General features: G+C 44.4%; 1 protein-coding gene across 1 annotated transcript; it reads right to left on the reverse strand.

Annotated features, from left to right (window-relative positions):
* Positions 1–8,635: 8,635 nt before the first annotated feature.
* Positions 8,636–24,853, reverse strand: LOC145405789 (juvenile hormone esterase-like). Its single transcript, XM_080277023.1, has 9 exons — positions 24,721–24,853; positions 21,961–22,146; positions 18,905–19,098; positions 15,293–15,443; positions 14,517–14,695; positions 12,534–12,687; positions 10,675–10,822; positions 9,310–9,424; positions 8,636–8,740 (listed from the first exon to the last, which is right to left on the reverse strand). The coding sequence occupies exons 1-9, from the start codon at positions 24,836–24,838 to the stop codon at positions 8,636–8,638; spliced, it is 1,350 nt and encodes a 449-aa protein (XP_080133149.1). The 5' UTR covers positions 24,839–24,853.
* Positions 24,854–72,089: the final 47,236 nt, after the last annotated feature.

The raw sequence follows: 72,089 nt of genomic DNA on the forward strand, positions 1-72,089 counted from the left end.
GAAGAGGTGAGAGGATAGAGGGAAGAGGTGAGAGGATAGAGGGAAGAGGTGAGGGGGGAAGAGGGAAGAGGTGAGGGGGTAGAGGGAAGAGGTGAGGGGGTAGAGGGGAGAGGTGAGGGGGTAGGGAAGAGGTGGGGGGTAGGGAAGAGGTGGGGGGTAGGGAAGAGGTGGGGGGGTAGGGAACAGGGGAGGGGGGTTGAGGGAAGAGATGAGGGGGTAGGGAAGAGGTGAGGGGTAGAGGGAAGAGGTGAGGGGGTAGGGAAGAGGTGAAGGGGTAGGGAAGAGGTGAAGGGGTAGGGAAGAGGTGAGGGGGGTAGAGGGAAGAGGTGAGGGGGGTAGAGGGAAGAGGTGAGGGGGGTAGAGGGAAGAGGTGAGGGGGTAGGGAAGAGGTGAGGGGGGAAGGGGGAAGAGGTGAGGGGGAAGGGGGAAAAGGTGAGGGGGGAAGGGGGAAAAGGTGAGGGGGTAGAGGGAAGAGGTGAGGGGGTAGAGGGAAGAGGTGAGGGGGTAGAGGGAAGAGGTGAGAGGATAGAGGGAAGAGTAACTTCTTATTGCTTTTCTTTCCTTTACAGGTGGTTTTACATTGAGTGACAAGCCAAATGGTTTCCTGTAAGCCGAGAGACCATTTACAATGCTGGGTGGTAACCATATTACCAAACCATACGTGCTCCCTACGTGTCAACAAGTGGGTTGGTGGAGGGTTAGTGCCCCTCCACGTAAAACAAATAACTTAAAGTCAAATGGCAACCCTTTACGGGATTATGGCTTCTGGCAATAGATAGATAGATTTTACTTCTGCTCTCACCCATTCTTCTGGATAAAATATAAATTCTTCTAATATCGCCATACTCTGCATAAAGCTTCCTAATACCTCTTCCTGAGTGATTTATTTTTACACCTTATTGTCTTCCTCTGGACAAAACTTAGGCCTCAGAGTCTCAGTGACAACCATTCTCTAATACTTCTTGAAGAATTTGCTATATGCTCTATTAACCTGCTCTAACAGTATTGACATGATTTGAGATTAATTATGCTACTGAACGAAGTGCTATGGCAAAGGCATATATGTAGTGTACTGTCATTGTGGCATTAGGAAACAGGCTATATTAAAACACAAAAGAATTACAGAGCTATAACATTAATGCTAAAAAACCTCCCATCTCATGTCAATTTCTCAACCCTACGAAAAATGAAATACCTATTGCCTAGCTATACTGTAGGCTTAATCACCTGATGGAACTGGTCACTCCCACTATAGTGATTGCAAACAATTTCATTAGCTTTATAGGTATGGAAGTGCGTATGAGTCTTCCTTGTTACTACAGCCAGTTTGTTTACACTGGACAGAACCTACACTCCAATGGATTATGGTTGCATGAAATTCGGTTTTTCTATCTATAGCCAGACGTCTGATCTCGTAAGGGGTGGCCGAACAACTTAACTATCCGTCTGCCAATTGCCTGCCCTCCCTCCAACCCTCACCCCCCTCTCCCATCTCTCTGCTCCATCCCTCCATCTCATCCTTGGTCGTAATGTAGGAATGAGTGCCTTTGGTCAGTTCAACCTTCCATAATTACCTACACTAACAGCTGAAAGTGCCTAGGGAAGTTAATAAACTAAAACAAACAACAGGGCTGGTCTTATCTGAACAGACTTCCTCCACTCTCGAAGTTTAGGCCCCTTCGCTGCTTGAGGTCTCTGGGCAGCCTCCTCTACAAGTACAGGCCTTGAATCCGGAAATGTGGCCACCAATTCACCACCAGGTCAACCGTGCTGCCCTTCAAACCCACACACCTGAAAAAGAAAAATCCTTATAAGTAATCGCCCTAAAGAAAAAATACGAAAAAAATATCCACAATCATACTAAAAAACCAAAAATCCACACCCCAACCTGAGCTCCACACCAACCCCCAATTTCCACACACGTACACCCCACCCCAAAGTCCACACACAGCTCTGTTATCGTTCTATTTTCAGCTGTTCCAATTTCAATTATCTGAGAAAGCTTTAGAAAATTAATACTCAGGAGTGTTTACAATAAGAACAAACCAATATCATGAAAGCCATCAGAGGGAGGAAAATGGAGTAACAGCTTACCAAAATCTCAGCCAGCCTTCACCGTCACACCTCAAGCCAAAATGATCAAAAGCCGGCTAGTTCCTCACCCTGCAGAGTCTTTCCTCCCCCACCCCCAAATTCTTTCCTCCCCCCCCTCCTTCCCTCCCTACCTCCCCCTCCAAAAACTTGCCTGTTTCCACCACCTCTCTCTCCCCCTCCTTTCCTCCATTCCCACCCCCCTCTCTCTCCTTTCTTCCTTTTTTCCCTTTCCTTTCCTTTCCTCCATTTCCCCTCCTCATGTCTGCTTTCCTTTCCTTTGTACTCCTTCCCCCCTTAGCTTCTCCCTCCCCTCCACCTCTTTCCCCCCTTACCTCCTCTCTCCCCACTACCTCCTTCCCCCTTTACCTCCTCCCTCCCCTCTACCCCCTCCTTCCCCCTTACCTCCTCCCTCCCCTCTACCCCTTTCTTCCCCCTTTACCTCCTCCCTCCCCTTCACCCCCCCCCTCTCCCCCTCGTTCTTCCATTCTCTCTGGCTTTCTAGGCTGTCTATAACATTCGAAACTTTAGGGCCAAAAATAATTAACACACACACACACACACACACACACACACACATACACACACACACACACACAGGATATGCTGTTCCGTGGATATCGTCTGCTAATGTGGAGAAACCAAGTAAGCGAAGGACCTATAAAGATAAGGCAGACATCTTTCCACACTAGTGTGGAAAATGTCTTCGCTGCCCATTACTGCTATTTTGTACAATAAAGAATATTACGACATGATCTGAATGCATCACCATGTAACGATATGTAGATCTATCATAGTTAGAGCAGTGAATAACACAGATCTAAAACAATGAATAACAATTCCACCTGCACCCATCCGACGGTATGGCTACTGCGTCACAGATTTATTCAGCAAACTATTTAAAGGACGGCTGTCAAACACTGGCAGCCACACTTACTTCAAAGTGTTTAGGACCTGCAGAAGCAACTCGTTCAGCAAATCATGTGTGCTTGTATATCGACTGAGTCTGGCACAGTAAGATGGCCACCGATGACTTCACGGATTGGCTGTGATTCAAAATACTTACGCCGTAAGTTATTTTCCTACTGTCTGTAGATAAAATGTAATTCCTATGTGTCTGGTTACCTATATATATTCATCACGTCGGGACAGACTAATGATTGTAATTGTTATATGGTTGGGTATTGTATTACCTGTTACGTGTAAATATACAAATTTCAGCATTTACAGAAGCATTATTTTGTTATCTTAACCATTTAACTTCCGTGTGGATCATTCAGGCCAGGTATTAATTCATTATACACACCTACTCCTGCAATACCCATACCTACCACATACAGTATATATATATATATATATATATATATATATATATATATATATATATATATATATATATATATATATATATATATATATATATATATATATATATATATATATATATATATCATATTAGTTGTACCAGCATCACGTTTTCTGTCATACTGACCATTAAACGAGAACGTGTGGAAAAATGACGTCAGAACCACTGTGGATTAAAGGCAATGCTTCCCTCCACATCTTTCCCTCCACCTCCCCTCCTTTCCTCAAGCCGCCCTCCCTCCCTAATTTCTAATCCTTCATTTCCTTTCCTTCCTTTCCCCTCCTTGTCTTTCCACTTCCTGTCATATTTCTTCCCTCCACATCTTCCTCCTTCCTGGAAAGCACGCTTCCTCCACTGCCCCCTCCCTCCTTCCCCCTTACCTCCTCCCTCCCCTCCACACCCTCCTTCCTCCTCCCTCCCTTCTAACCCCTCTTTCCTCCTCCCTCCATTCAACCCCTCCTCCCTCCCGCCTGCCCTTCTCGTTCTTCCATTCTCTCTCTTTCTTGATCATTTGAAATTTTGGACCCACATATATAATTACACACACACACACACACACACACACACACACACACACACACACACAATCTACTGGATGATGATACCTACACCAATAATCAATCTCTCTCTCTCTCTCTCTCTCTCTCTCTCTCCATCCAGCTCCTTTCATTCCATCTCCGACATGACCCTTACCCTCCCAACACCTTCACGCCTATTGCACACAAGGCTCTACACGCACACCAACACACACACATGGTCATAGACGCTCATTATCATACACGTACACGATGGTACACGCACAGGACCATTAAGGTGAATGGATGTAAACACGCGCACACACTGTAACGTTCCACACACACACACACACACACACACACACACACACACACACACACACACGTCGATATTGGGTAAATTAAAGATATGAAGCAAAAGAAGGAAATATCCCGGGTGGTTGGGTGGGGATGGGGGGGGGATAAGGGAGGGGGAGACGGGTTAGTGGAGGTGGAGGGGAGGAATGATGGAAGGAGGAGGTTGGCTGGAGAGAGAAAAAGGAACAGAAGGGAGGAGGCGGGAAGGAAGAACTGGGTGGAAAGGAGGGAGGGGTGGGAAGGGAACGAGAGGAGAGAGGAAGAAAGAAGGGCTGGGAAAGACAGTAATGTAGGGGTGGATGCAGGAGAGAGCGTAATGAGTTTGGAGGAGTGGTGGGAACAAGGGGAGGAGGGTAATGGGAGAGGGGGAAGTAAGGAGGATGGGAAGGGGAATAAAGAAAATGGGGAGAGGAGAATGGATAACATGGAAGGGAGAGAGGAGGGGGGAGGTGTGGGGAGGAGGGGGGAGGTGTGAGGGATAATTCCAAAAGTTTCTCTTCAGCTGCTAACAGTCGACTAGAGATAATAAAAAAGACGTCATCGTGGTGAAAGGGTAAAGCAGAAGACCTAAAGGTTGAAGAAAGAGTGACTGAGTAAGGGTGGTAGGAAGAGGAGGAAAGAAAGATGGGAGGGAAGGAGGACAAAGGAGGCCAGAGAGGAGGACGGAAGGATGAGGGGAAGGATGGTAGGACATGGGTCAGAGAATGTCGCGTGAGGGATTGGGAGTGTTAAGGGAGTGCGACTGGGAGGTGAATGGGATGCGTGAGAGGTGAATGGGATGCGTGAGAGGTTAAGGGGGAGCCACTGGGAGGTGAATGGGACGCCTGCGAGACGGGGAGTGTTAAGGAGGAGCGAGTGGGAGGTGAATGGGACGCGTGAGGGTGGTTCCTAGATTCCCCACCCACTGCCAACACCCACACTGTTCTCCTGTGTTGCTGGGACGGATCAGTCTGCCCTGCATCATTTTATACTTCCCATAACGATATCCATTTCATGCTTAATGACGTCTGTTTTACGCACCGTAATTGCAGGATTGATTACTGATATTATGAAGCAACCAAAATGCGTGTGCTGCTCACACCAGCAGACTGAGCCGTGCCCACAACATCCAATATACCGCCAGGTGAGTGTCAGGAGGGGTGCAGTGTATAAGTCACGCTGTATGTACTACTACACACACGAATATGAAGGAAAGTGTAATACACAGGGTGTCCCACGAAAAGTGGACCAAATTTCATGAGGTTATTCTTCGACTAACTTTACGTTAAAAAAGGCTACATCAACATGAGTCCAATTCTCAACCGTTATGGAGGTACAATTAATAATATCTTGGTGTAAAACTGGCTTCCATCACAAGTCACCCACCCCATTCAATCCCGTAAGATCTGAATCGACACATCTCAACCAACATATATTTCTAACTCGTTCATGCCGGAAATTTCATCGAATGTTATGCGGGATGAAGATCAGTGTTCATGGTTATGTCGGCACGAAAATGGTACACGGTCGACGAATTCCGCTGTTTTTATTACGGGTTTACAACAAGAGGAAGAAAAATCGTTAGAGAAGGAAGACAGTAGGCCCAAAAGCAACAACAGTTATCGAGTATAACATCATGGTCCCCTATTCTCCCTCCATCTCCTTTCCTCCCTCTCCCTCTACCCCTCTAATCTCCCTCTTCCTCTCCCTTCCCCCTCAGCTGCCCTCCCCTCACCCTCTTCCACGAAGCTCCCCCCTCTAACCCAGGCCCTAAGCTGTGTGGAGGCCAGTGGATTCATCAGTGTTGTTGTTACAGTATGTGATGCACCAGCCTGGGTTGGGGACATATTGTACTGACACTGCCTTAGGGTGTGTGTGTGTGTGTGTGTGTGTGTGTGTGTGTGTGTGAGAGAGAGAGAGAGAGAGAGAGAGAGAGAGAGAGATAATGGACGACAGTCATACTGGCTACTACAAAGGAAAACTTCATCAGAAACCTACCTATATTACAGAATTACTGAACAGATTATGACATAAAAATTAATCAGGGTAAACCAAAAATTTTCATAGTGAACGGGAGCAGATGTGACACAGAGCTGATGCATGTAAATGGACTGGTGGTGGGGTGTGGTGAGAATTATGTATACTTAGGCTCGACCTTTATTTGTGATGGATATGTGTCACACTTTGTTAAACTTCAAGCCAATGCTAAACTACCACAGATACTCAAATCTGTTTCCTTTATTAGTAAAAGTAATGATGTACCATTTTAAATTAAGCGTCGTGTGTTCGATGCTGCTTTGATGTCTTGTAATCAAACTTATCACTGGTGTGTTAAGCAACTGTTAAGTGTTTGGAAAACTTCATGCAATGGCCTGTGTTGCACAGAAGCAGGATATCCCTCACTGAATGACATTGTGCAACACAAGCAACTCAAGTTCATGAGAGGCATGTGGTGTGAAAGATGAAAATTTTCGTCATAAAAATTATCTTAGCCAGCAACTGAATCTATCTATCTATCTATCTATTGCCAGACGCCATAATCCCGTACGGGGTGGCCATTTGACTCTGAGTTATTTGTTTTACAGGGAGGGGTACTAACCCTCCACCAACCCACTTGACACGTAGGGAGCACGTATGGTTTGGTTATATGGTTACCACCCAGCGTTGTAAATGGTTTCTTGGCTTACAGGAAACCATTTGGCTTGTCACTCAATGTAAAGCCACCTGTAACGGAAAGAAAAGCATTAAGTAGTGACAGGAAAGATGTGAGAAATAGGAAGAGAGGAGGGCAGGCACACAAAAAGAATAAAGGCTAAGGAAGAAGTAGGCAGCACTACATCAAGTGAGTGGATGAATCACTGGTCGTAAAGTAAGAGAATACACAAGCAATAAAGAGCAGACTTAAGCACTGCTAGACAAGAAATTATCCAGTTGCATGAAATCTGATGAGTTTTCCTTATGATGTAAGATTGAGTCTCCATGGTTACAAGTCGGATCGACTTTCCAATCTGACTATACCTGGCCATCAGCTGAGCATAAAGGGATTGGGTTAGTCAATTTCGTATTGAAGCGGGAATGAGTCTCCAAGGTTACTATAGATCACTGATTTTAACTAGGCTATATTCCATTTCACCGAGTCTGGCACCATCTGTAATGTCCTCAACACCTGTAGCATTGATAAAGGTCTTCAGAACTGGATATACCCTTTTGCATTGCCTTTTATATTGGTTCTCAAGGTAATAAGCAGAGGTTCACCTGGTGCAAAGGATTTACATGAACACTACAAACCAGGACATTAATGATGGTGCCAAACTTAGTGAAATGGAGTACAGATGGAGATTTTCATTCATCGATAGAATATTTCCATTTGTTCAATGGCAGGATAATAAAATACAACTGCTATGCATCCTTTCCGCGGCACTTTTTCGTTACTAGCATCATATTCTAGTGTTAATCTATTGTTAAACTCGGCATTCAAGATAGAGACGGAAATTTTATCCCTTGTTAAACATAGTAAAGTCGTACTGACCTAATCCGACTACACCTGGCAATCATATAAGCCGAAAAGCATTAGAGATCATTGTTAGTTTAGAAAGAAGCACGCGCCATAACGGTGACGAGAGTATTTTTCTGTGGCGTACAGCTGAAAAGGGTTAGGGATCGTTGTTAAGTTAGAAAAACAAAAACCGCCATTATGACGATAAGTTTATTCATTTGTGGATTGGTGCTAGCTAACAAATCGCAGGCAAAAGACAGTGATAGCTAGCGAATCAACAGACTGGTTAGAAGAAACCAGCGGGGTTCCCTAGAGTTCAGTTCTAGGACCAATGATTTCCACCATACAGGGTGGACCATAGCGCTCCACTTCCCTTCCACCGGATAATTTCTACTGTGCTGCGCAGACGGAACGGCCAGTGTTACCGGTATATGTCCTGTATCGTTAATTAATTTCCTTCTCCAAACGCCACAATCATTCCCACATCAGCCAACTGAGCCGTCCACGCAACACACAAGATACTACCACGAGAGCATTCCTAGTGGAGCACTATTGAAAGGTCACCCTTGCATATTTCTTTGATCTAGAAAACAGACTGGTTTCTAAGACTGGAGAATTTGCAGATACACGAATATTGAAGGAGAAATTTGTGGAGTTGACACGACGATTTAAGTGTTTTTTATCACTCTACATCTCCTCTTGGGCATGACGGGAAGCTGTCGGTGATCTTGAAAATGGACTCGTTCTAAGTCTGGGAAAAATGCATCTAACACGAAAATTAGAGGTAGTATGTGAAGCTAACGAAGGAATATGTAAGAGCTATTCTCCACTCTACAGTTCCTCTTGGTCGTGATGCATGGCCATGCCTCCCTTGAAGTGGTCGGGGAAGAGGATGCGGTAGCGGTAGAGGGGAAGAGAAGTGTGGTATTCTCGAACCTGCAAGAAATGACAGAAAAAGAAGTGTCTCTGTATGTATAATTACCACCGTCGTCATTCCCATCATTACCATCGTCATTTTCTTCATCGTTATCATCATCAATTTCATCATCATTATTACCGTCATTACCACCGCCAACAAGACCATCGTCATCATCATTATCATTACCATCATTCACTCTGCTATTTCAAAGGATCATCATCATCATCATCATTTTCTTACCTGAGAATGGGGTGAGGTAGCGTCCAGACAGCAAGAAAAAGCCTGATGGGAAAAACTAACCAAAAGTGTACCCAAATGAATAGCACACACACTCACTCATCATTCAAGCCCCCGGAATCCTGACACCTCCCCGAAGGCTTAAGCATGCAATCTTATTCATTCCACCTATTAGCTACACTCAATCCCACGCCCATCACTTCACGAAAAAAAAAGGAGGGGAGGGGGGAAGCCAAACCCTTGTCACCCCCCCCTCCGTACAATATTCTTTCGACCAGCCAGCTCGATCCACTGTCAGTTTCGGAATTTTCTTGGGCTTATTCAATCTTACAGTTTCTTGATATCGTACCTTCTTCCTATTATCCTGGTGCATGGTGGGGTTGGAAGTGAGGGTGAGATAGTGGAGGCTGTCCGGGGTGGCCGCCTCCCACGTGAAACCCAGGGACCCGTCTGGTGTCGGGTGTCTGAATAATAATAGTAGTAGTAGTAGTAGCAGTAGTAGTAGCAATGCTACTACTAGTACTACTTCTAATACTACTACAACTACTATTATAATAATAACCTTCTGTACTCTTGCTGTTTCTTAACCACTGGTAACGCAACTGTAAGAAAAGATGCAATTTTAGCACTAACAATAAGTGCTCTTTCACTTTCTTAACACTTTTTGGCGTGTATGGAACACATTCGTTTCATTAACAGAACTGTTGAAACTTTAAATCAAATATGTTCCTTCGAGCAAAAAATGCTTAGTTTATTCAAATGAAAATGCAGATGATGCCACATACAGTATTACCGTATTTTGGCCGGGAGGCATTAGAATGGAAAAGTTTGGAAACCACTGTTATAATGAGTTTACTAGCGTTCAAAACATCAACATAACATGACTATCAGCTTTTAAGTAGTATTTCGTCAAAACAGTGCCACCTACTAAACGCTGTAATCTTCTCCATCACAGTACCATCAAGATCATTGGTTATTAGGCAAAGAAAAATCTAGGCTTAAAACAGTATTTGCCTCTGGATGCCACATCTGGAATGATCTGTTATTCTTACTGTCATCGTTATCATCGTTATCGTCATGCCTGCCCCCCATATGCAGCTCCTTCCAAAGCACTCTTTTGCGAATAGCACTGTTTTCTAGTATGAATCAACTGGCACAGTTCACCATCAAGATAAAGAGATGGCAATTTTATGTCAAGTGGAACTGATAAAAGTATACAGTAGGTCCCTCTTCCCCCCCGCCCATGGCAATTTTAGGGCAAGCTGAAGTGAAAAGACCATTAGTATAATGTTTCCCCTCCCCTAGATGACAGTTTTAGAGAGAATTAAAGTGATGAGAGTATAGGTCCTCCTCCACCACCTCACCATTATCATGATTTGGCAGAAAAGTTGGACCACAGTGATGGCATGACGGTCCTACCTTATGCCGCGCATTCCGTAGCACTTCTTCGTGACTAGCACCATTATTATGAATCTATCGTTACAGCTCAGTATTCAGGATGGAGGAATGACAATTTTAGTTCAAGAAGTGATAAGAGTATAGGTTCCTTCGCTCCACCCCCCCATACACCCCTCCCTCCTTCCAGCTTTTCCATTCTTGTCTGTAACTGAACAGAGGTTTTGTTAGTTATAGCCTTCCCTATACCAAATAGCAGCACAAAGGACCAACAGGTCTGCTGATGTTTGCTGTCCTTTGTACTCCTTTATATTCTTACCCCGTGGCAGCGAAGTTGGTCCACAGTGACGTCATAATGTCCCTCATCCGCTGGTCCTCAGGGGTGGAAAGATTGGTGGGCATCTGGGACGCGTCTTGGAAGGGCACACCGGGGAACAGGTACAGGAGATCATCACAGTGAGATACCCCTGATGGTGAGCATGGGATTTTTTTTAATAACAGAACAGAGGAAGGAAAAACAATTGAATAAAAAAAAATAATCCATAAACCATATTACTGGCGTCCTCCATTCATAAAATATTTGTAACAGCTGGACTTGAACACCTGTAGGTTGAAGTTTTGGGGGAAACAACTCTGGGTAAGCGAGTTCCAGAGAGATGCAGTTCGGGAAATAAAAGAATTCTGATGGGCAGAAATTCTGCAATATGGCTGTGTGACATTCCAGTCATGAACGCTACCAGATGCCCGTGTAGCACGAGGGAAGGCATGGAGAGGTGGCACAATGGATGCAACTTTGTCTGAGCATTTGCCAAAAAAAAATATCTGTAAAATAATGCAAGTGAGGCAGCATTCCCTCTTACTTGTAGGGGAAGTAGTTTATTTTTAATAGCAGGGTTATTAATAATTCCAACAGCTTAGTTCTGAATTTTATCTAGTTGTTTTAGTGCAACCTCTCCACATCCATTCAGCAAAGGTGAGCAATATTCAAACTGAGAGCGCACATGACTCTTATAAATTACAGCTAACTGCTCGTCAGTGAAGAAGTTACGGATTCTGTCCAATAATCCAAGTTTCTTTGAGGCGGTTTTAGCAACTGATCTGACATGAGAGGTCCAGCTGAGGGCATTGTAAAGTGAAACACCGAGAATATCAATACTTTTGGAGAGGGGAATATTAGTACCACTGAAGGTGATATACAAATCTGGCACTATCCGTCTATTAGTATATTGCATATAATCGGTTTTATTAGCATTAAATGAGACAAGGTTGTTTTGTCCCCATTCAATGATAGTAGATAAGTCTTGATTTATGGAGATGGATGTACTGAGTTGAAAGTTAGAGATATTAGACTTTGTAAATGGGTGTCTGAGGGTGAACGAACTGTGAAGTGTTGAGTCATCTGCATATGAATGGATGGGATTGTGAGTATAACGTTGTTGCTGTTGAATTACCGAGTGGATAAAACGGAATACACTGGGATGGTATGGATATATGGAAAAAGAAAAGACAGGGTGCCATAGAAAATTTGTGAAAGTGAGATGGAGTGTAGTGTTGGCAGAGGCAGACTTTATCAGATACGGAAAAATAGAGGGAAGTAGTGTAATGGTGAATGAAAGAGGAGGAGTGTTTGAGAAAGTAAGAGAGGTATGGATGAAGAGAGCTGAGCAGTATACTAGTGACAGAGAAGGAAAAGGAAGAGGAGTGATTGGGAGAATGGTGCAGGTATGTGAAGGTACAGTAGCCTGGAGGTATTTGTCACGATCATTTCCTGTTCGGGGATTCACAGGAAGTAGCAAGGTATCGGACACGATCATGATAATGCTGGTGTAGTCCCAGGTTCATCTGAATCGCGAAGGCGTTGGGCTGCGGGATAAGTTGCCGCTCTCCTGCAGGTCACTATCCTATCTATCTGTCTCTGTCTAGTCTGTCTATTCATCTAACTATCTACCTATCTAAACTAACTATATCTCCAGCAATCTATCCATCTGTAGCCAGAAGGGGTTGTGACAGACAAAACCACTGCCATGTCACCCTGTTTTCCACCGTCAGGCTTCCCTCCACACAATTCACACCACACTCATTCATACGAGTATACCTCTCCATCTTGTCCCTACACCTCACCCTTGGTCTCCTCAATATCACCCACACACACTTCGAGTCAGTCTCTCTCATACTTACATTTATTTTCCACTTCGGTGTTGTAGAAATCAGCGAAGGAGAAGGAACCTCGATGCGCGAATTCATAGCGGAAGGTTCTTTCGTCTCTGGCGTGTTTTGCGTGGAAGAAAGTCACGAGATCGTGTCCCATGTTAAAATGAACGTCACTGAAAAGCTGAGGGGAGAGAATAAAAAGAGGAGTTTGAAGGGAAAAAATACAAGGGGAGGAATACACATGAAGGAGTACAATCAAAGAATTTATGACGCAATACCTAACGAGTAGGAAACACGAGTACAAAGCTGAGTACAAATATATATTGAAATATTAGTCACTGACGAGCTGGGAGATAGTACAAAAGGGTTCAAAGGAAGAAAAAGTATAGGAAAATGATTACACGGGAAGGAGTACAAGAAAAGATATACGGAGCAGTATACATGGAGTAAGACGGAAGGGTACAGAGTGGAGTACAACGGGAAAAAGTACAAAAGAAGGAATACACAAGAAGTACAAAGACAGATTTTACGAAGCTTTCCACAAGGAGCAGCATAGCGGAAGATTTTAGAATCCTCCAAGCATTATGTCTAACGTCCCGCCTATCTGAATGATCCCTGACTAGCCTAACTGGTAAAAAAATCCTAATCCAATATTACCTCCATCGGAGTGGAAGGGCACAAAGCGCTACCGTAGTTTATCCGTTTCGTTTCGTTTATAAAGGCTCCACCATTCTTGCATGCATCGGCCTTTGTCGCCTGATGGCGGGTTTTCTAAGCTGCTCGATCTCAAGCGACATCTCTATTCAGTCCGTTATCCCTGAGGCAACACTGTATGATCTCGTCAAGTATTTTTCGGTCTGCCTCTAGCAATGTTGAGGGTTAAGTCCAGAACATTTATAAGAAGAGAATCGACCATCGTCCCTGATAGTGTTTTATATAATAATAATAATAATAATAATAATAATAAAACTCCTGCCATCTCTGGAACTTGAACCTTAACACGTATGCATGACCATTACATAACAAGAAGCGGCGCTATGGCACAGCAAACCCGTCCCCAGCAGTCATTTTAGTACTGACGTATAAACACAACAGGATATCTAGTCAAAGATGTCTCATATCAAATCTGGAGTAAATCGGGTGAAAATTGGCGATTTTATGCCCTCCCGAAATTTTAGTCCCGACCCACCTGACACTGACCCCCCTACCGCTAACGTGGGAGTGACCGCCCCCCTGATATAATGAAGCATGTTATAGGATGCTGATTTGAAAGATGCACATTTAGGTTTTGGTTTCATGTCGATATGACGAATTTGAAAGGAGTCATGTAGAAAAAACAATATTTCCCGTTTTTTTTTTTTTTTTTTTACATTTTTTTGGGGCCTACAGCCTAGGCCTTGGCCCAATTTGGTTCAAAATTTAATCAGGTGATCAAAAGGTCATGACCCATCATTCCTGTCATTTTGATCAAGCTCACACTAGTAGTTTTTCGCGTAAAGTTGTTAACAGAGACAGACAGACAGACAGACAGACAGACAAACAAACAAACAGACAAACCGAGTGAAAACAATACCCGTCCCTGAGCCCCTCAGGGGCGGGAACGGGTAAGCAGCTGCAGTAAGAATCTACTTGAAAACTGTTGCTACACGAGTAACCATCTGTCCATCATGCAATCTTCTTTTTGCCCCATCATGAAGCGTTAAGGTCCAGCACAGGATACTTAGTCACGACATTCAAGGCTGGAGTGCCTGAAAGTCTTGTCCTAAACCATTAATTCGCTACCTGGCATGCCAGATCCCTATTTTTGACGATAAATTCTGAAGCAAGTTAGTCATGTGAAACGTGCCTAGCCTTACTATATTGTTGCCGACTACAACTCGTAATATGGGATGCAGGCGGACCACACCTAATAACCATAAGCGTTCCAAAAATGACTAAAAAAAAAAAAAAAATAGGGGTTTGCATCCCATTTTACGATATAAGACTTAAATATATTGTTCTTAAATTTACCTCGATAAGCTGGTTGGTGCGCGTGTGGTCGAAACTCAGGCCTCCGAGGTAGTAGCGGTACAGTAACTTGGACAAACTGATGGGGTCGCCCTCCTCCTCCCAAATCTCCAGACTTACCGGTCCCACCACGTCGAAGTTGGTCTCCAGTTCGGTCCTTAGGTGGGGCAGGGCTTCCATGGCTGTGAAGGCTCATCATCATCATCATCATCATCATCATTTCTATCATCATCATCCATTAGTATACCAGAAAAAAAAAAAAAAATCCCCTGGATGACTCTAACAAACAATCAAAATGAGTTGGTGAATCTACCTAGCTACTACAGTGAAAACATTACTTCTGAGAGTTGAAGGAGGACAATAGACAGAAATAAGAGAGGACTGTAGATTTTGAGAGCTGAGTGACGGCAACAGATAAACACTGCGAGATCTAATGAAGGGCAACAGATAGATTTTATGTGCTCAGGATGGGCAACAGACATTGGTTTTGAGAGCTGAAGAATGGCAATAAATGGAGAAACATAGACAACACTGATTGGTTGAGGGTTGAAAAAAGGCAATGGACAGACATAAAGACAGATAAACAGACAGACAGGGAAAGAGAAAGATGAAAAAAAAAAAGAGAAAGACTGATAGATAGACAGACAGAATGTAAGACAGTCAGTCAGACAATGAGAAAGAAAGCAGACGGATACATTCATATATACAGACGAACGAATTTTAATACAGACAGACAAATACAGACATCGGCAGAGAAGAGGGAGGGCAATAATTCTCACCCAGTACAACCAGCGACCCCTCATGAGTTGTGACCCCCGACATGAGGTCCACTTTGTGGTATCTACCGTCGCGGACCATCTCAGCTGGTTCGTCGGGAAGGAAGTCCCCGTCAACCCGCGGGGCCACCGTCATGGGGAACATGAACCACTTCTGCGGAACAAATAAAGGGATGATTCATCTAGCAGAAGAACATGAGCTGAAACAGAACATTTACAGTGACATCAGGATGATTCACATAGGAATGAAACTTGAACCACTTCTTCGGAACAAATAAAGGGATGAGTCAAACAGCATAACAGGAACTAGTTCCTATGAAACACTGATAGAGACATTCATGATAAGTCAAATAGGAGGGGAGCATGAACCACTCTGCGGAACAAACAGGGAATGAAACAAAATGGTTTAGTCAGAAAACGCTAAGTACGAGTGATGAAGATGAATAACTGCAGAACAAATGAAGGAATATTTATTCACGATGGACATGGACGAAACAGGAGAGACACATGAGCCACTTCTACATAACAACTGAGACATGACAGTTCGTATAAGAAGCGTGTAGTACAACTGGTGAACGTAAGCCACCTCTACGGAACAAACTAAGGGACATAATATTATATTCATGATGGTTTGGAAAGACAGGGAACATTAACCACTTCTGCGGAACAAATTAAGAGACATTCGTAGTGGTTCAGAATTCGTGTGGTACCAGCGAACGTGTACCACTCTTACGAAACAAATACAGGGACATATTCGTGTTGGTTCCAATGAGAAACCTGTATAATGCATCCACTTTGACTAGGAGGAGATTTTCATCCTTTTGCAGCTTTTTCCAATTGCTCAAGGCCAGAATAAGGGGTACCTTAATTTAACATCTTTTCCATAGCACTACTGACGAGCATTACGATCTAGATTTAATCTCCTGCTATAGCTCAGCATTCAAGGGGCAGAGACAGCAATTTTACACCTAGTTCAAGTGAATAAAGTATTGTACAAGTGGTGAAAATCAACGACTTCTGCGGAACAAATAAAAGAACATCTTAGGAGTACATATGGAGAACAGATAACAGGAGACTTGTTGGTTTATGCTGGAGTTATCTGTTGGAAAGAAAAGCTAATTCTACTAAGATCTAACCAACGTGTAAGAGAAAAGGAGAGAACAAATGAAGGCTCTTCCCCATCCATTATACCATGCGGTTAAACTATCAGGAAAAAGAAAAACCACCATGCTTGTTAAAAAGAACAAGCATGGAAATTTTTATTGGAGAGGCAGAATAGAAACAACTATGCAATATGAAATCTCTCTTCTACTTAGGAAGGGAACATGAGCCGTTTCAGCAGAACAGAAAGAGAAACATTAACCATTTCTGAAGGTTCAAACAGGAAATGTGCAGTATGAGTCGACATCGTTTCGTGGGATCACCGAATGCGTCAACATGAACCACTTTTGCAGAACAAAGAAGAGCCAGTATTGCACAGGTATAGAAACAAGTGTCCTCCTCCCCCAAATTATTATACATCACGTTTGGAAATTACTGACTACAATAACATACGTACGTTTTTTCGATTGATACATAAACGGAGACCACAATCAGGGCAGATGTACGCTGATTTCGCTTGATTCATAGACGTTTGGAGACCACGTACTATGACAGCATATGGACTGTTTTTTTTCTCGCGTGATACATAACGTTTAGAGTAGTGGTTCTCAACCTGAGGGGCGTGAGCAATATCCAAGAGGGGGAACGTAAAGATTCGGAGAAAAAATAATGAATGACTTGAACAAGCGTGTGTGTGTGTGTGTGTGTGTGTGTGTGTGTGTGTGTGTGTGTGTGTGTGTGTGTGTGTGTGTGTGTGTGTGTGTGTGTGTGTGTGTGTGTGTGTGTGTGTGTGTGTGTGTGTGTGTGTGTGTGTGTGTGTGTGTGTGTGTGTGTGTGTGTGTGTGTGTGTGTCGTCGTCTTGCTATTTTCCCCTATCCCTCGAAAAGGGGGATATTTAACTGCAGGAGAAGGGCTAATGGACCCTATTCGTATATGCAACTGGGTTAACCTCCACTTGAGCCTGTGGCAAAAATAATAACAATTCTTTAATACGTTTGCTGAGTCAAGAAGCGAGGGGGGGATATGCTGACCAAGGCTAAGGGATGGGGGGTGAATATGTGAACCAAGGCTAAGGATGGTGCGATCTGAAAAAGGTTGAGAACTGCAGGTTTAGAGATTACTTACGATGAGAGTTTATGTACTTTTTTTTTTTTTTACCTGATGATACATCAACGTTTAGGGACCTCTGACTATGAGAGTATGTGTAAATATCTGCGTCTGATGGCAGCTCTGAGTCTCTATGTATCGATATCTTGAACTATTTCACCACTCAGCTCCTTAACCTTGAGATCTCCAAGCAGGACTTCAACCCAAGTCACCTTCGATTCTACCTCTGGTTGTTCTTCCCATCACATTCATACATGTACCTCTCCTAAACTATGGTCCTTTTACTCAAACCTGCCCAGATTTTTGCCCCTCTGCAGCTTATCTGAAGTAGATGAATGGCAGAATATGGCAGTAATGTGGCTCTACATTATTTCCATAACATTTCGTCAGTACTAGCATCATATTCTTGCATTAATCTCTTGCCACAACTTCGTATTCTAGATAGAGAGATATAAGTTTTTGACCAAGCTAGAGTAAAAAGAGCATACTGAGCATACTCGCCATTCTTCTTCCTTTAAGCATGTTCCATAATAGTATATTGTAGTTAACTTGTTTTCATCGGACGTAACCAAACACCTCTTACAATTTGAATGCTAAGTCGTGCTTGAATGAAATCTATTGAACCCTAGTGACAAAGTAGGAATGCATTTTCTTGGTTACTGGTCAAATCACCCCTCCAGCGTGGCTGCACTTTCCCATCAACTGAGCTAGACAGGGTTAAGGATCCTTTTCAGGTGCAGAAAAAGAAAAATGACTGCAGCAGTAGTTCCAACCCTTGGCTCATCTGAACGTGAACCAGGTGAACTACAGGCCAAAGTTACCTGTCTTCCACAATCAACCATCCTCCTGTTGGGGGATGGGAAGGAAAATGGGGAGCATTTGTGTAAATGGACAACACCACCACTCGTTCATATCGGTGCCTTCACATGACGGTGTCCCTATCCAGCAAAATATGTCACACAGGATTTGTATACTCAAGTGGTACGTAAATACCATTTCACTAGAAATTCATCTGTAGGTATTTTGTGCTGCAAAGACGGCTCAGTCGGCTGGTGTGGGTGTGAATGTGACATTGGGAATAAGAGGGTACACACTGACAACGCAGGCTGAGCCGTCCCCGCCACAAATAAGTAATCGACCGAAGGAGTGGAAGAGGAACGTTATACAGGGTGGTCCATATATAATATTCCTCTTCACTCTGGCAGGCGATTCCTCGTGTGTTGTGGGAACGGCTCAGTCAGCGTAATCAATATCAATCCTGTATCACCTGCTCATGTCCTATTCCCACAGCCATGCTGATGCCCAAACCAGCACACTCAACCACCTCTGCAACACACAAGATACCGCTAGATGAGTTTCAAGTGGAGCGCTATTTCCTGGTCACCCTGTACAAAGAGGAACACATACAAAAGTGTGCTGAATTTGCGCCGTCAGGTTGCGAGCGTCGGCCTTCTGCAAACAGGCTTGCAGGTCCTGGCTATGGAGGTCTGGGGAACAACCGACAGCACTGGCCACCTCCAGTGCCTGCTGTCTATGCTTGAATGTTGACAGCTGACGCAGTAGAGCCGTGCCGGACTGAAGGATTACCCGCGAGAACAGACCTGTAGGAAGAGAAAAGGAACATATACAAGGTGGCCGAGTGGTAGAGAAGAGGCCTGCAGTCCCACTGGACCCAGGTTCGAATCCTTGCTGGGGTATGGAACTGATAAAGGATCTGAATTTCAGTAAAGCAGACTAAATTTACTGATTTACCAGACGACCCTCCAACATGTAGCAAAAACACTCCTGCTAATACCAATATACCAGTCCTGTATGAAACAGCATGTATTCATTATGGATGGTGGGTGTCGGTGCCGAAGTAGTGACATGTGGAGGTGTATAATATGTAGAAGGAGGAGACTACTGGGCCATAGGAACAGGCTCTGAAGCCTATGCCTAAAGTCGGACAAAAATAATACAGTAACTCCTCGTTTTTCACAGCTTGGATGTTCCGCCAAAACCGCGCGCATGTGAAATGTCGAAGTGTGAAGTTAAGGATCAATGGGAAAAATAGAGGAGCGTTCTGGTGGGACATGTACCTACCCTATCAGAAAGTACTATAACACCAAACAGGCCCTACCCAAAATGAAATGAGTTTTTACTATAGTCACGGCGCGCGACTCTGAGGTTGTTGTTATCGTGCCCTGGCAACCTACCATTCAAAAGAGCGTCTAATTTCGTGTACAATATGAGACGCATGTGATTCGTGTATAATATGTTCGTGTAAAACAATATTCGTGTATAATATATTCATGCATAATAATATGATTTGTGTATAATATGATACGAAATCGGACACACAATATGAATGACAGGTTGCCAGGGTACGATAATGACAACCTCAGAGCCGTGTGCCGCGACTATAGTGCTAACATTAAATCTGTTATAAAGAGCTGCAACACCAAAAATCCTTACCAGAAATAAAGTGAACACTGGCTTGAGTGGCGAGTGAAGGTGTGTTGAGGGTAGATGGGCTAGTTACTAGGTGACATGGGCCTCTCTGGGGAAGACCCAACACCTAGGCCGAAGCCCTCGAAGTCGAACTCAGGCTCCAGCACCTCCACTTCCTCTCAGTCCACTTCTTCTTCATCCACCCCTGATGGCACGTCCAAGTCTTGCAGAACAGCAGCCACATTCTCTCTCTCTCCTGAAAATATCGTGTGATCCGGGCTTGTCTCTGCTCCTGTATGTTTCTGTTGTAGACGGCCGTCACATGAGACTTGAGATCAGTCAAGGTCGATAGGATGTTGGTAGTCTCAGGCATAGTCCTGGTGTATGCATCGAAGGTGGTTGCCATGTTGGTTATGGTGGACAGGGTCTGGGACAATTTCTGCGTGCTCATCTTGCCCTCTGCAGTGTGCTCTGGCCTTTTGTTCCCCTCTTCACTAGAGTTCATCTCTTCCTCTGTTATGTCTACCACACCTGAGTCTAGGTCGTAGTGTGTCAAGTGTTGTCCGCCAGAGTGTCGTCTTCCCTCTGCCGCTCACCTTCCACAGTCAGGTGAGGGAAGTTTCTTCCACCCGTGTGCTATTGTGGCTGGGGTAACTTTGTCCCAGCATTCGACTATGATATCCACTGCATTTTCGATGTTGAAATCCTTCCAAAACTGACTTACTGTCTTGGCAGGTCGAGAATCGGCAGGTGGTGGCGGGGGTGTGGGTGTGGTAGGAGACTGGCCGTTGGCTGCTGGCTGGCAGCAGCGAAATGCAGAGAAATCAGTGAATTGTGAGACAACTCGGAAACTTTTCTTGCGTGAAAAACGAGGCGTCAAAGTAAAATGCGCAGAAATACGAGGAGTTACTGTAAATCAATAAAATAAATAAATAAATAACGCTCAGCTGGACTGCTCAGTCTGTTGGTGTGGGCGTGAATGGCCCTGGGAGTAGGAAATGAATAAATAATGCAGCAAGGGTGTACACTGACAACGATGGCAGTCGTACACGGAGCATACGAAGAACATCCAGTGGAATGGAAGAGACGCGTTATATATGGACCACCCTGTGTCTAACTCTCCAAAGCTTAAGCTGTGTATCAAATCGCTTGTATACACCTTTGCCTTCATTCTTAAGTTATTTATAAAGTCTCCAAAGCTTAAGCTGTGTCTCAAATAGCTTGTATACACATTTGCCTTCGTTCAAAAGCTATTTATTAACTCTCCTAAGCTCAATCGTATTTAAAATTCCTTGTATATTCACCTACGCCACTCATACTGGTACCAAACATTTCAGTCAAATAAATTATTTTTATTAACGTGACAATATATGAAAAAAATGCTGACCTGCGATAAGTTTATTGTTACTGAGAGCTTGTTTTTCCAGTGAGGCTTTTTGTTTGTCTTTTTAGTTAGTTGTTTTCCGGGGAGGGGCACTAACCCTCCGCCAACCCTTTTAGTCGCCTTTTACGACAAGCAGGGATACTGGGGGAGTATTCTTGGAAAACCCCCCTACCCTAGGGGGTATATGAGAGAGGAGGGTGTGAGTCGGGAGCAGGGCAGTGAAATGGCGGGGGACAGGGTGACGTGGAGGCGGTTTGTTTGTGGCCACCCCAAACGGGATTAAGGCGTCTGGCACTAGATAGATAGACAGATAGATAGTTTTTCCAGTGAAATGGTTAGGATGCTCTGTAAATGAGGCAAACTGGCCCACCAACCTTCAAAGTGGCATGATAACAAGTTCAGGTAGGTATAGATATAGACAGATATAGACATATACAGAGATGGTTATATATTCAGACATAGATACATACAAATAATATGCTTCACCAATCTTCAGAGTAGTGAGACAGCATGTGCTGGAAGACAGTTGGGTAGAGACAGATACAGACAGAGTTTGAGGTAGATATAGATACGGAATTTGCGGTACATACAAAGTACTTCAGTAGACAAAGACAGATATAGACAGATAAGAGACAAAATCCTCTCCAACCTTGAGAATAAGGTGAGAACATGTGGAGATGAACGGATGTGGCGCCAGTGCCCTCTCCGAAGATGGTGACGCGGTCTTTGTCCCCTCCGAAGTAATAGATATTGTTCTGCACCCACTGGAGCGCCAAATGCTGGTCCCTCAGACCCAGGTTCCCTGGCATCACCGAATCCTCGGTTGAGAGGAACCCTTGAGAGGTACAAACTTGGTTAAGGACATGTCATGGGGGGAGTAACGTTAGTAGTAGCTGTAGTAGTAATAGTAAGATAGTAGTGACAGCCGCAGCAGCAGCAGCAGCATTAGTAGTAGTAGTAGTAGTAGTAGTAATACTACTACTACTACTACTAATAATAATAATAATAATAATAATAACAATAATCTATCTACCTATACACCTAGGCTGCTTCCCCTAAAAAAAAGAAAAAAAAAAATTAAAGAAAAGAAGAAAAAAAAGGTGGTGGCCGAGACAGGACGACACACTCATTAAATTACCCATCCACATTTACTCGTACCTTAGCCTCAAAGAGTCTAAAGGGAGAAGGGACCGCTTCTCACTGCACCACATGGCACGAGGGTCAGCTGCGCAGTGAAATCCAGAGACGATCGGAGCCGAGTCCAACAGCAGAGCTGATTTACCCCTACCACATCATAATGGACCCATCCCCTTCCCCGCACCTAACCCAATTAGCTGATCATACCAGACGCGGGAGAACATCCACTCGGGGCCGCATCACCATTTATGCATTCACAATTTCTCTCCATTCATCCCTATCAAGCGCAGCCACTCTTCCTTGCTCTACAGACATCCCTCTCACATCTAACACTCTCTTCACACTGTCCATCCATCCATCCATCCATCCCATTCGTGGTCTTCCTCTCAGCATTACACCTCTCACATCAGGTCCAGTTATCTTTTTCATCAATCGGTCTTCATCCATTCTCCCCATATGCCCAAACCACCGCAGCACTCTCTGCTCAACTCGATCAGCCATCTCTCGCATAACTACAGTTCTCCTTCACACTTAATCATTCCTCACTTGATCCACACGCGTCACTCTACACAAACTCCCCTGACACCTCAACTTCATTACATTTAATCTCTTCCTCTCTGCTACTCCTATATTCCATGTTTCAGCTCCACATAACGCAGTCAGTACCACTACTCCCTCATACAACCTTCTCTTTACATCCATTCTTGGTGAACGACATCTAAAATAATAATAATAATAATAATAACAATAATAATAATGGCAGCAGCAGTAGTAGCAGTAGTAGTAGTAATAGTGGTAGCAGTAGCAGTAACAGTAGTAGTAGTAGCAGTATACTATTACTACTACTACTGCTAAATAATAATAATAATAATAATAATAATAATAATAATACAGTAATAACAACAAGAATTCTGAAATTGTTGAAGCAATACTTAAAAGAACTCAACATTCCACATGAAAATACTTTTATGAATGTAGGCCTAATATTAAGGGACTTGCTATTACTCAAAATTTTTTACGGATTATGACCTTAGACCTTGATATCAAGGTCATTCATACTATGCAAATCATGTTCACTCAAGACCCACTATATTTCCACCGAGTTTGGTCAAAATCGGCTAAATACTTTCCAATTTAGCTCTTTCAGGCATGAGGCGGCCATTTTGATTTTCATCAATATCTCAAAACGAATTTGTTGGATCTCAATATCAATACCCAGGTGCATTAGTGTTTGCTGACGACTACATACTGGAACATTTGCAAAGTAATCGATTCAATAGTTTTTGCAGCGCAGGAGTAAAAACTGAAAAAAATAACATAGAGGGAGCTAGTGTGGCGCTTGTGTTAGGATTTTTGTGTGTGTGTGTGTGTGTGCCAAATGAAGCCTGCAGCCAAGATACATTACGCCCGGAAATTTAAAGTCTCTATCTCGAACGGTCTTGGAATGCCAGCCTCCTAGACCTTTCTCCTCCCCCGCTCCCCCCCCAAAAAAAAAAATCTACAATGTCAATGAGAACTCTACAGGATGTGGAACTCTTAATAATAATAATATTACAGCGCCCCTGTTAACCTTATCGTATCGTATGGTGAATAAGGGCTTCAACATGCTTGCCTACGTCGACCTTGTCACCTAAAGGCTGCTCTCCACGCTGCTCGATCTCTGGCAGTCTCCCTATTCAGTCCTTTATCCCTGAGGTCAGACACTATGATCTCGTCTCAAGTCTTTTTAAGTAAGATTCTCGCAACTCTACTGCCGACGCTCACACTTCTCGCCATCCGCACCCAACTGTCATCCTCCATCCTCTCAACGTGCCCAAACCAACTCCTTCTCTCTCTCTTCATCACAGCACCAATACATTCCAGTCCCATCCTCACAACACCAAGACATTCTAGTCCCAGCCTTCCTCTCAACTCTTCGGTCACAATCCTAGCACCTCCAGGCCTCGAATTCAAGGACGCACTACACATCCATCAAACTATTGTCATTTCTGTACGTCTGAGCCTGCAAATATCCTCTTCCTTTGATATAGGCTATCTCAAAACACAGTTTGGGTGTAGTGTGTCTATAACAATGAACAATGAACTCTGGAGGCGTAGCAGAGACCCCCATGAGTATACCCAGTGGAGTATAATCTCGCATACCGATTCTACTGAGACGAGTATATCCCCGACGCATTTATACCCAGACGATTATACTCAGACGTACTGAGTATACGGACACAAATATACCCTCCTGTACTAAGTATACCCATACGAGTATAACCTGACGTACCGAGTATACCGAGGCGGTACTGGACGACCACCAGTACCACGTCGTGTTCCATAAAGGCGTGTGGGAGGTACTGATGCGCTCCGCCTGAGAAAAACCCGACTCCGTGGAACCAAACCATCACTGGCAGCTTCCCGCCCTTCAACGCCCTCTTCTCTAGCTGGGGGATCAGGTGGGTTAATTATATTTATTATTATTATTAATTATGATTTATCAACACCACCTAAAATTGCCATCTCTCCACCTTCAATGTTCAGATGTAGCAACAGATTAACACTGGAATATGATGCTAGTCACTGTAATGTATTATATCTTAAAGCATAGCTAGCTGTATGATGATGTATATGCCATAATGTATAATTGTTGTACGCCCAAGAACCATTATATCATAAAAAAAATGCTGTGGAAAGGATGTAGAGATGCATTATTGTCTTATTGTGCCACATAGCTACGTGAAATAAGTTGCAACAGGACAAAAAAAAAAAAAGTCAGGAAGAAGGAACCAAAGGCTAGAACCCCGCATGATTGTTCCCCCAAAAATAAGAACAAGATAATAGAGGGCCAAGTAATTGTAAAAGGGCTATAGTAACGAAATTATGCAGTCTTTATTTATCGTATGTGATTCATCACACGATGAGGAGTAACGCGGCTGCTTGTAGGCTGTATGGTAGACAGTCCATTCTGTAGAAACCATTGGGGAAAAAAAAGAAGATAAAAGAAAAAGAAGGGTGTGGATGGAGGACTAGCATCAGAAATGACAAAAATTCGTACACAAGTGCCTTCCAAAGGACCATAATTGCACATTCTCACACGATTATCGAGAAAGTAATAAACCATGCTGACACTTTTCTGTCAATCGTGCGAGCCTTGTCACACACACACACACACACACACACACACACACACACACACACACAGTGGATATGTCAGAAAAATCACCATGACTGATGTCACGACTGACCGACGATGCTACGGTAACTTATAATGGCATAACTTAGTGTGGTCGTATTTTACGATGGCGTAACTTATCGTGGGCGTGACAAACAATGGCCATGGCGTTCAGCAGCATAATTTAGCGTGAGCGTAGTAGTATGTACTCGTATGTTGAGGTAGAGTCCTCTGATCCGGATAAGTTCCTCGAGATACTTTTATTTCTGACATTACGGATCCAGCTACTTATCCTGGGTGTAACTTACCATGGTCGTATCTTACAAAGACCACAGCTTACAATGATCGTAACCTACAGCGATGCTAACTTCAAGTGGTCATAACTTATCACGGTCGTAATCTACAATGATCACAACTTGGGTGTAACTAACAATGGCCATAATTGGTTCATAACTTACCGTGGGAACAAAAACGTTTGGTAGAGACAGTACTCAGAACCAACGAGTTTTTCTGGAGGCACATTAATTCCTGTCAATACGGGAACAGATAACATGCCCTAGTCGTAACTTACAATGGCAAAAACTTACCGTGTCCAAAACTTACAGTAGCCAAAACTTATCAAGGCTGCAACCTACCGAGGGCGTAAATACATTAACATAGAGACAGTCCTCTGATCCAGTGAGTTCTTCTGGTGGCACCTTTCTTCCCGCCAAAACGGAATCAAATGGGACTTGTAGGCATGGCTGAGGGGGCTTGGTTGACCGCCACACCCTCATCCAGCGAACAGGTGGAAGTGGTGTCTGTAGAGGGATAAGTGGTGGATTGTTAGGGCCGAGGGAGTGGGAGAGTGAGCGTATGAACGAGTGTGTAAAAGTTGAGTGAGGATGTAAGTGAGTGTGAGTCAGTGTCAATGTGAGTGAGTGTGGGCGAGTGTGAGAGAAGTAGTAGTAGTAGTAGCAGTAGTAGGAGTAGCAGTTGTAGTAGTAGTACAGTAGTAGTAGTAGTAGTAGTAGTAGTAGTAGTAGCAGCTGTTGTAATAGTAGTAGTAGTAGTAGTAGTAGTTGCTGTTGTTGTTGTTGTTATAGCAGCAGTAGTAGTAGCAGTAAAATTAATACTGTAGCAGAATAAACATTGAAAGAAGTAGTAGTTGTTGTAGCAGTAGTAGTAGTAGTAAAATTAATACCAGAATAAACAGTAACAGTAGTAGTAATTAGGAGCAACTGTGGTAATTACAACTCCAGGCTCATCAGCAAGTGAACCAGATGGACTGCAGGCTGAATTAGCCCTTCTGCAGCCCATTATTTTCTCTTTCGGGAGACTGGGACGGAGACGAGGGACGCGTGTATAACCGGAATGTGGAGCCAGGCAGTTATATCTGTGCTACAGCATGAAGCCGTCCGTGTCCAGCTTCATTCAAGGTGGTAAAGAAAGCCGAAATGAAGATCAGTTTAATCAGACATGGGAGGTCATAGGCAGAGGGAGAGAGAGAGAGAGATTAGATAAGCACGCTATAAAGTTGACCGGTTGTGCAGCTAGAAGCGAAAGGGCGCGTCTACTTTAACTTAGGGTATGTTCATCACTTCCCTCTTTGACGCATCATATCGATGACAATCACCGATGGGCAGAGAACCCGACCAAGCCGCCCTTTGCTTAGAAATATTGGCTACGCGAGGAAAGTGTGTTGAAAAGATGAGAATATAATAGGCAAACTTTTGCATCTATGGGCAAAGAAAAATACCAGGCCTCTCGCACTATCAACCAGCATTGTGAGTAGAGAAGTAGAAAAGAGGAATATTAGGGAAACTTTTGTGCCAGATTGTACGTGAAAACTTAAGAACTGACACAATGGATAGGTAGATGCTGCGTGCCTGCAGTAATTAGAGAGAGAGAGAGAGAGAGAGAGAGAGAGAGAGAGAGAGAGAGAGAGAGAGAGAGAGAGAGGTTGCTTCATTTCGAGATGCTTAGATACATTGTTTAATTTAACTCCTTAGCTCCACTGAAGTATATATTTATTTTCTTAGTCTATCTTGTCGCATCCAGACGATCTGAGAGACTTTTCGAACTGGAGGGGTTACATACGGCTTTAATTAACCCATTCATTATTAGACATGGTGCCGGAAGGACGCCGTCACATGATGGTACCAATATGACTTGGTGATGGAACCGCCTGGTTATGCAGCCCTTGGTTATAAAACTTAGCAGAATGGAGAGACGGCAATTTTAAGTCTAGTTAAAGTGAACATACAGAAGATGCATCCTCTTTATTTTAACTGGGCGTAAAATTGCCTTTCCCCATTCTGAATGCTGGGCAATAACAAAAGATTAACACAAGGATATTGCGCTAGTCAGGAATAAGTGCTGTGAGAAGGATGTACAACCGCAGATTCGTCTTTCTTTGCCACTGACCTACGCGATATAAAGTATAGAAAGGGGAAAACCTCTGCCTACGTCAAATGAATGAACTATAGTTATTGTACCTTGAATCTGTAGTCGCCGAGAGGCGGCCTTGCATAGGGGACACCGTAGAAGGAGAAGAAGGGCCTGCCGTTTAGGGTTTCTTGTATGGTCCCTTCCACCCTGCCATCCTTCGTATTCACCACCAGAGCCGGGTCCTGACTCACCACACTCACCACCAGCGTCGCCACCACCACCACAGACAAGTCCCTCTGTATCTGCATTAGTAGGAGCAGTAGTTGCAATTATTATTATTATTATTATTATTATCATTATTAGTAGTAGTAGTAGTAGTTGCAACCTCAGGCTCATCTAAACGTAAACCCGATGGACTGCAGACTAATGCAGCCATTTTTCCGCAGTCCACCATTCTACTTTCGAGGGATAGGGAAGGGACTGAGGACAGCTCCACCAACCACGGGAAGGCGCCCCTCTCTAGCACCTCCCTGTATCTGTGGAGAAAGGATTTGTTAACTCTTCTACTCGTATATATTTAAACTGTGTACAAGACTGGTTGGTGAAACTTTGCCTTCACTCATATTGTCACCACCACCACCACCGCTACTAATTACACCACCACCAACAACACTAATTATACCACCACCACCACCACTGTTACTAATTACACCACCACCACCACTGCTACTAATTACACCACCACCACCAACACTAATTACACCACCGCCACACCACTAATTACACCACCAACACTAATTATACCACCACCACCACCACTAATTACACCACCACCACCACTGCTACTAATTACACCACCACCAACAACACTAATTACACCACCACCACCACCACTGTTACTAATTACACCACCACCACCACCACTGTTACTAATTACACCACCACCACCACCACTAATTACACCACTACCACCACACTAATTACACCACCACCAACAACACTAATTATACCACCACCACCAACACTAATTACACCACCACCACCACCACCACTAATTACACCACCAACAACAACAGCAACAACACTAATTACACCACCACCACCACAACTAATTACACCACCACCAACACTAATTATACCACCACCACCAACACTAATTACACCCCCCACCACCACCACTGCTACTAATTACACCCCACCACCACCACTAATTACACCACCACCACCACCACTAATTACACCACCACCACCACCACTAATTACACCACCACCACCACCACCACTAATTACACCACCACCACAACCAACACTAATTATACCACCACCACCAACACTGATTACACCACCATCACCACCACCACCACTGCTACTAATTACACCCCCACCAACAACACTGACTACACCACCATCACCACCATCATCTCCACTGCTAGGCTACTAATTACACCACCACCACCACCACCACCACCACTGCTACTAATTACACCACCACCACCACCACCACCACTGCTACTAATTACACCACCACCACCACCACCACTGCTACTAATTACACCACCACCACCACCACCACTGCTACTAATTACACCACCACCACCGCTGCTACTAAATCACGCCACCACCACCACCAATTACACCACCACCAAGCCTCTCTGTATTTGTAATGCGTAGACCAAAGGGTAAAAACCCACTTGAGCTACAACCTTGTACATTATTGGCTGTGATACGTTTGTTTTCAGTCATACAGCTATCAAAGCACCTAAGAATTAAATGAATGTTAACATCATAGGGAAGAAACACGAGAAACACGATCAGTCTCTCTAACTGATGCAGTGTGTGTGTGTGTGTGTGTGTGTGTGTGTAATTCACTGGGTCGGTCAGGATCACTTGATGGTCGTGATCGTCAGCTTTCACCCTCCCGGAGAGGAGCTGAGAGCTCATATAGTCCGATTTCAGGGCAAGGCTGTGACCTTCACACACGCACGCACCCGTCGTCTTGCTCAAGGGGGACAGTAACCACCCACTTCGTCAGTGAAACTTTTCGCAACCTGAGCGAGGCGCGAACTCCCGTCTACAAGATGGCAAGCGAGAACGTTACCACTGAGCCAGCAAGCGGTGTGTGTGTGGGGGGGGGGAAAGAGAGAGAGAGAGAGAGAGAGAGAGAGAGAGAGAGAGAGAGAGAGAAGCACTGAGCAACAAACCACTTGATCTTGATTAAGTCGATAAAGGAACATTTAGTCTCTTTCTCCTTATCTCAAGGTTCTTAGATAGGGATCCTCGCTCTCTCTCTCTCTCTCCCTCTCTCTCTCTTAGTAATTTAGTATTTTTTTTTACCAAATTAGTTTACTCGGCCAAGTTTGTCTTCATAAAGTTCAACTAACTGTTCGTTCTGTATAGGCTTAGGCTAATGTAGGTGCCGTTTAAGAGAGCGATAAGCTTCAAAAGGCTCAGCCTTGTTAATTGTATAAGCATAATGTTCATCTCAGTGTTATATGTAATACAACATATGATGAAACAATATGAATAAAAATGTATCAATCAATCAATTCTGTGTGTGTGTGTGTGTGTGTGTGTGTGTGTGTGTGTGTGTGTGTGTGTGTGTGTGTGTGTGTGTGTGTGTGTGATTCAGAGCATTTTTATCTCTAAAGCCAAGCAGTCCTATGTGCCTCACGCCTTCACATGTCACCACTCCGCCACTATTTCACACCGTCCATGCTACGGCTGGCTCACTGAGGACTGATGTGATGATTTTAAAGGTCTTTTCTTTTAATGATATTTCGGTGAGTCTTGCAGAAGATCGGTAGAGTCATTTTAAATGAAATTCAAACCACCACACAGTTTCCTGCCCAGGGCTGGTTTCAAACTCACGTCCCTTCAACAATCTCTAACTATTCTCAACCCAATTCACATCATAGTGTTATCATACTTACCATCCTGAAGCTGATACTATCACCACCACCACCACCACCACCATTACTACTACTACAACTAGTGAGCCGTCCTCATCCTCGCGTTAGCATACTTACCATCTTGAGACTGGAGATCGGACTGAGGAGAAACTAGAGATAACAGGGAGACCTGCATCAGGGTAGAAATTGGACTGCCAGACGTACACTTGCTCCCAAAAGTACCCGTACCCACTTCAGGCGAGACAATTCCACACCGCAGTCGATAACTTAACAAAATAAATAAATAAATAAGTCCGATGATTCCATCCTGCTTTCATGAGGATGCATTCATTATTATCTAAATTGTGATGCGTATGATAACGTTTTTACTTTAGCCTGGCCTAAAATTGCCAGATCTTCATCTTGAATTCTAAGCTGTAACAACAGATTAACATTAGTACACGACGTTAGTCAGGAAGAAGTGTTATGGGATGGATGCAGAGCCACAGTTTTTTTCTGACACGGAGCTAATTGAAATAAAAAAGGACGAAAATTTGGGCCAAGGCAAAAGTAAATGAAGCATAGTCATACAGTTTTTAAAATGTAGTATAGTGCCCCCAAGAACATCCAGACACCCCCATAAGGAGCCCACAGAGGAGCAGCGACAGCACGCCGGGACTCGGTGCGACAGCGGCCTAAGTCAGCCCGGGCACTGCGCTCCTATAACCCGGAGCTCGCACGCCGTCACCATAGCAGGAATAGCCTACCACACTACCTTCAGGACGAGCCTTCACCAACCAGCTAAGGGGTGGAGCTGCCTATCCAGCTCCTGCCAGCAACCCAGAGACGGCCTGTAGCCGCTCACCCCTCTTTAAGGAAAAGGCCTGTGGTTGCTCTGAGGGTTCAAAGGAGAAGGCCTGTAGCACATCAGGAGACGGCCGGTAGCCGCTCTGAAGGTGTCTTCCTTGAGACGGCCTGTAGCCGCTCGCCCCTCGTTAAGGAGACGGCCTGTAGCCGCTCTGAGGGTAATCAGGAGACGGCCTGTAGCCACTCCCGCCTTCATCAGGAGATGGTCTGTAGCCAGTCCGAAGGCGTTCTTCCGGAGACGGCCTGTAGCCGCTCCAACCCCCTCCTGAAGGAGACGGTCTGTAGCCACTCCCGCCTTCGCCATATGTCCTGTAGCCGCTCGCCCCTCGTTAAGGAGACGGCCTGTAGCTGCTCTGAGAGTAATCAGGAGACGGCCTGTAGCCACTCTGAGAGTAATCAGGAGACGGCCTGTAGCCACTCCCGCCTTCATCAGGAGACGGCCTGTAGCCGCTCCAACCCCCTCCTGAAGGAGACGGCCTGTAGCCACTCCTGCCTTCACCAGATGGCCTGTAGCCGCTCCGAAGGTGTTCCCCCTGAGATGGCCTGTAGCCATTCACCCCTCCTGAAGGAGACGGCCTGTAGCCGCTCTGAGGGTAATGAGGAGATGGCCTGTAGCCGCTCCTACGTTCGTCAGGAGACGGCCTGTAGCCGCTCCGAAGGTGTTCCCCCTGAGACGCCCTGCAGCTGCTCAACACCCCTCCTGAAGGAGACAGCCTGTAGCTGCTCCCGCCTTCACCAGACAGCCTGCAGCCACTCCGAAGGTGCTTCCCCTGAGACGGCCTGTAGCCGCTCGACATCCCTCCTGCAGGAGATGGCCTGTAGCCGCTCCGAAGATGCCCCGGGGTTTGCTGGTAGCCACCCAACCTCTCGGGCCATGGCCAGTAGCCGGGCCTTGGTGACGGCTTGCAGACGCACCCCCAGGAAGCCACGGCCAGTAGACGAGCCCTACGGTAGGAGGCGGCCGGTAGCCGCTCCGCCGCCTGGAATTGACGCCTGTTCTCAGACCCCTGACACAGAGGGAGTCTCGGGCAAAATGGAGTATTGGAAAGGCCCTCTAGTCTCACCTGGCCTCAGCTCCCTACAAATGGCTCTGGAGGACACCCACCTGACGGACCCTGACGCAGACCGGTGCCACAGCCCCTTCCTGTTGGCTCCGCCCAGCCCTGGGGACCGCAGTCCTCAGGAACCCCAGACCGCCCCCAGAACTCCCGGGCGGGAACTCCCCACACCTCGACGGCGGAGGTCATCATCCTCCGTCAAGAGCCTGAACGACCGGTTCAGGCATTTGTTTGGCCCCAGCCCTGAGGGCCGCACTCCTGTCCCCAGCCCTGAGAGCGCAGGACCCTTCGCCACCCACAGTCCTGGACGAGAATGGATGCCCCTGCGTGTGATCCCGTGCCCTCCTCCTCCTTCTCCTCCATATTTCTATTGGCCTATCACCTCCCTCATACAATCCCCACCTCATCTCTCCACCTCCATCTTTCTCTAAGCCTACCTCTTCCCTCATTTACTCTCCTACGTCATCACTCCTCCACATTTCTCTGGGCCTACCCATACTACCTCTTTCATATAACTCCAGAATGCTTTGTATATTTTTAAGTATGATTATAAGACGGAATGACTGAAAAAAAAAAAAAAGACTGAAAGTGTGAAAAAGTTCATTCATTCATTCATTCATTGCCAGACGCCATGTATCCCAAACGGGGTGGCCAACGGCTTAGAGTTAATTGTTTTACAGGGAGGGGCACTAATCCTCCACCAACCCCACTTGACACATAGGGATGAAAAGAGTCGAACTCACGACCTTGAGATTATTCTCATGCGCTGCCAACTGCCTACCTTACGTTTTGTCAGAATGATCCAGAATCTCCTCTTCATTTACATCACCTTCCTTACGTCACAGAAAAGACAAATATAGATAAAAATGATATTCTAGTGAACATGACGCAAAAGCACTAAACAAGAAAGCAAGAGCTAAAAGTCAAATCGGAATGAACCAAAAAGTTCTGTAAATGTTCTAGAGATGGGTATAACAGAGAGAGAGAGAGAGTGAGAAAGTCAAAATCTGATCTCCACATGCTTATATTTTCTTCGGAACGTTCCAGAATATTATGCATGTTTCCTAGTATGACTATACGAATAATTTTTGGCAAAACAAGTAAAAAAAAAAAAAGGGGGGGGGGACAAAGCCAAAAGCCTTATCCCTTCATGCTCACATTTTCTTCGGAATGATCCAAAATACCTTATATACATATATATATACATATATATCTAGTATCATTACAGGCAGAGCAAAATTAAAAGAGAAAAAAGTTAGGAAAAGTTAGAAAAAGTCAAAGTTCAGATTCCCTCACGCTCACATTTTCTTGGGAATGATCCAAAATCTCCTATCCTTACACACCACCTCCCTCACGTCAGGCCCTCCACTTCCTTTATTCACCTCCTGGTACTTCTCCTGCTTAAGGTCCTTCGCCAGACTCATCTCGGAGACGAAGCTCTTCTTCACCACGGGTTTGGTGCCCCTGAAACGGCTTTTTGACCTGCGCGAAACAAGGCAGGTTGGGGTGAGCTTCAGGTGTTTCACTAAGCCACCGCATTCAAGTTTCATAGCCGTTTCGGAGGGGGGCACTTCGGTAAACATCCCTTTAGCTATGTTGCCCATGATCGTGGATTTCTCTACCGTTTCCGTCCTTGGAGCCTCTATTTTCATCTCCCGAGCTGCCTTTTCCCCGATCGTCAACCTGCAACCTTTATTCCAGTACCAGAAAGAATCAGACCCGCACGAAACATGGTATTTTTCGAGGTAGTCTTTCTCTTTCGGCTCTTCCGTGGTCGCTACCCATTCGCCCTTCGCTAGACTCGTCTTGATGTCGGCGTAAGGAACCCTGGTGCCTGGTTCCCCCTGCTTTTCCCTCACTTGGCACGAATCTGTGTCATCATTCGTGCTGTTCGACCCTCCTGTGCCTACATTCGAGCTATATGATCCTTCTACCAACCCCACATTCGTGCTGTTTGATCCCAACACGCTTGCATTCGTATTATTTGACCCTTCAGTTGTGTTTGAGCCTAACACGCTTGCATTCGTGCTATTTGAACCCAACACGTCTGTATTCGTATTAATTGACTCTAACACACTTTCATTCGTGTTGTTTGAGCCCAACACGCTTTCATTCGTGTTGTTTGAGCCCAACACGCTTGCATTCGTGTTGTTTGAGCTCAACACGTCTGCATTCGTATTATTTGACCCCAACACGTTTGCATTCGTGTTATTTGAGACCAGCACGCTTGCATTCGTGTTATTTGAGCCCAGCACGCTTGCATTCGTGTTATTTGTCTCAAACACGCTTGCAATGGTGCTGTTTGAGCCCAATACGTCTGCATTCGTGTTATTTGGCCCTAGCTCGTTTGCATTCGTGCCATTTAAGCCCAACATGCCTGTATTCGTGCCATTTGAACCCAACACGCCTGCATTCGGGTTGTTTGACCCCTCACTAATGTTATTTGATCCCAGCACGCTTGCATTCGTGTTGTTTGAGCCCAGCACGCTTGCATTCGTGTTGTTTGAGCCCTACATCGTATTATTTGAACCCCCTGTCTTAGTGTCCTCGCTGGCGTGATCGAAGGACACTATAGAGGGCACGGGAGGGATCTGGGGAAAGAGGAAGGTAGGGTTCTCTGGGGTTTTTGGGGTCATATTGGGAAAATCGGGGGTGGACGCTTGAGGGGTAGTCGGGGTGCGAATAATATCAGGAAATTCGGGGATATGAGCTTGGGGGATAGTCGGGGCGCGAATATCGGGGAAGTCCGGGGAGGGGATCTGGGGAAATTGGGGGATTTGAATACTGGGGACCTCTACGCTGGGGATCTGGGGCGTGTCTGGGGTGAGAGAGCCTGGGGAAGAGGCTGGGGAAGTGAGCTGAGTGACGGCTTGAAGAACCGCCGTCACTTTATCTTGTGAGAGAGTCGAGTTGGTCTGAGAGAGGGTCGAGTTGGTCTGGGAGAGGTTAGAACTCGGGGTCTGGTAAGGGGTTGAGTTGGTCTGGGAGAGGGTCGAACTCGGGGTCTGGTAAGGGGTTGAGTTGGTCTGGGATGGGATGGAGTTGGTCTGGGATGGGATGGAGTTGGTCTGGGATGGGATGGAGTTGGTCTGGGTTGGGATGGAGTTGGTCTGGGTTGGGATGGAGTTGGTCTGGGATGGGATTGAGTTGGTCTGGGAGAGTGTCGAATTCAGGTTCTGGGAAGGGATGGAGTTGGTTTGAGAGGAGGATGAGTTGGGAGTCTGGGAAGAGGTCGAGTTGGGGGTCTGGACCGAAATTTTGGGGGTGTTCTCCGGTGAGGTGGGGGTGGCGGCGAAGTACTGGGGGTCGAAGTAGGTGTAGGAGACGGGGATGTCTCTCTCCCCCTCTTCCTCCGTCACCCCCACCCCCATCTCAGCCCTCAACCCCACCACCTCCCCCCTCCCCTCCAACTCCTCACCCCTTACCCCAACACACAGGCACCCCACCAACACTAGGAGGTGAATCCCGAATTCGAAAGATTTCATTTTTTGAGTTGGATTATACGAGAATAGAAAACAGGAGTGCTTTGATGGTACGTTTTAGTGAAATTTTTCGAGAAATGGGATGATGGTTGGTGGATGAAGAAAGGATGAGGAAGAAATGAGAGAGAGCAAAATGTAAAAAAAAAAAAAAAATCATCACAACCCTAATTCCCACTCAAAATTATTTTTATCATAATCCCATTATTCCAGCCCTAATTCTAACGAATCATCATCATCCCATTTAATCATCATCATCATCATCATCATCATCGCTGTTGTCGTCGCCGCTGCAACTCTATTTCTAACCTAAGAATCATCATCATCATCATCATCCCACTTAAGAATCATCATTATCATCATCCCACTTAAGAATCATCATCATCATCATCATCATCATCATCATCATCATCATCATCATCCCACTTAAGAATTATTATTATCATCATCATCCCACTTAAGAATTATTATTATCATCATCATCCTTATTCCCATCTAATCATCATCATCTCAGTTCTAATTCCCACTTAATGATCATCAATCATCATCATCCCAGTTCTAATTCCCACCTAAATCATCAATCATCATCACCATTATTATCATCATCCTATTCCTAATGGCCACTTAATCCACCTCCTCCTCCTCATCCTCATCCTCATCATAATCATCATCATCATCTTCCACACCTAAATAATTCTATCATTATCATCATCATCATCATCATCTCAGCCCTAACTCACACTTACAAGATGAGGTGAGGTATGATTTAATGCGGACGTGTTGGAAACGTGGTTCATTGGACTGGGCAAACCTGGGCTGTGTGGACGCTGCTACTCCACACCCTGCCCTAGAGTGGGGAAGGAGGTCCGGATGATGATGATGATGATGATGATGATGATCACTTATTCTCATCCCCCCTCCCCCCAGCTGTCATACCTAATCATGAGCTAAATATGATTTGATGCTGCTTCCTTCCCCTCCCCCCCCTCTCTCTCTCTCTCTCTCTCTCACACACACACACACACACACACACACACACACACACACACACACACACACACACACACACACTCCTGTCGTAACCCTCAGGTCAACACCTCTCCCTGCTTGTGTTCATGACTTTCTTGACGGGGGATTCCCTTACATGTGCAAAATCATATTGCTTAATCCAGAAAGGGAAATTTAAATTTGGAATTATGAACGCCTTGTAACTGATCTCCTATGACGTAAAGCATACACACACACACACACACACACACACACACACACACACACACACACACACACACACACACACACACACACACACTTGCTATTCATCAACTCAAATGTTTATGACTGTTATTCTTTATACTAGAAATCATATTATTCTCATTGCTGTAGTTTTTTTTTTTCGTTTCTGACTATGGGTAAAGACATGACATGACAGTCTGTATCTTGATGTTCAGCAGTCATCTTATGAGCCAAATACCTTCACATATCACCACTTAGGGCTAATGTTCGCCGTCTATACTGAAAACATGTTAGAAATGCCTCCGTGTGGACTGATCAGCTGGCATTGGAGGGCGTGTTTTTATCACATGTCAGAGGGTACTGATGAAGATTTTTTTTTTCTTTTCCGAAATGCAAAATCTTCAGTCTTCCCTGCCGCAGCATGGGCTCAAACTCGCGGCCATTTACACAGCAGACCACTTCCCTACGTACCTGACTAACACCCGCAACTGGTGCAACGCAAGCATTTCTTTCCGTTTATCCTATCTACTATAATATTGTGTGTTGTATTTTCGCTAGCGTGTGCGACTCCCCTTACTGTTTGTTTTCATCTGACAATACTGGGCCACTTTCCCATCTTCAATACTATGTAAGCCGGTGCTGCATAAACTCTGATGAGCCTTGGTTATGACCTGGTAATGAGTCTCCTTGGTCACTAGCCAAAATTAACCCTCCAGTGTCAGCCTGACACACTTAAGTCAACTGAGCCGAAAGGAGGTAGGGCTCATTTTCAAGCTGGAATAAACGCGCTATAGTAACCAAGGAGACTCATTCCTACCTCATAACGAAGGCTTACCGAATCTCCTGCAATCACAGCTTAATATTCAAGTCGCTGGAGTGGCCCAGTTCCGTCAGATGAAAAATACAAACCACAGCACCTCTACGTCATCGATAAACACCGCCCATTATACATTAATCATTGTCTCTCATATGTTGCCTAAGCCTCTTTAGTGTCGACATAAATTATGATGTAACAAAAAGAAATATTATGGCATCATGTGCACAAATAAACCGGTCAGGTAGGGATGTTAGGACCCTCCTGTGAGAAAAATATTTTCATCTTTACTCTGTGTGTGTGTGTGTGTGTGTGTGTGTGTGTGTGTGTGTGTGTGTGTGTGTGTGTGTGTGTGTGTGTGTGTGTGTGTGTGTTGTAACATCCTCTTTCCATATCTGCTCTCTGCTTCCCTTCCCCACCTCTTCTCTTTCTACATTCTCTTTTCTTCTTCCCTCTTTCCTCCACTCTCATCTCCTCTTCCTTCCCCTCTCCCGCCCCTCCCTCCACTCTCCTCGTTGCATCCCTCCTCTCTTCCATATCTTCTTCCCTTTTCTCTCTTGTTCTCTTTCCCTCCCCCTCCCCTTCACTTCTTCCCTTTCGTTTCTCTCTCCTTTCACCCCCTCCTCCCTTCCTCCTCATTTCTCTTACTTCACAACGCCCCGTCCTCCCCTCCCCTCCTTCCCCGCCCTCTCTCTTTCGTTCACCTCCTCTCTTTCTGTCTCTTCCCCTTTCTTCTTCTCTCCCTTTTTCCTTCGCTCTTCTCTCCTATTTTTGCTCTCCGTTCCCTCCACTCTCTCCTTCCCTTCTCCTCCCCTCTCCCCATTCCTTCTCCCCTCTTCCCTTCCCTTCTCCTCCTCTCTCCCCATCCCTTCCCTCATCTCTCTCTCCTTCCCTCCCCTCTCTCCTCCCTCTACCCTCCCCTTTCACCTTCTCATTCCCTTCCTCCCTCTCTCACTCCCTCCTTCCACATGCCAGTGCAGACGGATGAGGTCAAGGGGGAACTCCCTTACCTGACCCCCGGCGCAAGGGTGGGGCAGGGCACTCTGAAACACACACACACACACACCCGTAGCAACACACCTTCATATTACATCTACACGTGTACGCACTGCATCCACACTCTCTGAAACACACACACACACACACACACACACACACACACACACACACACACACACTTTCTCTCTCTCTCTCTCTCTCTCTCTCTCTCTGTCTTATTATGCACTAGACAGAGATGGGTCAGCCATATAATACATCAAATTATATTCAACATCTTGTAGCATAGTTTATATCATAATAATCTAGTTCTTTAAGTCTAGGCTTTCTAGTCTGTTCCCCGCAGCCCAAAAGCCTTCTCACACACCAGCAGGCTGCTTTACATACCCAAGCAGATTGCCCTACACATCCTTACATATCATCACTTGTAGAATTACTTCGACGATTTTATCTACTCCTGTAATAAAGGAGATGATTACGGCTCTATCCAGCCATTTCAGTTCTTGAATTTTCTCCAAAGTTGAATAAAATAGTCTGGTGGCAGCGTGAATAAAAATACGTCATAGGCTTCTAGGGTTAAAAGACTGTCAATATTCCCAAGTGAATGGAAGATAGTCTCCAGTATAAAATCTGTAGTACTGTCCCTATACCCTCCTCACGAAACTTGGTAAACCCTATACGGATTCTTGTTGCCACATTTCACTACCTGTGTTTATATGGCTTGAACTTTGACCCCATAAAGCTCTTTAAAAGGAATAAATTTAAACAATGAGAAAAGTGGTGGCGATCATCATCCACTCACTTGATGTAGTGCTGCCTACTTCTTCCTTAGCCTTTATCATTCTTTTTCTCTACCTGCCCTCCTCTCTTCCTATTTCTCCCATCTTTCCTGTCAATTCTTATTGCTTTTCTTTCCTTCACAGGTGGCTTTACATTGAGTGACAAGCCATATGGTTTCCTGTAAGCTAACAAACCATTTACAACGCTGGGTGGTAAGCATATTGCCAAGCTATACGTGCTCTCTACGTGTTAACAAGTGGGTTGGTGGAGGGTTAGTGCCCCTCCCCGTAAAACAAATAACTCAAAGTCAAATGGCCATCCCATACGGGGTTCTGGCGTCCGGCAATAGATAGATAGATAGAAAGAGGTACCTGAGGGTATTTGCCCAAGGAAGGACCGTACAAAATTTGACTTCAATTGGTAAGGAAATGCATGAATGGCATCTAAATAAAGTGCTTGGAAGCAAGAAAGAGTAAGGAAGTGATAGCAGTAGCACAAAGGAGTTCAAAAGAGTACAAAGGAAAGCAATCAGCAATAGACCTATTGGCCCAATCAAGGCTGTTTGTTATAGGACAGGTTATAACAAACAATTGTTCGATTAGTCGCAGACAAGGATAGCAAAATAGGTAGGATCTAGCAGCTGCAACTCCAGGCTCATCTGAACGTGAACGCAATGGACAACAGGCTAAGGCTGCCCTTTTTCTGCAGTACAACAGGCTAAAGTTGCCCTTTTTCTGCAGTACATTCTACTTTGGGGGAAAGGGAAAGGACTGATAGAGATTTGTTTAATCAGGCAGCTCCACAGTTCAGTTCTATCGGTGGCATCACGTGAATGAAGGCTTCCCTTTCTAGAACCAAAAGAAAGTAACACGGCAAATACCTACCGTCTCCAAACTACTGTATACCTTCATTACTTAAACTTGGTCTAAAATTACCATCTCTCTATCTTGATTTCTGAGTTGTAGCAAGAGATTAACACCAGACTATGTTGCTACTATTGAACAGATGCTACGAAAAGGATGCATAGCTGCAGCATGGTCTTATTTTGCCAGAGAGCTACGCGAAAAAAGCTGCAGAAGGGCAGAAATCTAGGCCAAGTTAAGGTGAAAGGATTATACCGGAATCACGATATTACCTACTTTTATACGATGAAGTTCCGAAGTAATGAAGCAAGGTTCCTATCCGCTTGAGGGGAACAGGTAAGTGAAATCGACAGACATTTCATCTTTAGCTCTCCTTTTCTTGCTACCAACAGAGACTTTTATTCAGCTTCGAAAAGAATTTTCACACTACAGAGGTTCGATACTTCATTATCCCCTCATACTACAATGGTGCCTTCTGAATTATATTCTTGCCATAGAGAAACTATTATATTCACCTTAGGAGAGGTTTTTCTGACAAAATGCTGGATACAGTCTTTAGTATGAAGGACCTTTCATAAGAAAAAAATAAAGTCTGTTGGTGACGAGTAAAATGAAAAATATCCCCCCCCCCCACTCTCTTGTCAGCTAACTTTGTTTCTTTAATACTGTAGGTACACCCAAGTCCATCAGCCAGTGAGCATTTATCGTTACTCCCCTCCTACACAACATTGACCGGGCTAATGTATGGCGCGGCCCCCACCACAGGTGGGGGAAAACTACAAACGAACGAACTACACAACAGATTTGGTCCCTTCAGCTCCTAATAATGATGATGATGATGATGATGGACTCGATGCACGTGTTTAGATCTGTCCTTACTTGTGTTTCGACGCCGTCAACTTCAAGGTTACTACTCAAGGCCAACGTGTATTATCGTCTGTATGCTCTGTATATTAGGCCTCTCTCTCTCTCTCTCTCTCTCTCTCTCTCTCTCTCTTCATCAGGTGATAGTGTCGGTGGTGGTAGTGATAGGAGCAGAAGTAATAATGATGATGATGATGATGATGATAATCATCATCATCATCATCATCATCAACCCCTCCATCATCCAATCCTATGTTGCCCCACAAGAAGCGTAGGTGCTCGGGGCTACCCAAGTTGGTCCTGACATTGAAGATGAGAGTGACCAGCCTCACTCATCCCTGAGTGGCATTACGTTAGCCATAAACCCCAACCACTCCATGGTTATAAACCTGCACTGGCTCAAACCGATTGAAGAGTCTTAATTGTAATAATAATAATAATAATAATAATAATAATATAATAATAATAATAATAAAATAATAATAATAACTAGAAGCCATCTCACGATAGGATCTCATCACTCGCGTGGCCTGAAAGTTTTTCCCCGGCACATAATTCTGCACCTCCATTTCTGATTTGACGCAAATTCAGGATGTAAAACACACACAAAGACAGCCAGCCAGCCAACCTCACAACTGAAAAAAATTACCCATCCGCTTGCTTCACAAAGCTGGTGGTAAGCGGGCGGAGTGGTAATGTTTTCAGTTGCGAGGTTGGCTGGTTGGCTGTGTGGGTAAACAAGATATCTCATGAACGGCTTAAGCTATCAACGTGAAACTTTCAGGATATCAAGGTATGGCCAAAATCTTGAACGATTTGAAAATGGGCACTCGCGGTCACGGCCACCAGAGATAAATTAGTTGACCTTTGGCGGCCATTTTGGTGACCTTGACCTTGTCCCCGCGTGCCCATTTTCAAAGTTGTCCAAGATTTTGGCCATATCTTGATACCCTGAAAGTTTCATGTTGATAGCTCAAGTCGTTCATGAGATGTCTTGTTTACCCACACACAAACAAAGCCAGCCAGCCAACCTCACAACTGAAAACATTACCACTCCGCCCGCCTCGCAACGCGGGTGGTGGTACCATAGTAGTAGTAGTAGTTGTAGTAGTACTAGTAGTAGTAGTAGTAGTAGTAGCAGTGGTGGTGGTGGTGGTGGTTAGAGCATGTTTATTAAGCCACCTTAAACCCGATGCCACACCTGTTGTGATATAACTTCTACGCAATATCATGTTCTCCATCACCTGTTCTCTCACAACTTTCTTCACTCTCTCTCTATATAACTCTTTTCATTTGAACTTGTCGTGTTCTTCCTCACTTCTCTCTTCATCTTTCCTCATTCTCACTATACTGTACTCTCTTCATTACTGCAACTTATGTTCTTCCGCTGTTCTTCCGAAATTCTCTATTCAACTTTCCTCATCCCCACTTCTGTGCGTTTGTTTGCACCTGGCACAGATCCCTAACCCCTTTCAGTTCAGCTCATGGCCTAGAGTAATCAGACTGAGGGTTTGGTTTGACTAGTAACCGAGGAGACTCATTCCTACCTCATAATTAATGTTCATCGAATTCCATGCATGCACGACTTCGAATTAAAGTTATGGGAGTGGACCAGTTTCGCTAAGTGAATATGAGAGGAGTTTGGAGGGGGTGTATGTGTTGTTCACACACACACACACACACACACACACACACACACACACACACACACACACACACACACACACAGTCACCCTCACCCCCCACACACAGTCACCCTCACTCCCCCCACACTAATTATGCGTATATTAAATGGGAAGAGATGGGTTGTAGCAAAGGGGGGCCAAAGGTCAGTGATAAGCACTCTAATCCCACAGGTCTAAGGGTACATCCACTAGCGTCATTCTCAGCCTGGGCGCTCATTCTCATCTCTCTATTTGTTGTTGTACATTTGCTAAACTTCCTGTCTTTCCCAGCCTGGGCGTATACTCTATTTATATATTACTAAACGTGATGATGAATTGGTGGTGGCGGCGGCGGTGATAGTGATGATGACAGTGATGATTATGATGCTTTTGATGACTACGATGATGATGATGACGATGACGATGTGGGAGGGGTGTGGTGCATTAAGGCTCGGTACGGCGCATTAAGTCCCGTGTGGCGCATAAGGCCCGGTAGGTAGGTAGGTAGGCAGAACACGTACGGGACTTTCCCCGGTTTCGTGTGACCAGTTCCATCCCGTGATTGCACTTGTTCGCTCTTGGGGTGGCATAAGAGGCTCCGTAATACTGTACCTCTTTTTTACCGACTTGTTCTGCATATTACACCTTAACATTTTCTTGCAGTGTTATGTAAATTTGTTTATGTTTGCATTTTATGTGGATTTCGAGATGTGACGCCTCTTCCTTTGCGATTTATTCTGCACTTTACACTTCAGTAGCCTCTTTGTGTGTTACTGCACATTACACTTCAGTATCCTCCTTATATGTTACTAAGGCAAACTTTGTTCAAGTCTTCCACTGTAATTCCTTCTTCCTATTCCAGTCTTTTAAACGCAATGTGTTCAGGCATCTTGAAAGGAACGGATCTCTCTCTCTCTCTCTCTCGGAACAATTATTGCGGGTTTCTAGACTTTGGTTCAGTTTTCCCTGCATTATATATATATATATATATATATATATATATATATATATATATATATATATATATATATATATGTATACAGTATATATATATATATATATATATATATATATATATATATATATATATATATATATATATATATATATCAACAATGAAACACAACACTCCAAGTCAGTTTATGCAATTGTATCATACACTTAATCATTTTCCTCAAGTCATTCACACAAATTAACTGGTCTGGTTGCACAGCTGGATTGCGAAACTCAGATCCGATTTCTAGGCTGCAATAAGATCTCGCAACACCTCATTTTTAGCGATCTGTTTTGCATATTACACCTTAGCATCATTTCGCACGTTCTTTACATCGTTTGAATATGGAACAAGCTTCCATCATGAACACACAAGAGGACACGGGGGTGTTATCTGTAGAATAAGTCACCAAGAAACACGTGTTGCGAAATATCCGAACCCATTTAAAAATACTACTCTCACCAGCGTATCTCACTTCGGACACTGCGTAGTAGGTCCTTTCACTAATTCAAGGTTGAGCCACTTTCGACAGACGGCGAGTTCCGGGATATGTGCGTGAGAGAAATTTCTGGAAGTTGGTCTTGGTCTAGTTTTGAGATGGGTCTAATTCCCAACCGCTGTGGAGGTAAAACTGCCGATTATTTTATTCGGCTGTGTGAGTTATATCCCGAGAGCATTCAGAACTCCTCGCAGCTGAAAATGTTAACTAATCTTTAGTACCGTAGGTCTGTTTACACCTGCCGTAGGTCCCTAGCCCCTTTCAGCTCACTTGATGACCAGGTGATGTCAAATTCGAGGGTTGATCTGCCTAGTGACCAAAATTACTGATTCGTCTATCTGAACTAAAGTCAACTGAATTCTATGCTACCAGTACATAGTATTCACGTTGCACCAGTTCCATCAGATGAAAACAAACAGATCTTTTACAGCAATAAAAGGGTTCACTGAGAATCCTCTGACGAAAAGAAAAGGCAGGACTGAACAAGCTCCACGATAAGTAAAAGATCGAGTGGAGGATGTTAAGGAATCTGTCACCGCATCATAATTACTGTCACAGCCATATTTTATTGCTGGCAAGAATACACGGGTTCTTTATTCAACATTTTCACAACAGTTTTCCCTCGACAAAGGGGCAGGACGGGACAGACGAGTCACACGAGAAATAAAAGCAGAGCTAAAGAGTGCTAGGACGCTATGGGCAGTCACAGAAATTTTCCGTTAGCTAAAATATCTTCATTCTTCACACCGCGCGTCAAGGGTTAAGAGTTTCCTTCAACGAAAGGGAAAAAGTACGGGGCAGACGAGCTCCAAGACAACTAAAGGAACTAAAAAAAAAAAAAATCTAAGGCTCTGTCCTGTATATTCAGTAATTCAGTCCTTGTTGCAGCAATGTTATACCGCTATCCAGTTTAGATTATCACTACTGACCACCTTCACAGCATTAATGAGTTAATTTTCTTTTGCCGAGATGAGACGAGTGCACTAGAAGTGAACTGACAAAGGAATCCTGGAGTGACTGCATCGCAGCGTCATATTTCTTACCGTCGCAAGAATTTAGCGACTTCCAAAAGATCGTTACTTTGTCACAGCACTGCAAGGGTTAATCATCCTTCGACGAGGGGAAGTGACAGATAAGACGAGACCCACGAGGCCTGAAAAAAGGACCAAAACATGTTATCGCTAAGGCGTCCCTCCTTGCATATAACAGGTTACATAAATGTACCGTTAGCCACTGTATATAAATTCCCAATACTGGCACTCCACAGCAGTAAAAGTTTGAAGACACGATGAGCGAGCCCCACGAGCACTGAAGGAAGGATTGATAAGTGACACGGGGTCTCCTGGTATACTATCAATTGCAAAAAATGTACCACTGGCCAATATGTAAAATTTATCACTGAACTAGAAAGACAATTTTTCCTTCCACGAGGACACGGCAGGACAGACGAGCCCCACGAGCACTGAAAGGAGGACTAAAACACGCTAGGGCGTCTGTCCCGGTATATAGTCAGTCGCCGTCAGGAGGAGATCACGTGCTAGAGGGCTGAGCATTCACGTGGACCATCCAAGTCCACCCTCTTCTTCATTCTCCTCCTCCCTTCCTATCGCACCTTTAGAGATCCTAGCTTTATTTTACGGCTTCCAGGGAGGAGTGGAGGGAAAGGAGAGACCTGGAGCGGAACGGGAGGGACTGGAAAGGGAGAGTGAGGGAAGGGAAAGCGTGGGAGGGAGAGGAAAAGAGAATGGGTGATGGAGTGTGGGTCATCACGTGAAGCCTTCGTGGAGGGGACACTCTATGGAGGTCGCTAGGTGTGTGTGTGTGTGTGTGTGTGTGTGTGTGTGTGTGTGTGTGTGTGTGTGTGTGTGTGTGTGTGTGTGTGTGTGTAAAACATGGTTGCTCTTTGGTATTTGTGGTATGGTGACTGCTGTTTTCCCTAATTACAGCTTCTTCTGACAAGCCCCAGACGATTTTATCCTGGAAAGCTAGAGAAGTTGATGGAGGCTTAATGTAACCTCTCCAGCTGTTAGTCTCTCTCCTGAAATGAACAAAATGTAGTTAACAGTACTTGAACTCAGCTGACAGATGTTGATTATGAGGAAAAATAAGTCTCTGTCTGTCTGTCTGTCTCTGTCTCTCTCTCTCTCTCTCTCTTCACAATAATCTGCAAGGCTACGGTTATTTTCAGGTCCAAGGTTCGAAAGCTGATAACAGATCCAGTTTTTATTTCTTTCTGGCTCATTGCCTATCTTTTTTTTTTCTTTTTTTTTATTAGCGGGGATGTGGGGAGGGGGGGGGATGCGAAGGAAAGCAACTCTGGATGAAGGTTAGGCCAAGAACAAGGAACGGCATTCTCTTGGGCAAATCCATATAAGTTTCTTCTGCTTAGGACGCGGTGGACATGTCTCTACTGTGATGGAGACCAACTGCATTTCCTCATTTTCTTTTCTTTCGATCCTCCTCATCCTTTCTCCCAAACACTTTTTAATTTCGTGTCGTTCCTTTATTTCTTCGCCAGTTCGCTTCAAGTTTGGTAAAAATTTTCCGTGGGCAAATATCCTCAGACGGCTTTTTCACTTCTCCAATGTAGCCCTTTTTTATTTTCTTGTTGATGGTACATGGGGACGTTCACCATCCACTCACCCGGTGTAATGCGGCCCTGAGGTGACTTTACACTGAGTGACAAGTCAAATGGCTTCTGTATATAATCTAGGAAGCCATTCACTATGTAGACTGGATATCACAATACTAAATGACCCATGGTGGTCTAGTGGATTAAGACGCTCGAACAGGATGAGACTCGTAAAAGTTTTCATGGGAGGATTGGTTGAGGGTTATTGCTCACATAATGCCGCTCAGGCTAGTGGGGCTGGTCACCCTTGCCTCAGATGTTGGAAATGAATGCCCTAGCTTCGGGTCTCTACGCTCCTGATGGAGCAGAAAAGGACTGAATGATGGATGAGATGGGCGCTATGCAAATGATCACTGAATGAAAGTGTGGCCAATTTTTCCTGGACAAACTGCTCAAAATTCTCTTGCACTTGTGTTTTACCATTTCTTGGTTAGGTTTCTGCCCACCACAATCCTAGCAGTTGCAGAGAGGGTTATGAGGACGATAATATTAACCTGTGTCTATGCATTCTTTTCTCTTATTTCTGCATTTACCTATCCCACTGACACGAAGCACAGGTCTGAACATGACACCTGCAAGAAGCTTGCACGACAGAGTTTAGTACCCACACTTACGTACGGGTATGAAACAGTGGTGAGGCATGATTAGTTAAGAGTTTGATTGGTGGGGATAGGATTTTTGACAAACGTGTGTGGAGTGCATTGAGCTGATAGGACAGGAAATAATGTGATGCGGGAGAGATGTGGAGTACAAAAGTCAGGTAGACATGAAGACGTGTTCTTAAAATCAGTGGTTCCCAGACATTTTGGTTCTGTGGCCCCTCAGTCTTAAAATGATATCATCCTTGCCTCACCTCCTCCCCCCCCCCCCGCACGTAATACAATAACATCTGTGATCCCTATCTAACTCTTTATCAGAAGTAACACACACACACACACACACACACACACACACACACACACACACACACACACACACACACACCTCACAAACCAAGTGTATTACAGACCACATACAGCAGTGAATCACCACATTACAACAGACAGCACAAACAAAAGCAAGCCTCACTAACCACTTACAGCTCGCATCCCAAATACGAGTACATCACAGACAACATACACGTGCGACCAACCATACAGCACGGGCTACACAGACGAAACATACCTCACAGGCCACATACACCTCACAGACCAATTATATATCAAAGACCACACAGACCAGAAACCTACCACATCACGAGTACATAAACTATACAGACAAAACAGGTCCCACAAACCAAACACATCTCAATGATCAATTATACTGCACAGGACACAGAGACCAAAGATGTACCATATACAAAAGACCACGCTACCTTATTACAGACCACGCAGACCAAAGATCTACCTTCTTACACAGACCACGCAGACTATTAAGAAAAAAAAAAAAACATGCCTCACAGACCATATACATCCCACTGACCAATTATATTAAACACAGACCACCACATTACACAGATCACACTGAAGAAAGAGGCCTCACAGACGGCACACAAAAATGATCTAATTACGTTTGGTTACCAATAAGAATGAAGTACTGAATCAAGCAAGGTCGAGGCAAAGAACTTACGTGCACCAAAGGAAGGTTTACGTAAGATCATTTTTCTGCTGCAGCAAAGAATTTTCTATTTCTATTTTCTTTTCCCTTCCCCCCCCCTCTCCCTCTTTTTTGTGGGTGGGGACGTTTACGATCCACTCTTGATATTGTGCAACATTCAAGCGACTCTACACTGAGTGATAAGCCAATGATTTCTTGTGATCCCGGTTACCATTTATGACGCTGCGTATTTATTAGCAAATTATGCCTGATAGTTTAATGAGTCCAGGCGTTCCAACCGAATTGGGCCCGTAAGGGATTGCGTCCAGGGGATGGTTGGCTAGTCACCTTCGTCTTAAATGTTGGGACTGAGTAACCTAGCCCGGGGCCCCTATGCTCCTGATAGGGCAGTAAACGACTAGATGATGGATAAAAAAGGGGAGTTACAAATCTTCCCATTTTTATGTCCTTCCTGTCACAAGTCCTAGTTACAAGCAGAATATTAGCTTAAACTATTTTGTGCATCTCAATTATAAGTTCCATAGGCAGTATGCAGATTATTCACGTTAGCGACCGGGACCCGAAATTGAGCTTTTAATATTAATCCTACAAGGAGGGATTCTTTTGTCCCAGTCAGGCACAGGAGACAGATCAGAAGACAGGTGTGCCAAAGTCTCATCCAGTGACTGTTGTGATGGACACTGTGAAGGCAAGTAGAAAATGAAGGGAGGAGTCATCAGCGAATAAATGAATAGCGCTGACTGAATCGTTCATAAGGTCATTGGCGAATAAGCAAAGCTGGTGAATGAACAAAACCCTGAGGAACACCAGTATCGAAAATATCAGACGAAGTTATAGTGACAGTCTAAAAATATTTATGGAATTATTCGAGAAAATTTGAGACGTAGGCACAAAAAAGGAGACACACACCGTAGGACAGCAGTCTGAAAATTAAAGTTTTGTGCCTGATTCTGTCGAAGACCTGTAAGATGTCTCGTGAAATGTCAAATATATCATCGAAGGCAATGTCTGAAGACCTGTAGTGGAGACTTACTGACGAAACCCATAATGGCAATTAGAAAGTTTTGAAAGGAAAAGTGATTCAAATCCTCCCCACTGAGGATAAACTAAAAAAAAAAGTAAGAAATACTTAAGACTAAAACAATTCGTTAAATCAGATGAAGTCAAGACAACCAAACCCTACGTGTAAAAAAAAACAAAAAAAAGAACATAGTAGTCAGTTATACCACCTTGAGAATGGAAGTCAAGCCTGTTAGGTGAAGCCTGTTAGGTGAGGCGACATATTAACCACAGTATTCGAAACATAAAACCTTACATGGACGGACAGGATCTGGGTCTTTCAATTTCAACAGCTTCTGCCTCTTCAGTCCAAGTGACGTCAGACTGAGTCAACTGCTGCTGCTACTGGAGTATTTTATTCAACTCAGGGATGACATCTCGTACTTAAAATATTTATCAAGGCTATATCAGACACCTCCAGTTCGAAAAATCTGTCTCAAGCTGTATAATATCGTATGGACACGGTAAAGATACAACGCATGAAAGGTCTCCGACTCCACTGGACTAAGCTTCATAGTTGTCGTCTATCCTATCATCAAAACCCTTGTATAACGAGGGACAGGTTTGGGGTCATTCAGTTCTGAGGGCTTGAATTGTAAGTTTTGAATGGAGGTGTAAACAGATTAATTTTGTTGGGTGCGCTAATGTTTGTTTCTCGAATTTTTGTGTGTTATCCTCTTTTGCTTCTACCCAGACCCATTCATCACTATCGTCATCCTCCACCTTATTCCCGCTATTATGTGAATGGGGAGGATAGGCTCTCTAAATGGGAGAATAGGATGTACAAAATTATCATGTCCAATAGACACATCCCACGCATGCATTCACTTAATAATCATTCGATATAGTTTTTAACTTCACAAGTATGATGAGAATGAGGAAGAGGATGATTCTTGTACTCTAAATCTTCTTTCATGACCTTATCTTTCCAGTACTCACTCTCTCTCTCTCTCTCTCTCTCTCTCTCTCTCTCTCTCTCTCTCTCTCTCTCTCTCAACAAAAACCGTAACACCGCCACACAGAAATCGAAAGTTAATATAGAGGCCCCTCAGAGACCTGCTCGTCACTTCTGATAAAAACTTGATCTTGGTTTGAAGGGCGTTGGGGGCTGGGAAGATTTGCAGTATTACGGAGCTGTCCAGTGGCTTCTGTTTCTTTATCTGTGTGTGTGTGTGTGTGTGTGTGTGTGTGTGTGTGTGTGTGTGTGTGTGTGTGTGTGTGTGTGTGTGTGTGTGTGTGTTTCTCTCTCTCTCTCTCCCTAAACGAATACCAGATCTAAAAGCTGTATTCTCAGCAATACTGATAATGCCCAAGAGCCAAGTGAGGTGCGTGGACATCATGGGAGTCACGCTCTGTTGGTGTGGTGCAGGTAAACTGCAGGGCTTGGGAACGGGAAAAATATCATCCTGTATTCAATCCTACTCTGTTTCTCCTTTCATTCCCCTCAAAGGTACAAATCTCTACTTCTCTTCAAGTCATCCTTCTCAAAGTTTCATTTTCCCAACTCCCTTTGACAACCATTAACACTGAAGGTGCCAGGGTTCGATTACTGGTATTGGCAGGCGGCACCTTTCGGGTCAGGTGTCTGTCCCCCCGTTATGGGTTGGCAGGTAAAATGCGTATTTATGGCAAAATCTTTGGACGTAACTGTGGCCACTTGGATGATGCAACGGCCTCGTCTTGCAGGGACTTGGCTGAATAACCCACCACAGGCTCAATGGCTTTAGTTACGGAGATGAGCACCACGGCAACGCGCCTCATAATATGTACCCAGACATTTATCTTTATCTGCCCATCTCGCTAGATCCCTTCCTTCCTTCTCCACACCCACAAACCTCTATGTCATTCCACCACATGCCCCGTCAGAGTTAGTCAGGAATAAATGTTGGTCAATAATTCCACTGACAATCATCTTGGAGGGAAACCTACCAAGTCTCCCTCGGCTCAGGATTATTTGCCAGCAGTGGAAAGTGGTAAGCGGGTGAGGCGAAATATTAGGCAAACTTTGGTGTCTATGGGCAGAGAAGCATACCAAGCCTCTCTCAGCTTAGAAATGATAGCCAGGAAGGGAAAGTGAGAAGCAAAGGAGGTGAAATAATAGACGAGCTTGTGTCATCGCGTGTACTTACCTACCTGACTGATTCACAGAGACGATTCGATGAGTTTGGAGGATATGACTGGGAGGGAAAGAAGGAATGGGAGCGGATTTCTGGCTCGTCTTCTTGTTTTTGTTGTTGGAGAAAAAGATAGTGCTTTGGAGGTGAGCGAGACGGGATACTGGCAAGGGCGGGGTGAGACGGGGTGTGGCAGGGTGGGATAGTGTAAGAAGGGTGTGGGACGGTAAGGCAAGGTGTGGGAGATTGTTGCAGGATCTGTTAGACATAATGTGTAGGTGAAATACACACACACACACACACACACACACACACACACACACACACACACACACACACACACACACACACACAGAGTAAATGAAGTAAATGAAAGATGAAACTTTTTGAGTGGAAAATTAGTACTTCTGAAAACTTTGGAACAAAAAACTACTTTTCGAGACGATGATGGCTTAACGAAGGTATGGGGCATTTTAGAGAGGAAGTCTGATGAACCATCCTTCCTCCCTCGATTCCTCCCAATCCCTCTTTCCCCTCTCGTCTCCTCAGCCCTCTCACCTCAACTCTTCCTTCCCTCTCAGTCCCTCTTTCCTCTCCTCTCCTTTCTTTTATTCCTCTCTTCTCCCCTCCCGCCCCTCTCCTCCCCTCCCCTCCCCTCGCTCTCCCCTAAGCCATATGAAAGATTGATTAGGTCTCTTTTAACTAATTTCAGTCTTCCCTGTCCCTGCCTTGGATCGAACTTGCGGCCTTCCCGACAGCAGACCACTTCTCTAACGACTGGAATACCATCTCTAAACAAACTATGCCTAAGAGTGTGACCGGAATCGAATCGAACTCGGGATTATCCAAGTGCGATCTGGATAAGCTAACCACTACACCACACTGACCTCCTACCATGGCCAAGGACAGGGTGAGGAATGTGTGGAGAGAAGAGGAAAGGGAAGGGAGGGGAAGGGAAGGGAAGGGAAGGGAGGGAAGGGAAGGAAAGGGAAGGGATGGGATGGGATGGGAAGGAAAGGGATGGGATGGGAAGGAGAGGGAAGGAAAGGGATGGGATGGGAAGGAAAGGGAAGGAGGAAACAATGGTAAAAAAGGTGAGGAGAGAAAAGGGAAAGTGGGGAAGAGAGAGGGGAGGAGACTAGGAAAAGATTACGAAGGGGAGGAAGCGATGGGTGGAAGAGTGAGAGGAGAGGAAGGGAGAGGAGAAGGAGGTAAGATATATGGTAGACAAGAAGAGGAAAGGAGGAAGGGAGGGGAAGAGAGACGAGGAAAGGGTGACGAAGGGAAAGAAATGAGGGCAGTAGAAGGAACGGAGAGGAGGGGAGGGAAGGAAAGAGAGGGAAAGGACAGGGGGGGGGGGTATGCGAGGTTCCACACTGGAAGGTCACAAATTCTTGTATGTTGTGGCGTAAGGTAGTTTAACTGTACCTCTCTCTCTCTCTCTCTCCCTCCTCACACACACACACACACACACACACACACAGGAAGGATTATTTTTCTCACCAATTTTTAAAACATCATGATACTGTTTACATTTTTCCCAAATATCTTTTCAGCTACATCATTTCCTCTCCTGATTGTGTACGCTCAGATTTTTCAAAATTATTCTGTCCCTCCCTCTCTCGCTACTCCTCCACCTCTGTCTGTCTGTCTGTCTGTCTACATGTCAGTCAGTCAGTCAGTCTGTGTCTGTCTGTCTCTCTCTCTCTCGCTCTTCCTCCTTCCCATCTTCTTTCTCCTAATCTGTCATTACTATACCTCTCTCATCCGCAGGCCCCACTGTGGGTCATAAAAAGACCCCCTCAAATACGTTGTGTTCATTATTGTTACAAAGGGCATAATTATTTTCATATAATTATGATTATTCAGAATGTGAATAAAGACTCCCATGATGTGAGCAATTAGTCATGGTTGCATTCAATCCGATGAGCCTTAATTCAGAAATGAGTCAACGTGGTTACTACACCCTTTCTACTCGAACCTGGCCTTAAATTACCCTCTCTCCATCTTGACTCCTGAACTGGAGCAAGGGATGAACACTAGGATATGATGCTAGTCACGAAGAAGTGTTATGGAAAGGACGTTCAGCTACTGTATACTGCCTTATTCTGCCACTGAGCAGCACGAAACAAGTTGGAAAAGGGGGAAAAAAAAATCTGTGTCAAGTGAAGGTAAAATGACTACTGAAGTCGACTCAGTCTGACTACATGCGGTCAACTGAGCTGAAAGGGAGTAAGAATCTATTAAAAAAAAAAAAAAATCATCGGAAGCTGAGCATGTCTTCACCTCCGTCTGTTTGTTTATTTGTCTAGCGAATTACGGAAATCTAATGGCCAGATCTTCATGAAAACAGGTATGGATGTCAACACTGATCCAAAAGAGAAGAGATTTAGTTCTGGTGAGGCACGACAAAGTACGATACAAGGACACATTTGTCATCCATCCTTCATTCAACCCTTTACTGTCCATGAAGGTGACAAGGGAAAGGCGTCATTGCACTGAAGCTATTAATGAAGATTTTTTTCTAACACCTTCCCTACAAGATGCCTATCCCATCCATCCATCCATCCATCCATCCATCATCCAGTCCTGCACTGCTCCATTAGGGGCGTGGAGGCCCGAGCCAAGGCTGATAAGGCCACAAATTCAAGGCGAGGATGATCTGTCACTCTATCCTGAGAGGCATAATGTGTACAGTAACTCCAGACGTCCTTTGAATGAGAACCCTTGCAGGTCACATTCGTCTGGACTGCCTGAACCCACTAGGCCACCAGGTAATCATTTGTTGGCTGTATGGTTACTACTAAACGCAGTCAATGTTTTCCTGCGTTACAGGAAACCACTTACCTTACCACTTAATGTAAAGTCACCTGAAGGTAGCACTACACTGGGTGAGTGGATGGTGGGTGCTAATACCAAACACAACTCTAGCGCCAACAATAAAAATAATGAGAGAACAAGAGTAATACGGATATAAATATACGTCATCGTACTGGAGGAGTTAGCTATAATAGCACATTTGAGTTCCCCTTCACATGAGGTGATTTCTTTTTTATTTTTAAGTTTACGAATGACGAGTAGAAGACATCACGTGGCCGGACATTACACATCATTCTCTCTCTCTCTCTCTCTCTCTCTCTCTCTCTCTCTCTCTCTCTCTCTCTCACGGAACCCCGAATAATTAGATTTAATGTTAGCCTACTCAACCCCATCCTCTCTCTCTCTCTCTCTCTCTCTCTAACACACACACACACACACACACACACACACACTGCGTCACAGACCCTTACAAGGCACAGGCACCACGGAAATCCCCACAAAACTGCCATCATCACCCTACTCAGATTAACCTAATTCTCGATGAACAGACAAACTTTAACTCCCCTTACGTCACACCAACAGATGCTGGAGAGTGGAATGTTTATGTGTTAAGTCCGTGTGGTTGGCAATGACAAGGGAAAGATTGCGTCTGAGTTAAAACGTGATCGCTTCTGTCTTAGGGAGGGTTTTGTGGATGATGCGTTACTATTTGTAGTTGTAGAAGTTGTAGAAGTAGTAGTAGTAAAGTAGTAGTAGTAGTAGTAGTAGTAGTAGTAGTAGTAGTAGTAGTAGCAGTAGTAGTAGTGGTAGTTGCAACCTTAAGCTCATCTAATTGTAAACCCGGTGAACTACAGGTTAGAGCTGCCCATCTTGCACATTCCACCTTTTCCTTCCCGGGGACAGGGAGGGAAATGAGGGACTTCAGGGTACAGGGAGGGGACTGAGGGACTTCGGGGGACAGGGCGGGGACTGAGGGACTTCGGGCGACAGGAGGGGGACTGAGAGACTTTGGGGGATAGGACGAGGTTTAAGTGACGTTTGAGTAACTGTATGGGCAGCTCCAAAAACCGGTCATATTGGTGCTATAACGTGAAGGCGTCCCTCTCCAGCACCATTTATCACTGTCTTAGCGCCATTCAAATCCTAAAACTGCTCCCTATACTAACCACGATCAATTCTGCGTTTTTAAGATCAGAATTCCATCGCTTTTACCACGTGACCACCACCATATACGGGATAAAGACACTACCTCTATGAAAATGTGCTAGGTGCTGTGAGAATATACTGTACTTGTGAACTGGTCTCGAATCGTGGACCCTAGCCTACTGCTGTCTGCTTTCAGGGATTTCGTTACCCATTTCCCTCGGCGATTTATTTTGCATATTCCGCTTAACAATCCTATCGTATGTCAGTGACGCTGGGTCGATATTAAGCAGCTATGCATAACATGCAAGACAAACTAATTCACGAGATGGGAAATAAATCGCTAAGGAACAGGTCTTAAGGCAACCAAAATACAGTGCGTACATCTGTGTCAAGAATCGGATGCACAGAAAACATAGAAGACACCCCCCCCCCGTGTGTGTGTGTGTGTGTGTGTGTGTGTGTGTGTGTGTGTGTGTGTGTGTGTGTGTGTGTGTGTCTTTTGGGGGATGGGGATGACCGGTTTCAAGGGTCATAAGGTCAGGCTCTATTATCATCTTACTGGATGAGGAAAAAGTCAGGACGAAGTACCATACCTTACACTGTCACACTTCATACTGCCATTCCTCACATTGCCACACACACACACACACACACACACACACACACACACACACCACATCTCCCACTACCACACTGCACTCTCCTACTGTGCACAAACTTTTTTACCACCGCGCACAACACAACGTCTGATTTCATCCAGTGATCGTTACCTCTCTTGGCTGGACAGGAGGAGAGCTTATTCTGAATTAGTACTTGATATTTCCTTAAACATTATTTTTCATCAACTGGTTGTGAGTTCCTGCTTAGTAACACCTTGAGCACGATGATTTTTTTTTTGTTTTTTAGTTACCTCTGTTGCTGCTGTGATACCAGTCTCTTATGGACATGAATCCAGTACATTATGGGTTGAAGCTTTTCTCTTATAGTTCACCATTTTCTTTGTAGGATTGTGAGGGCGTTAGGGAACGTTTGTGTAAATGGGCAGCGGTGTCACCCGGTTCTGTCTGTCCCATCACAGGAATGCATCCCCTCTCTTGCACCAATACATTGTTGCGCCAGCCAATCGATTTCATTCAACTCTGTAAAGGCCTCTCATGCCGTAACAGGAAATTAAGGTAATTATGTCCTCTAATTTCCCTTAATTCATTATCGATGATGGCCTCATCTTATCTATCCATTTGATATCTATTGTTAATCTTCTGACTCTCCTCTGGGCGCTCGTAACTTAATTGTCTAAAGACTGGCCGGCTATGGGCCTGTGATCCATAAACTAAAACAAATAGGATACACTGATTAATATGTCTCATGCCTATCTTTTCGGTCTGGAGAAGGATGGCTTCATGTACTGCCACCAATCTAACCAGACGGTTCAACTAGCTGGTTATACGAACATCTCTCATTTACTCTATCATCTGAAAGGAGGATGGTGGACTGCAAGAGAGGGACAACTGAAGCCCGCAGTGCATCAGGTTCACGTTTCATATGAGCCTGGGATAGCAGGGCAGCACCTACTACCCTACTACAATTATACTTATCCTTTTAAACAGGGACAATTTACATCGACTGTCATACATTTCGAAGGTCCGAATGATGAATACCCAAAACTTAAGCATCGAGTTCTTAGATAAATTTCTGAACCTACATATTTCCCGAGATAGTGACGGTCGCCTTCGTGTGTGTTTCAAGGTGAGGGTGAAGGTGAAGCCTGGGTGCGTGGCTCTAAAAAAAATAACGATAAAAATAAAAAACCCTATTAAAAATAATAAAAGTAAAGCCATAGGATATTAAGTTCGTCTTCTCAGCACGCAGGGTGTAAATTATGAGGGGTATAATACTCTCTGCAGCACAAACACCGGATAATCAGAGCCTAAAGTTACGACAGGGATCTGGTTCACCCTCAGTCCAAAGTCACGCGTCAGTTCCCTCGATTTGTTTTTTTTATGTGAAATGTCAGAAAGTTTTGTGCTGTTTTTAAGGTGTATTATTTCGCCCTAGAAAGAAGTAGAAATAGTACCGGTAGTAGGTGATGTACAAGTAGTTGCAATCTCAGTCATCTGGAGATGAACCCATTGGACCACAGGCTGAAACTGTCCTGTTCTTTACCATCCTCCTTTGAGGGGATAGGGTAGAAGAAGAACGTCTGTATAACCGGGCAACAGAGCTACCCGGTCACATCTGTGCATAACTCCATCAAGTCAAGATATACAAGTAACGTGTAGTTTTACTGGCTTGCGTGAGGATGAAGCGCCTCACACACTCACAAAATCTGAGAGGAGTTTGGAGGTACGCTGACACAGTCATGTATGCGCTTTGTCAAAGTGGACTACAAAGGGATCTAATTCAAGTGTATATTAAAGAACGTTTTCGTCCAGTGAATAAAAGGATATTTTTTTTTGGTAAGTGTGTAAAAATACGGCCAAAACAACCTTACATTGTGGAGCTCTGTGACGCGGTACTGTCACTTAAAACCCTTCCCTCAGAGACATCCCACCAGAGCTAAACATATTCGCCTGACGGTAGCCGTAAATCAGTCAAAGAGGCGTCCGTACACTAACGGGGTCAAAAGTTGCCTGGATAAATGTCTCGTTTATATTCCCCTCTGGTGCTTGTGAGGAACGCCTTCACGTGGTGGCACCGACATGACTGGACGACTCCACTGTCCGGTTATAGAAACGTCCCTTGCCTCCCTCCCTATCCCTCCGAAAGGAGGATGATGGAATGCAGAAAGGGGAAAGCTTCAGCCTGCAGTTCACTGGGTTCACGTTTCAGATGCCCCTGGAGTTCTACTATTAGTAATCCCCTCTTCTTTCCCGCCTAAAGATGAAGGAGAAATGGGATTCAGAATACAAAAAAACAGAGAAGAAAAAGGAGAACTACTATAGCAACACCATGTGCAATGAAATGGGCCAGACACTCCTTCTCACCATTCAAACCCATGGACCCTAGAAGTACTCCACAGCCATAACCACCTGCACATTATTTATTTGTTTATTCACTGGGAGACAAGAGGTATTTTTCTTAACAGATTCACTTAAAATATACGTGCCTAGTAATCTGCTCAAACTATGATGTGTTTGTTGTAATCTGACAAAAGTCCAAAACCAGCTCAGTTGATAACCACATATTGTCGGACTGGACGATAAATTTTCCTAGTAACCAAGGAGACTTATTCTCACCTCATAACTAAAGCTCGTCGAATTTCACGCAACCATGACTTAGCATCCAAGCTGTGAGAGTGGCCCAGTTCCGTCAGATGAAAACAAAAAAATCGGATCTACTGTTTGCTATTACTGAGATTGAACTCGTGATCGCACAGCCCGCCAGCCCACTATTCTTTCCCCTCGACCACTAGGAAGGCACCGTAAGAAGTGGCTTACGTGCCTGAAAAGGGGAGGATAGGGATGAGGAAGAAGGGTATAAGGGTGGGGTGGGAGGATGGAGAGAAGGGCAAGAGATGATGAGGGATGATGGAAGGAGGAAGAGGGAGGGGTGAGAGGAGGGAAGGGAAAGGAAGGTAGGTGAAGGGAAGGGGGAGTGAGGAGGGGAGGGGTTGTGGGATAATGCAGGGAAGGGAGGGAAAGGGAGGTAAGGGACAGGAAGGGGAGTGGAGGACTGGAAAGAAGAGGACGAGGGGAAAGGTGTATGAAGGTGAGGAGAAAGGGGAAGGGGGAGTAGGTGGGGGATGGGAATTGCGGATGGGAGGGAGAGGTGGTATGATGCTAGGAAGACAATAATAAGTACTCTTGAAATACCCTGAGGCTATGTGTGTGTGTGTGTTTGTTTATGTCTGTGCTTTTAGGTTTAGGTATATATAATGTATGTCTATGGCTGTTACATGTATACATGTTTATGATTATGCGTATGAATGTATTATTCATGTATGCTCATGGATCCTTGAATCCATACATAAATATCGGTATGCCTCTTTTTGTGTAAGCTTGAAACCTATCTATCCCACTAAAAGAAAACAGAGTAACTGATGATGATGATGATGATGATGATGATGATGTGATGGTGATGATGAGGATGTAACTCTTACGATGCGCAGTTATTCAAGGATGGAAAACAGCTCATGAAGAAGCAAACTGTTCAGACATTGAGCAGCATGGCAGGCGTGTGTGTGTGTGTGTGTGTGTGTGTGTGTGTGTGTGTGTGTGTGTGTGTGTGTGTGTGTGTGTGTGAGAGAGAATGTGCAAGGGTGTGTACATATGCAAGTGTGCAAGCATATTAGCGTGTACGTGTGCTGATAAGCGTGTAGGTCACAGATGAGCGTCTTCCCGTACACAAGCAGGATCTCAGGGACACTAATAGCAACAAGTTCACACGCTTTACCTCCCCCTCCCCCTCCTGCCTCTCTCTCTCTCTCTCTCTCTCTCTCTCTCTCTCTCTCTCTCTCTCATCTATGTACTAATTGTTTTCTCCTGGTTACAATCTTTTCTATTGACCCCCTTCGGCTTTTTTTTTTTCTTATTTCTCCGTTCTCAACCCCTCCCTCTCTTTCCCCCCTCCCCTTCCTCCCTCATCCTCCCCCTCCATCTTTTCCTCTCCTCTGATTTATTTCCTACACCTCCCCCCTTCGTCTCTTCATTTCTCTCTCTCTCTCTCCACTTCGTAACAAAATAACAGACTCGAAAGAACTAGCAGGTCTGTTGCTGTTTCCTTTCCTTGCTTGTTCTCTGGACTCCCTCTCCCTGCCACACTGACGCCTCTTCCACCTCCCTCTCTCCCTTCCTTCCTTCCTAACACTGCCTCTTTCTGCCTTCCATCCTCTATGTTCTTCCATCCCTTCCTCCCTCCCTCCCTCCCTCCCCCTGCCCCCTGTACTTCTCCCCCTCCTCCCTCCCCTCCTCTCCTTCTTTTCCCCTCCCTTCCTCCTTCCCTCCCTCCGTCCTTCTCTCCCTCCCTCCCCCCTCTCGCCATGGAGGAAGCGGTTGTGTTGCGGCGAGAATAACAATTTTTACTTAATCTTCTCACGCTTCTTTCCTAAGAGTCACGCTTCACTGCTTGTCTATTGTTTGCTGAGAGAGAGAGAGAGAGAGAGAGAGAGAGAGAGAGAGAGAGACGATAGATAAATAAATGAGTTACACTGGACAGACTGACAGACTGAGATATACCGTATATAGTCTCTTTTAATAGTTTACAAATTTCCTATAGTGTCTTTTATTATGTTTATTATTTTCACTTAGGCTCCTGCTTTTCTGGCATACAAAAGACACACCTTTGAAATGTACCACGTATAATATTTACTATTCAGTTAACCTTTTTTTTAAAATCACTAATTTATTTATTTTTAGACATATTCTGCTAGCACTTCACGGCAACGATTATCACACACGTTTGGCAAAGGGTGTTGTCGAGAGAATTTTCCTCCCTATTATTTATACTGTCTGCCTTCTTCTTTTATCTATTTTTTCTTCTATTTTTGTTATTATTTTTATTTCTTACTTTTTATTTGATTATAGGATGACATCAGAGCCACGTTTACCATGAATTTATTATTAAACCTCTTCACTCCGATGACGTATTATCATTTTTTTTTTGTTAATTGATGGTTTAATTCTGCTAAGAGAGTTTTCGACGGGAGGGACTAGACAGCCATCAGAATCCCTTCACAATCTGTTTTCTCTCCCTAAGCCTTTTACACCACATCGTTTTTTCTCTTTCTGTGTCACTCTCTGTCCTGTCTGTCTGTCTGTCTGTCTCTCTCTCCTTTTCACACACACACACACACACACACACACACACACTGCAAAAAACTGCATAAGAAGAGAGGTGATAAAGACGTAAGGAAATTCAGTTTCCCAAACAGAGCAATTGATCAATGGAATGCACTACCGAATGAAATAGTGTGTGCCAAAACGATTCACAAATTTAAGGATATGTACGATAAATATGGTTTAAGACACGGGACAGTACGAGCTTGACTCATTCCTGTAAAGATACAATTAGTTAAGAACAATTAGGTAAGAACACACACACACACACACACACACACACAATACAAGTTAAATACAGTTTTATTCTTGATTCTCTCGTGTTCAAGAAAACTCTAGTACCCATTCCAGGTAATTTCTGGCGATCATATTTAACTGGGAGTGCGTAGAAGAACCAGTGAGTGCGAATAAGAGCCTGGGAGTGTTGATAATGGCCCCATAAACTCTTACATCATTGGGACAGCTCTACAGTAGTGCTCTATTGCAGCTGATGCCAGATAATTAATCTTTGGTGTCATCGGAAAACAGCTACCGTCATAATCTGTGAACGGTTTAGACAAAAACCTCCATGTTCTTCCTCACTCCTGAATGCTGAGTTAGGAGGCCCAAGCGGAGCCGACTGGATTTGTTTTTTATTAATGAGCTGCATAATGCTGCATCATTTGTTTACCGCGCCAACTTCTTTTTTGCGCCTCAACACGCTGAGATGAAAATCGGACGTATTCTGAGGCAAAGTCGTCCGATTCTGAATTTCTGAACAAAAACTGGATGAACAACCCCCCCCCCCTTCACTGAAACACGCTCTGGTCACGCCATTTCTGACTGTCACCTGAATTAAGTCTGACACCGAGAAAAGACTTGCCCTGATCGTGGCACAGTGAGGTCGGGTCACTCCTCTAGCTTTTACCCGACCTACACGATCAGACAACCTGCGTCAAAGTATATCCGATTTTGACCTGAGTGTGTGGCGGCTACCAGACACTATCATTCACACTCTACGCATGACCGAACCGAGCCGAAACAATCCTAAAACTCCATGAGCGGAAAAGGCCACCGGAATCAGGCTGATGGGCGGAAGGAGTGACTCTGAGCCTTATAACTACAGTGATACAGACCTGAACCTAAATTCACTAGGCCAAGAGATCGCAACCAGCTCACCTCGGACACACCCTTCCCTGCCAACCAGTTCTTGTGCGTTCGTGTAGCAAGAGGATAGTAAGGGACGTTTTTGTAGAGGCGTCATTATAAGAATTAGAGCTGTAGACCCAGGTAGATCTGGCTAGCAGTGGCAGTAGCTACGATGAGTGTTGGTGTCCAAGTGGTGACGCTTGAAGGGAGTACAGACAGAAATATGAAAACAAGGATACTGGACAAGGAGAAAAAAAGAAGAAGTGAGGGCTGAATCGTAAACTAGGGTAAATATATATATATATATATATATATATATATATATATATATATATATATATATATATATATATATATATAAATCGCAAAAAGGGCGTTGGGTGTTAGTGCCCAAGTAGAGACGTTTCGAGGAAGCAGATAAATAAATAAAAAGATGATACAGTGATGCAATAAATAATGCATAAATTAAAATGTTACAGACCATTTTCCATTTTCCAAATACATCGCAATAGGGACGGTGGGCGTTAGTGCCAAAGTGTTGACGCTAGGGGGAGTACAAATGATAAAAAAAAAAAAAAAGCAAGGGAGAAGATAGACACATACATTAAAACTACAATAATAATAAAATTAATGACAACAAGAATAATAATAATAATAATAATAAACCAAGTACAGAATGTAGACTCAGCAGCGCGGGCATATATGTATATATATATATATATATATATATATATATATATATATATATATATATATATATATATATATATATATATATATACAGTATATAAACATCGCAATATGGACGGTGGGTGTTAGAGCACATTTTGTGACGACTAAGGAGAGTACTTATGCTTATATAAGACGGAAATGATTAGGAAAAAAAAATAAATATAAAGATAGGTATACTTGACAGAAGACAACACAAATAAAATCTAAACTGAAGTACATATTCCACGCATATAATAGTGACGGTGGGTATTAGTGCCCATGTAGTGACATTTGAAGGAAATCATAAAAAAGAAAATTACAGGAGGAAAAAGACAGATACTGGAAATTAAATTATATAAAAAAATGTAAAGCTATGAGAATTAAACTGTAAACTGAGGCAGATATTCCACTGACATAGTACAAGGGACGGTGGGTATTAGGGTCCAAGTGGTGACGACAGATAGATAGTTAGACAGATAGACGAATGGAAGGATGGATAGACAGACTGGCTGACTGATAGATAGATAGATGGATAAACAGAGGCAGATAAGTAGGTATGTATGTACTGTAGACAGACTGACAGAGGTGGAGAGATGGATAGTTGTACAGCTGATAGATAGATAGATCGATAGACAGAGATAGACAGATAGATACAGATAGATGGATGGATGGATATACAGATAGACAGATAGACACAGATAGACAGACAGATAGGTTGACTGACTAGTTGATAGACAGACAGACTGATAGATATGTCTGATAAAAAAAAAACACGGAATTTACAGTAACATAAAAATTACGCTCCAAACTGATGTAGACATTGCAAAAATAAATAAATAAATAAAAATCAATACGGACAGTGGGTACTAGTGCCCATGTGGCGATGCTTGGAGAGAGTATTGAGGCATAAACGCAGAAAAGGGGTACAAGAGAGAGACCGTAAAAAATAAAACTTTAATCTGAGGTGAGAGGCAGGAAATGAGGAAGAGAAGGGATGGAAAAGGGAAGGAGGGAAGAACGGAGGGGAGGAGGGAAGGACGGAGGGGAGGAGGGAAGGACGGAGGGGAGGAGGGAAGGACAGAGGGGAGGAGGGAAAGTCGGAGGGGAGAAGGGAGAGAAAAGAGAAGAAATAGGAAACAGGGGACATGGAGGGAGGTGGATGAAAGGGAACGAATATGGGAATGATGAAAGATGAGGCAAGAGGTGAGGGGAATGACGAGGGAGTGAGGGTAGGAAGGAAGAAGACATAGGAAGGGGAGGAAAGGATGAAGGAAGACGACAAAAAATGGGAGGAAAGGAGGGAGGAAGGAGACAGTAAACTGGGGGACGAAGAAGACAAAAGACTGGGGAAGGGAGGAAGAAGACACAAGAAGGAGGAAAGAGGAAGGAAGAAGATACAAGAGGGTAGGAAAGGAGGGAGGGAGGGAGGAAGAAGATACGGAAGAGGGAGGAAGAAGATACGGAAGAGGGAGGAAGGAGGGCGAGACGAGAGGGGAGGGAAGGAAGAAGACGCAAGAGGACAGGAAAGGAGGGAGGAAGAAAACATGGAGGAGGGCGAGACGAGAGGGAGGAAAGAAGGGCAGGATGAAAGGAAGGGGCGGATGGGAAGAGACAGGGAAGGGGAAAAGGTTGGTAGGTAGAGGGGAGGAAAAAAGGAGGAAAGAAAAAAAAAAGATGGAAAGGAGGGACTGGAATGGGAGATAAGGAAGAAGAGACGAGAGGGAGGTGAGAAAGAAGGACGGGAAGGAGGGAACGAAGGAGGGAAGGGAGGAGAGAGGAAGAGGGAGATGGGGAGGGAGGGGTGGCAAGTAAGGAAGGTCAACTGGGGATTCCCTTAGATCGTGACGAATCCCGTTCTGTGTCCTGCCTGAGTGTGTTGTTGCTGCTGCCGCACTCTTACAACACTTCTCTGGTAGGACAGAGACGCCTTCACGTGCTGGCACCGATATAGCCAGGTGGTGGATCTGCCCTATTATAAAAACGAACCTCAACTCACTCGTCCTCTGAAAGAAGGGTGCCTCTTTTGTCCGACTCTGGGCATATGAAATCTAGCTCTCGGTTGGGCAAAATTTGACCCGAATAAGTTGCAGAGGTAGTATAGAAAAATAAAAAAAACTAATAATATAACAAGACATATTTACTACTAACATTAATCCACACATACCAACACAAGATAATGCCTGGTAATGGTATCGTCTTTCAGTCATGCAAATTGAGAAGGCAAAATAGAAATTATATCAGAAAACGTAACAAGTTTTTTTCTTTCTTTTTAGCCATGATAATAATTGCTGACAATATAACAAGTTTTTCAATTATAAAAATCCAGGTATCGCTACAGAAAATAATTACCGAAACGAGTGTAATAAGCTTCAAGTTATAGGGTATCCTGTCAGTGCTACGGAAAACTGGGGCTGAAATGTAATAAGGGTTTCAGTAATCATAAACCTGGCTGAAGCCAAGGTAGCGACATCAAGTTAATCTCAAGGTAGCTTAAAAAAAAAAAAAAAGAGTATCAATTCACTGATGGTGTGATAAGACTATAAGACAAAGGTGGCTGTTTGATTTTTGTGGCATTATACCAATGCAACTGAGCTTTCACTAACTCTGTATATATAAAAAAGTTAATCCCTTCAGTCTTATGACGCACTTTTCAGTATGAAGCGACTTGCTTGACTGGAAGCGAATCGTCAGGCGGTGTTGAGAACAAACAACGTAAGTCATCAGAGTGAACTGGTTTACTCTTATTACATATCTTATTGTTTTTAGCATCCTGTCACTTTGATTAATCACCCTGTTTTTCTAGCAAGTTGCCTAGTAGCTGAAAGAGAGAAGACGAACATATATACAAATAGTCTTATTAACAATTAGAGGGAAAAAAAAAAAGAGTTTATAAATACAGCCGTGAAGTGTTTCGTGACTTATGAGTGAAACAATCTTATATACTGTTACACATAATTTAGAAGAGTTTATTATACGGTTGTCATGGGTATGGTACCTGTATGAGTGAAAATAAACGTATATAGATGCAAACTTACCCACAATTTAATTTTAGAAAAATTATTAAATACGACCCATCTCTCCCTCCATATCCCTCCCCCACCCCTCCCCGACCCCTCCTCTCCCTCCATCACCTCTCTTCTCCGACCCCTCCTCTCCCTTCATCCCCTTTCCCGATCCCTCCTCTCACTCCGTTCCCCCTCCCCCCGTGATCCCTGCACTCCCTCTATTCCCCTCCCCCATCCCATAAACCCTGACCTTCCACCTACATCCACACGTTCCCCCACAAAACACACAAACACCCCTTCAGTTTATCAGCTCTTTCCTCCCATCCACTGACCACTCACAACCCTGACCCCCAACCTTGTATTGTTTTTAGCAAGCCTACCAGCCAAGCGAGAGCCTTGGAGAAGTGATGTGCTATTTGAAGGGCCGTTAACTCGATCCCGGGCGCTTGGTGCTCCAGGGTATCTTATACAGGTTAACATGAATGATCAACTATGAAAAACTGCAGCAAACAAAAGCTATCTACCTCGAATGAGCCCTTGTGAATGATACACATAAAAAAGTTATTTAGGCTGGCAACAGAGTATTCTTGCTCTGTCGCGAGAAATCCCATCAGTTAAAGCGTTCTGCATCTGTGTATCTGTATCAGTCTCTATTAGGCTCACTGCAGGACTGGAACTTCTTGGAGGAAGACTGATAGCCACAATTAGCTTTTACCCCGTGCTAGCAAGATAAGAATGGAAAGGGGGTGTCTGTGGGTTGATCTGCTAAATGTCATAGACAGAACCAACAGACTAGGGACGTTTTTATAGCCCGGCAGCTCGACAGCCTGGTCATATCTGCGCCACCACGCAAAGGCTTTCCTCTCCAGCACCAGTCAAAAGGTGAGATTCTAAAAGGCACATGAGGCTTCGTGGCACTTCTTCCCTAGCGATTAATTTAACTTGCTACACTTTCCTAATGAGTTTCCATCAATAGCACACAAGACGATACTGAGATGCATATGCAAAATAAATCGCTAAGGAAGAGGCGTACAAGACGATACTGAGATGATAGGCAGAATAAATTGCAAAGGAAGAGGCGTTACGAAGCTTCCTACGCAACTTAAATTAAAAGTCAGTGTTATGTATGCGTAATTGTTTGCATCTACGCGTACAGGGTGTGAGGGAGAGAAGTGGGTTTATTTTATGCCAAAGTTCACAAGCCTGCCAAAGAAGAGGTCTAGCGAGTATTGTCTTCTCAGCCTTGTCCTCGTCTTATCCTCTGCTTTTTCCACGCGCTGTAATCTGCACCATCATCATCATCATCGTCATCGTCGTCACTGCTGTCATCACCATCGACAGTAATTTTAATCACGATCATCATTATCATCATCATTTTCTGGTAGCAGCAAGAAGAAAATAAAAAAGACGTCCTCGGCCTGAACTGATTGAGCGCACTCTCTCTCTCTCTCTCTCTCTTACCAGGAACAAAAATTGCCTGGTGTCAGCGAAAATCAAACAATCTTCGTCACCGTCTACTGTAGCTGTGGTGATAGGAATGCGGTCAACATTATAACAGCACCTGGGCCATGCAGAACATGTACTTTTTTCTATTTATATACTTTTTATTTAAATGGGGTGGGAAATTTTATCTTCCCAATCCCTCCCCTTACCATCCTTCACCCCTCCCCTCACGCCCTCACACCCCTGTCTCAGTCTTCGCTCCACTCCCTCTCCCTCCACCCTCCCAAAGTCTCACTCCACCTGTCTTCCCCTTCACCCCCTCCCCCTTCTCACCTCACCTCACCCCCTCCTGCCCCATCCCTCGCTTCTCTTCCAGTCCCTTCCCCTTTCCCTCTCCCCCTCCCTTCCCCTCTCCCGGTTTGCCCCATACAGGCAACACTAAGTTTACTCTATACTCCAAAAAATTCCAGGACGACTTGTTCGGTGAGGCAGAGCAGGGTAAGGCAAGGTGTGGCAGGGCAAGGCAGGGCATGGTGAGGCAGGGTGACAGGAATAGGAAGGATGAGGTTGGACGGGGTGAGGTAGGGTTAGGTAGGCAAGGTAAGGTTAGGTAGAATAGGTAGTGCAGGGTTAGGTAGGCTAGGTTAAATTGGGATCGGTTAAGCAGGGCTGGGTTAGGTAGGGCAGAGTTATGTAGGGCTGGGTTAGGCCTAAGAGGGGGTGAGTTAGGCAGGGCTGGGTTAGGTAGGGCTGAGTTAGGTAGAAATATGCTAGGTAGGACTGGGCTAGGTAGGGCTGGGTTAAGTAGGACTTAGAAAGGTTAGGTTAGGTTAGACAAAGACTGAAGAAGTGTTAAAGATACTAGTAAAATAGGAAAATCACTCCACGCACAAACAGCAAACGACAACAAGAATATTTTACAAAGGTCTGGAAGGCAAGGACTCAGTGAGATAGATAGACAGATAGATGGATGGACAGACAGATAGATTTAGACAGACAGACTGACTGACTGACAGATATACAGATGAACAGACAAATATAAATAACAGACAGAAAAGCTGAGAAGGACTGAGATAAGTGGGATCGGGAAAGAGGAGATGGGATGAAAGGACAGATAAGGCTGTTAGATAGATATTACAGATTAACAGAGGTAAACAAATAGCCAGTCAGACAGGTAGACAGACAGACGGCTGAGAAAAACCGAATAATCTAGAGCAGGCCGAAACAAAAGCAGCTTCCAACAAGGTACCGGGACAGACAGACACACAGACAAGCAGACAGACAGGAAATTAGTTAAGCAGAGACAGCAGGGAGAAAGGCGGGGGAAAACCGGACTGAACACAGGCACACAAAATAATTCTACAACTCGCTCCCGGGAGAAGCAAAGGGGAAACTCAAAACTGGGTCACTTAACTTTCCCTACCTTACTAGGAACCGGGGAAGGGACCGGAGAAACTGGTGCTTCCCCTCGATGGGGCTGGTCGAGGAGAGAAGAGGGAGAGAAGGAGAATGGAGAGGGGAAAGAAGCTGATTTTATACTCTAGGGGAGAGGCTGGGTGAACTGCCTCTGTCTTGCCTGTTGGAGCGTCTTAATCTTTTGCTTATGGCCAAAGAGATGACTCATTAACAGCATCACCATAATCGTATTAATATTCACTGTAGTATACTAATTTACAGTATGTCCATTTAACTGGGTATAATGTTGATTAGTCCTGCATATATCAGGGCTTTTCTTCCTCTCTGGACACTAGCTCACTCCATCCTTGGTGGGAAAAGAGGTCAGGATGATGATGATGATGATGATGATCTGACTCTGGACATAGACTTGACCTCAGCGTGAACCCAGTGGACTGAAGAGTGATGTCATCCTTATGCAGTTCACCATCCAAAACCCCTGAGGGAAGTTTGTCACGGGGAGTCCACTCAGTTCTATCAGTGCCACCACGTGAAGGCATCTCTCAGCACTGACGCCCACACCATAACACGTAAGTGACGTCCTGCCCTGTAGCAATTAACGTGCGACGACTGATCAGTACTGACCATAATCGGATCAGGTTCCTCTGCAGCAAGATTCTGCTGTGCGTCAACTTTGTTATTTACGTTTCTGCCCATAGCCTGCATCAATTTACTGCCCGACGCAGCATCCTGCAAAGGGCGACCTCGACAAAAGGGGCTGCAGGCATTTCTGTTCCTACTCAGCAACGATCCCACTTCCCACAACACACACAATTCCCCTCTTCGCATTACTCACCCTTTCGATCGTACTGATAAAACCTGAATGGCCGTACACTAAGTGGCACTACAGATATTGTAACATCTCATCCTTGGCGATTTACTCTGCAGTTACACGATCATCTTTATGTTACTGACGCACACCATGTCCATATTAACATGATGTAAATCACAGTACAAGAGAATAATAAGCTTTAATATGCATATTATATAACTTAAGAGGAGATGCGACGAATTTTCCAGATTCATTTACACACACGAACCTAACCTAACTAAAGGCAAAGTACATACCTAATTTCACATATAAAATGACCGTCGAAAACTGGAAGACTTCCTTCCTCTTTGCAAACTTTGTTTTCCTAATACTCCTACACCTCATCAGCTCTCAGCACCTGCCCTACTGCATAGTCCCCAGCCCTCAGTCTCCAGCCATCAGCCCTTACGGTGCAGGCCTTAGTCTCGACCTTCAACCCCAAGCCTTGAGCCCGTGACCATGAGCACCAAGGCCAGGACAAGCAGGGCGAGTTACAGCATACTTGCACAGGCCTAATATAGCCGCACAGGAAAAAAAGGAAGTGAATTTATGGAAAAAAGCTGTGTTGTGGAGGAGTAGGTGAGGGAAGGTGACTTGAAGTGGCGGATGGGAGTGGCGTTGTGATTAATGTACTATACAGGTGCGTTCATAATTTTTTTTGTTTTGTTTTATGCAAGGTAGAAAGAACCAAAGGCCAGAAGCCCGCAAACCGTTCCTTCCAAGAAAAAACAAAGACAATACAACAGAGAGCCAAATTCAAGACCCGTTCATTTCGAGATGCCTGGACATACTGCGTTTGAAAGACTGGAGATCATAGGAAGTAGGAAATACAGACAGAGAGAGACAGTTCCAGAGTTGACCTGTTGCATAAATGAAGGCCTAGGAGTAACGGTTAACTCCTGCATTAGAGAGATGGACAGAAAAGGGACACATCTGCCCGTGTTGTCTAGTGTAGTGTCCATGGCTGGGGGAATGTGGTATTATTCCATTTACTGTTTATGGATGTGTGTACGAATGCATGTGTGTGCTTATGGATGTACGTATGTGTGTATGCATGAAACTATGTATGTATGTACAGTATGTATTTATGTACGGATGGATGGATGGACAGAGGGAGAGAGGGAGGGATGGCAGCGTCTAATATGCATGTACAAGTTTTTGCTGGAGTGTCTGCGTTTGCGAGTGAAAGAACTGTGCAGTATGTACATCAACTAAAAACACATGGAAAGACCTACTACTGTACAGACGAAAACGCTGATCGGTATCCTGCCCTCTTCCCTAAAAGACGTAACAAAGTTCAGTTTATCTTTTCCTCTGTCACTAATACCCCAAAGCCTGTCGTACACAATAATCAGCAATATTAAAAAAGAAAAAGATTAAAAGCCATGTACTGAAATTTGTCACGTAACCACACACGGGAA

This window comes from Coenobita brevimanus, chromosome 68 (assembly GCF_032717465.1).
Source record: "Coenobita brevimanus isolate Jiangsu-jjx chromosome 68, ASM3271746v2, whole genome shotgun sequence".
Classification (NCBI taxonomy): domain Eukaryota; kingdom Metazoa; phylum Arthropoda; class Malacostraca; order Decapoda; family Coenobitidae; genus Coenobita; species Coenobita brevimanus.

Bases quoted from the DNA above. Each gene is read 5' to 3' on its own strand.
- LOC145405789 (XM_080277023.1), bottom strand. From the start codon at position 24,838: ATGGTTTGGTTCCACGGAGTCGGGTTTTTCTCAGGCGGAGCGCATCAG. The intron at 15,444-18,904 runs GTATGTGTTCCT...TTTGTTCCGCAG, and splicing joins CGCAAATTCAGCACACTTTT to AAGTGGTTCATGTTCCCCAT. The intron at 8,741-9,309 runs GTACGATATCAA...CATTTCTTGCAG, and splicing joins ACCAGGATAATAGGAAGAAG to GTTCGAGAATACCACACTTC.